Raw genomic sequence first — 72089 nt, 5'->3', positions numbered from 1 at the left:
TTGTACCACCGGCTGCCGTGTGTAGTGACTTCGTGACCGCACAGTCCGTGGACACCGCTTGTGATTGCTCTGGCAGCTCGATCGGCAGCCTAGCGGAGATAAGTCTCTGCGACTTACAGCAGCCGACTTTCTTGTAAATACCGGCGCTGCGCTTTCTTCAAGACGACGCCATCGTTTGATTTCGCGTTATCGATGTCTCTGGTGATCGTCAAGCCTCGCCAGCCGCAAAGGATGCCTGGTTGCAGCAAAACGACCTCGGCCTTAAAAAATTCGAAATTCGCGCTATGATGAATGCCATGACGCACAAATGAACAAGCACAATAAAAGAAAGTACACATGCCACGAGTCTACCGCTTCACCTCGGAACTTGGGAACGTGCGCGCCTGTATCAGCCTTATCTCGAAGACGGCAGTAGATGCTTGACAGACAATGACTCTACGATTTTGCTAGACATCTGGCCAGACAGCTCGTGGCATTCCGGATGAGATGTCTGGCCGAGATAACTCCTACCGCGAAGCTTTTATCGAACTTTTTTTTTTGAAAGCGTTTCTTTTTATCTGTACACCACTGTGGCGGTGGGCTTGCGTGTATACGTCTCCGTTCCGTTTCATGGGTTACCTGTAGAAGCTGCGTGGCGCATTAGTTAAGAGCATTATGCAAACTAGAAGTGAGGCGTGCAGACAGGACACAAGAGTAGAGAAGTGGACAACACGAACGCCGACTATCAACTGAAGGGAGCACTGAGGCGAAAAAATGAAAGAAGACACAAAACTCATCTGCGCATGCTCAGGAATGGTAACACCACGTGTCAATCGGGTACACGTGCTGGTCTACGTGAGAGATAACTGTTAAGGCACTTAATCTCTTCCTTATGTAAAGTAATCGAAGGCTGACTCACGCACGCACTTCCACCCTTATAGATATGCCAAGCCTCTACCATAAGACGCGTATCTTCATTCTTATGCCTGTACAGTATCGCGCATTCATCTAACTTTGGCTTGCAGTTACAATCTCGGCAATGTAGCGAAAGATTAGAAGGCGATCCACCGGTTAACGACCTTTTATGCTCCATTAGCCTCTGATTGATACACCGTCCCGTTTGCCCTACGTAGAACTGGCCACAGCTAAGGGGAATTTGATATACCACACCCATACGACATTCTGTAAAACTGTTGTTCTTATTGTGCTTCACTGGAAGCACAATAAGAATAAGAATAACAGTTTTAAGAACAACAACAACAGCAATAAGAACAACAGTTTTACAGAATGTCGTATGGGTGTGGTATATCAAATTCCCCTTAGCTGTGGCCAGTTCTACCTAGGGCAAACGGGACGGTGTATCAATCAGAGGCTAATGGAGCATAAAAGGTCGTTAACCGGTGGATCGCCTTCTAATCTTTCGCTACATTGCCGAGATTGTAACTGCAAGCCAAAGTTAGATGAATGCGCGATACTGTACAGGAATAAGAATGAAGATACGCGCCTTATGGTAGAGGCTTGGCATATCTATAAGGGTGGAAGTGCGTGCGTGAGTCAGCCTTCGATTACTTTACATAAGGAAGAGATTAAGTGCCTTAACAGTTATCTCTCACGTAGACCAGCACGTGTACCCGATTGACACGTGGTGTTACCATTCCTGAGCATGCGCAGATGAGTTTTGTGTCTTCTTTCATTTTTTCGCCTCAGTGCTCCCTTCAGTTGATAGTCGGCGTTCGTGTTGTCCACTTCTCTACTCTTGTGTCCTGTCTGCACGCCTCACTTCTAGTTTGCATAATGAATCCTTACCAACTAGCTCAGCTTTCTGTTGGTTAAGAGCAAGCTTTAAGATGGAGCCCATCTCCGACGCCAGCTATTCAAATATATTTAATACACCAGAATTCTTTTATGAGAAAAATCAGCTGTAAAAATCCCGTTCGGAGCTTCGCGCATTTACATTTACTTTGTACGATTTATTTATTATACTTCTGTAAGATTTATTTATTTTTTTCATTTACCTATGAAAGATCTGCCTCACTGTTCGCTAACCCTCGTGAATGGATATGTGCAAGTCCTAAGGTCATCACCATCAGCAGCAGCGGCGTCGTCCTGTTGCCTGCTGCTCTCCATTACAATGGCGCCTTCTATAACGAATTAACCTGCCTTAAAGCCATCCAGTCTTCTACCCGTCCTCGTGGTGCTTCGGCTTGCTGTGTCCCTATAATTCAAACGAACGCAATACACGCTTCATCGGTTTTGGAGTCCGCTAGCCTACCACAGTCGCGATTACCCAACATACTGCCCCTAGGCGAAGTCCAAGTATCCTCGTCAGTTCTAGGTTACGACAGTACAGGTGATCACTTCCTAGCGACCGCCAAGTGCTGTGTCAGCGCACTTGGCGGTGGTTAGCAAGAGCTGCTGTGTCACAGCAGCTCCAGGTTATGACTAGCGCCTTCACATGCGTCAGTGGTTGCGCCGTACTTTGATCTTACACAGATGCAGAGCTTCGGCCCCACTGTCTCGGCACCACACTGCCTTGGAACGCCATCCCCGCTTCCCTTCGCGAGGACAACCTCCCAAGTGTTACTTCAACCTCCAAGGTACCAAGGGACGCTGTGCACACTTCCTCCGTCTTAGAACCGGCTCCCATTACTACCATAACGATCGCATTCTCCGTGTACACCGCCTCTGATTCATTTCGCAGCTGTATCGATATACTGGCGAAGATGAGGTTGTCAAACCTACAGACGTCGGCTTTCTTGGAAATACGCGCGTTTCGTGCCTTTCAATACGACGCCATCATTCCGATTCGTGATATCAACGCCTGAGTTATCGTCATATGCTTGACAATTCTACAAAATGTGACTGGTTGCAGCAAAATGACTTTGCTGAAAAGGCGTGCCACAACTACGTAGACGTCAAGCAGCGGTGCTGGTATGAATGCATCCACTGCAGCTGATAGCTGCTTGCGGCCGTCTTCCTTACGCCAGCGGCGAGTCCGACCAACGCAATTCTATGCACGGTGCTCCTCAGACATACAGCTCCTATGCTACGGCAGGTGTGCCCTGCAAGCCTCCGAAAGAGAGGTTCGAGTCGACAGCCAGGGGTGGAGTTCTGTAGGAGTCCACCTAGTGGACTGTCCATTTCGGCCGCTGCTGATTGGCTGGGGCCGCTTGACTCCTCCTCTCTCGTGCAGCTGCATCCAAACAGTAGTATAACTCGCTGGAGCCCAGAAGCAAAACCACCGGCCGAAAAAAATTTTCAAGTTGCGTCAGATGGCAGCACATTTGAGGCAAATGCTACTTAAAAAAAAAAAAACTAAGTTCACGCCAACTAAACAACCTAAAGTGGCCCTATCACGCGCCATGTTCTAAACTGCACACAATTGCGCAACTTTGACACAAAGTAACTTAATTGTCAGCATGCCAGCCCTTTCAACTCAACAACGCAGTACTGGAAACTTTTCGGAGCAAACAAGTCCAATCGAGCGATCACTTCTTACGAGAGGTAGATGAGAGCGAAGTCAGCGTCTTGGAGTCGTGGCAATATCAGATCACGGAAGGTACTACGGCGTCAACACATTTTTTATTATTATTCAAGTGAGGTGGCAACGGCTCCATGACCCCTTCATTCTCAATACAAAAGACGTGTGTGTTCAAACGTGCAACTGGTTCTTCTAGGGAGGCTACAGTGCCACATTCCTATGCCAGCTGTTCGCGCTTATATTGTGCTCAAATACATCAAAGACAGTCAACAAATGGAACTCATTGCTAACATCATCAACACCTCTTCGTTTAAATATGTTATCGAATGTTACCAGTCACAAGTAAACAGTTCTCGATCTTGCATTTCTTAATTTCACCTTCACCATTCCCTTCTGCAAACTGTAAGGTGCAAAACAGCTGTTGCACTTACTCGATATCATAAGTTGTTTGCAGCAGTGCTGAAGGCACCAAGCGTATGCAGGTGACGTTCTTCCACATCGGAATACAGGTACGGACGTAATAAGTGTTGTAGCCAAGGCGTAGTACACTAGGGACGTCCTTCCCCTCAAAGTTTTTTTTTATTGCTATGCAGCCTTCCCAGACATCCTACCCGCTTATTTCCACCAGCCCCACCCCGCCCCCTTAAGGAATTCCTCACTACGCCACTGCCCCTACACCTAATGCAGGGAGTTTAGCGAGAGCAGGCCACAAAACACCTAGAGAGAGGATGCGAAACCAGCGACGGAGCATTTCAACTCGACTTATGCGGAGGCACCTCCCAAACAAAATTTTCTTTCCAAAAAGGGAAGTTAACTGAAACGTGCAACGAGTTGGCGCCAACATTACGAATTTGACAGCGCCAGGTCGTAAACAGCATAATTTAGCGCCTGTTACAAAACAGGACCTTCGAAACCGCCCCACGCAACATCTCTTGAAATTAGAAACGAGACGTGAATCGGCTTTCGTATTTAAGTGGTGACAAGTCATAAAATAATAATAATATCCCAGTCAAACGGGTGCCTTTCGATCCCGATTGCATCATCTGGGCAAGCTGCGGTAGGGAGCCAATCGAAATCGATTAATTAGATGGCGTTAGACATTGCTCTGTATTCCCGGGGGAACCAAGTCAACACTCATATCTGGTGGTAACCTATAAGCAAGATTACCGCCGGAACACTTTTTGCAAATTACGTCAGATGGCAGCACCTCCTGAGCTACATCTACTTAGAAAAACAAAAATGGGAAGGTTGCCGCGAACTTAAGTTTCAAAAATGGCGGTTTCAGGCGACAGATCGTAAATTACACCATTGCACACCTGTTCCAGAATGAATCTTGCCAGTATTTCAGCCTTTTGATCATAATGACGCTCTACTAGAATCTTTGGGCAGTAAACACAACCAAGCAATTGAGAACCATCAGTTCTTGCCAGTATTGCCTGAAAGCGAGACCAACGTTGTAGCGCCATAACAACGTCTTATCTTAAAGGCTATAAGAAAATGAAGACATCGTCTTTCCGAGTTCACCGCAGGTGGCAGCACGTCCTGGACCGCTTCTTTCTACAATAGGCGCGTAAACTCAAAGGTGCAGATGGTTGGGTTAGGTCCTCTTCTTATTTTTATGGCGGCTATTCTCGATTATCTTGTGTGTTATTTCGTGGTTCACGTTAACTGAAACGTGAACAGAACTGGATACATCGTGCATTGGAGAGCGCCTGGTCGCAATCGGCATAATTTAACACTTCTGGCAAAACGGGGCCTTCCAAACGGAAAGTGCTATCAAAACTTTCACAAGATGAAGCGCCAACTGAGACACCACACCAATGAAGAAACAACAACGACTGTACAAGGCGCGTCCTGTCCTGTCTCTGTGTCGCTTCATCTTTTGAAAGCTATGAACCAACTGGCCCGCCAACGAGCTTTACAGCAATGCCAAGTGCAACACCTTTAGAAATTAGACACGAGACAGAAATCGGCTTCCGCGCGTCAACAGTGATAAATCGTAAAATAATGATGAAATGTATCTTACGAAGACAAATATGCGCTCTTGTGCTGGGGTGCTCGGACTACGGTCACGTGTAGATAAGAAGTAAAAAGCGCTTTCGCAGTGTCGGATTTTATATTTAGTCGCTTAGAATTTACGTAAAATCTGCCCGACTCTTGGCTAATCCTCGTGAATGGGTATGTGCAAAAACTAAGGTCATCATCATCAACAACAGGAGCGTCGTCCTGCTGTGTGCTTCCATGTGTGTCTCTCTCCTGTATAATGCCGCTGCCTAGAGCCAATTATTAACCTGCCTTAAGGGTTTGGAGCCTCCAGCACGTTGTCGTCGTGCTCCGGCTTGCCTGCTGCGGTCCTAATGCCAAGGAACGCCCTACACGCTTCATCGGTTCTGGAGTCCGCTAGCCCATCACAGTCGCGATTACCCACCACGCCGCCCCCACACGAAGGCCAAGCATCCTCGTTAGTTCTATGTTACGAATGTACTGGTGATCTCTACCACCGCCCAGCTGACACAGCTGCTCCAGGTTATGACCAGCGCCTTCGCATGCGCCAGTGGTTGCGCCGTACTTTGACCTTACACACAGACAGAGAGGTTCGAGCCTACTGTTTTGGCCCGTCCTGCCTTGCAACGCTATCCCTGCTTCCCTTGGCGAGGATAACCTTCCAGGCGTTACTTCGATCTCCAAGGTACAAAGAGATGCCGTCCGTACTTCCCTCGTGTTAGAACCACCTGCCATTACTACCACAACGATCGCATTCTCTCTGGACACCGCCTCTGAATCCTTTCGCAGCTGTGTCGCTAGCGTTGCGGCATCAGGCTCTCAGACTTACAGCAGTATGCTTTCTTGGAAATGCCCGTGTTTCGTGCCTTTCATGACGACGCCATCCTTCCGATTCGCGATATCAACGCCTGAGTGATCGTCATGCTTGACATCACTCTAAAAGATGACTGGTTGCAGCAAAACTACTTTGCGTTGCGGCAAAGGCATGGCACCTCTACGAAGACGTCAAGCAGCGGTCCTGGTACGTATGAATGCATCCACTGCAGCTGATAGCTGCTATCGGCCGGCTTCCTTATGCCAGCGGTGAGTCCGACCAACGCAATTCTGTGCACGGTGCTCCTCAGACATACAGCTCCTATGCTACGGCAGCTGTGCCCTGCAGGCCTCCGACAGACAGGATGGAGTCAACAGTAATACCAGCGCAGTAATACAAGCAGTAATACAAGCAAAACCAGCGGCAGAAAAATTTTTGCAAGTTGCGTCAGATGGCAGCACATTCGGGGCAAATTCTGGTTAAAGAAGAGAAAAAAGCAAGTTGGCGCAAACTACGCAACCTAAAGTGGCACGATCACGCGCGATTTAGTAAACTGCACAACTGCGAAACTTTGACACAAAGTAACTTGTCAGCATGTCAACCATTTCAACTTAATCACGCAGTACTAGAAACTTTTGGGAGCAAACAAGCCCAAGCGAATGGTCACATTATGCGAGGCTTGTGGGAAAGCGAAATGAACGTTTGGCGCAGAGTCAACATCAGATCACGCAGGGTATAACATCGCAAAAACATTCTTTTTTTTTTGAAATTCAAGTCCGGCGGCAACGCCGCAAGGACTGCTTCTCTTTTGAAAGGCGTGAGTATGCAGCCGTGCACCTTGCTCTGCTAAGGCGGCTATAGTGCCACATTCCTGGAAATTAGAAACGAAATGATACGGCTAGTGCCACGGATCATTTCAACTCCAGTTATTGGAAGCACCTCCCTAACATGTTTTTTTTTTTTTTCCAAAAAGGGAAGTTAACTGAAACGTGCAATGAGCTAGCAACAAATTACGAATTTGACAGCGCCAGGCCGTAAACAGCGCAATTTGACACCTGTTAGAAAATCGGACCTTCCAAACGGCCCAGCGCTATATCTCTGGAAATTAGAAACGAGACGGGAATCGGCTTTCGTGAGTTAGCAGTGCCAAGACATAAATTAAAAATAATATCCCAGTCGCACGGGGGCCTTTCGATCCCGATTGCGCCATTTGCGCAAGCTGCGGCAGGGAGCCAATTGAAATCCAAAAATTAGGTGGCTTTAGAAATTGCTCTGTATTCCCGGGGGAACCAAGTCAACCTTTATATCTGTCGGGTACGTGCCTATAAGCGAAATTAGCGCCGGAACACTTTTTGCAAAAGACGCCAGGTGCCGCGAACTAAGGATTTTAAACTCGCAGTTTAAGGCGCCAATTCGTAAACTGCACCATAGCACACCTCCTACACAATGAATCCTGCCAGCATTTCAACCTCTTGATCATAATGACGCTCCACTAGAAGCTTTGGGCAGTAAACACGGCCAAGCGATTGCGAACCATCAGTTCTTGCCAGTGGAGCCGGTAATCGAGATCAAGGTTGTTGCACTACTGCAATTTTTGATCTGCAAGGCCATAAGAGAGTCAAGGCAGCGTTATTTCGAGTCTACGTCAGGGGGCAGCACGTCCTCGGCAGCTTCTTTCTAGAAGAGGCGCGTAAACTTAAATGCGCTGGTGCTTGGGATGTGCTCCTTATTTCTTGGCGGCTGTTCTCGCGTATCTTGTGTGCTATTTCGTGGTTCACGTTAACTTAAACGTGAAAAGAACTGCTGGACACATTTTTGCAAGTTGCGCCAGATTCCCATTCGGGGCAAATTCTTCTTAAACCAAACTGACCAGCGCAACATTTCTCGAAATTACAAACGACACGAGAATCCGCCTTCGCGGGGTAGCAGGGCCAAGTCATAAATTAATAATAATATTGTAGTCACGTGGGGGCCTTACGATCCCGATTGCCTCATTTGCGCGAGATTCGATAGGGATCCAATTGAAATCCAAAACCTAGATGGCGTTAGAAATTGCTGTGTATTCCAGGGAAAACCAAGTCAACATTCATATCTGGCGGGAACCTTTGAGCGAAATTACCACTGGAATATTTCTATAAACTGACGTTAGATGGCAGCACCTCCTGGGCAGCGTCTAGTTAAAGAAAAAAAGAAAAAAGGCAGCTTGCCGCGAACTAAATTTCCTTCAGTCCAGTATCAGGTGCCAAATCGTAAACTGCACTATGGCACACTTGTTTTACAATGAATCTTGCCAGCATTTCAACCTTTTGATCATAATCACGCTCTATTAGAAGCTTTGGGCAGTAAACACGGCAAGCGGTTGCGAACCATCAGTTCTTCTCAGTGGAGCCGGTAAGCGAAAGCAATGTTGTGGCGCTGTAGCAACGTTAGATCTCAGAGGCCTTAAGAATGTCAAAACGTCGTCTTTTAGACTCAACGTCAGGTGGCAGCACGTCCTCGGCAGCTTCTTTCTAGAAGAGGCGCGTAAACTCAAATACGCTGGTGCTTTAGGCAGCGCTGCAAACGACTTATGAGAGGGAGCAAGCGCAACATCTATTTCGCGCTTTAGAAATTACAGAAGTGATTGGTAAAGGAGAAATAAGAAATGCAATATTAAAGATTGTTTACTAGTGGATGGTAACATTTAATGACAGATTTAAACGAAAAAGCGCAGTTCGCGGTAGCGATTAGTTGTATTTGATCGCTGTCTTTATGTATTTGAGCACAAAATAACGCACAAAATAAGCCATATTCGCCGCCAAGAGATTGAGAAACTAGCAGCACTAGCAGAACCACATGCACGTTTAGTTTACACGGCTTTTGTAGACAAAATCGGTAGTGGAGGCGCTGCCCTCTCACTCAAATAATAATAATAATAATAAAATTTAAACGCCGTTATATCCTCCATGATCTGCCATTGAATCGACACAGCCACCTTAGTTTCGCTTTCCGGCTCCTCTAGCAAAAACTGATCGTTCGCTTCGTCTTATTTGCTCCCAAAAGCTTCAATTAGGGCGTAATTACGATGGAATCATTGAAATGCAGGGAAGCTTCTTTGTGTCACATGTGTGCAATTATGCACTGTGCGACCTGGCGCCTGATGCTGCCACTTTAAGTATGCTTAGTTTGTGTCAACCTTGCTTTCTTATATTTAAGCACGGAGGAAGGAAACTAAGGAGAGGCCCTGACGTCACTCTTTGTGAAGCAAAAGTGAAGCCGCAAGTTGGCGTTGCTCATGGCGATGCTCCGCCTTTTGTGCCACCCTCCTCTCTTGTTTACATCTTTCGCGAAGCGCTCGCGCTCGCGCAACATCCGGCAGAGCACGGTGCAGGTAACACAGCGCAACAAGACACGGTGACTAACGCAAACCCGCCCACACAGCGCCTTTGCCACGGCACGAAACCTACCAGAGCAACACGTGTGAGCGCTCAAAATCAGAACAACGCCGCCATTGTGGCCCAAAAGGCGTGGCCATACAGCAAAAAATAAATAAAAAAGCGGCAAAAAAATGAGAGCCTACTACGTCATTTCCGCCACACTTTTCTCCTAGCGCGCGGAGGGGGTAGGGCCTTTGCTTAGTTTCCTTCCTCCTTGTGCGACCATCTGTGACTATTAATGAAATTTCTGTAAGCCCACACACGTCAGCGAACTTACCGCAATTTCCTTCTTTCCTTCCCTCCTCTCTTTCCCTGTTATCCTTGTTATCCCCTTTCCCATTCCCCCGGTGTAGGGTAGCAAACCGGACGTTATTCTGGTTAACCTCCCTGCCTTCTCCTTATCTCTTTCCTCCCTCCTTCCTCCGTGTATTTAAGTCAGAATTTGCCTAGAGTGTGCTGCCATCTGACTGAAGTTCCAAAAAGGTTCTTGTTTCGCTTCTCGGCTCCACCAGATTTGAATGTTCACTTGTACTTCCCTGTCGGAGGGCTGCCGGGAACAACATCCGGAGCATAGAGGCAGCTTCCACAACAGCGTCATTACGTTGACATGGTCCACATGCTCGCAAGTTTCGTTGTGTCACAGTTGCGCAATTGTACAGTTCACGGCATGGCACGTCATCGTGCCACTTCAGGTGGTTTAATTTCCGGCAACTTTGTTTCTTTAAGAAGAATTTGCCCCAAATGTACATCTGGCGCAACTTGCAAAAACGTGTCCAGTAGTTCTTTTCACGTTTCAGTTAACGTGAACCACGAAATAACACACAAGGTACGCGAGAATAGCCGCCATAAAAATAAGGAGCACTAACCAAAGCACCAGCGCATTTGAGTTTACGCGCCTCTTCTAGAAAGAAGCTGCCGAGGACGTGCTGCCACCTGACGTTGTGTCCAAAAGACGACATTTTGACGCTCTTACGGCCTCTGAGATGTGACGTTGCTACGGCGCCTCAATATTGGTTTCGCTTACCGGTTCCACTCGCAAGAACTGATGATTCGCAACCGTTTGACGTGTTTATTGCCCAACGCTTACAGTAGAGCGTGATTATGATCAGAAGGCTGAAATGCTGGCAAGATTCATTGTGAAACAGGTGTGCCATTGTGCAGTTTATGATTTGGCACCTGATACTGGTTTGAAGAAAATTTAGTTCGTGGCAAGCTGCCTTCTTTCTTTTTTTTTTAACTAGATGCTGCTCAGAAGGTGCTGCCTTCTCACGTCAATTTATAGAAATATTCTGGCGGTAATTTCGCTTAAACGTTCCCGCCAGATATGAATGTTGACTTGGTTTTCCTGGAATACACAGCAATTTCTAACGCCATCTAAGTTTTGGATTTCGATTGGCTCCCTATCGAATCACGCGCAAATGAGGCAGTTGGGATCGTAAGGCCCCCGTGTGACTGCAATATTATTATTAATTTATGACTTGGCCCTGCTAACCCGCGAAGGCCGATTCTCGTGTCGTTTGTAATTTCAACAAATGTTGCGCTGGGCGGTTCGGTTTAAGAAGAATTTGCCCCGAATCTGAATCTGGCACAACTTGCAAAAATATGTCCAGTAGTTCTTTTCACGTTTCAGTTAACGTGAACCACGAAATAACACACAAGGTACGCGAGAATAGCCGCCATAAAAATAAGGAGCACTAACCAAAGCACCAGCGCATTTGAGTTTACGCGCCTCTTCTAGAAAGAAGCTGCCGAGGACGTGCTGCCACCTGACGTTGTGTCCAAAAGACGACATTTTGACGCTCTTACGGCCTCTGAGATGTGACGTTGCTACGGCGCCTCAATATTGGTTTCGCTTACCGGTTCCACTCGCAAGAACTGATGATTCGCAACCGTTTGACGTGTTTATTGCCCAACGCTTACAGTAGAGCGTGATTATGATCAGAAGGCTGAAATGCTGGCAAGATTCATTGTGAAACAGGTGTGCCATTGTGCAGTTTATGATTTGGCACCTGATACTGGTTTGAAGAAAATTTAGTTCGTGGCAAGCTGCCTTCTTTCTTTTTTTTTTAACTAGATGCTGCTCAGAAGGTGCTGCCTTCTCACGTCAATTTATAGAAATATTCTGGCGGTAATTTCGCTTAAACGTTCCCGCCAGATATGAATGTTGACTTGGTTTTCCTGGAATACACAGCAATTTCTAACGCCATCTAAGTTTTGGATTTCGATTGGCTCCCTATCGAATCACGCGCAAATGAGGCAGTTGGGATCGTAAGGCCCCCGTGTGACTGCAATATTATTATTAATTTATGACTTGGCCCTGCTAACCCGCGAAGGCCGATTCTCGTGTCGTTTGTAATTTCAACAAATGTTGCGCTGGGCGGTTCGGTTTAAGAAGAATTTGCCCCGAATCTGAATCTGGCACAACTTGCAAAAATATGTCCAGTAGTTCTTTTCACGTTTCATTTAACGTGAACCACGAAATAACACACAAGATACGCGAGAATAGCCGCCATAAATATAGGGAGCACACACCCAAGCACCAACGCATTTGAGTTTACGCGCCTCTTTTAGAAGGAAGCTGCCGAGGACGTGCTGCTCCCTGACTTAGACTCGAAAAGACGCTGTCTTGACTCTATTATGGCCTTGGAGATGTGACGCTGCAATGGTGCGACAACGTTGGTCTCGCTTACCGTCTTCACTGGCAAGAACTGATGATTCGCAATCGCTTGGCCGTGTTTACTGCCCAAAGCTTCTAGTGGAGCGTCATTTGACCAGGAGGTTGAAATGCTGGCAGCATTCATTGTGTAAGAGGTGTGCTATGGTGCAGTTTACGATCTTGCACCTGATACTGGAGAGAGAGAGAGAGAGAGAGAGAGAGAGAGAGAGAGAAACGTTTATTAAACGAAACAGTGTCCCGAGCGAGGCTGGGTGTCACCCTAAGGTGGGAGGGCTCCTTAGTCCAGGAACCCTCTGGCTTCGACTGCCCTCTTGGCCCTGGCGACGAGTTGTCGCTGATCTTCCAGGTCCCCGAGGGTTAGCTTGGCCTCCCACGTTTCGAATAGGTCGTTTGCTTCTATTGCTCGTTTTGCGTGCGTTTCTGGTTGCATTTCGCTGCCTTCCTGCCACGGGCATTCCAGGAGCAAGTGTGCCAGAGTGTCGGGTACGTTGCAAAGTGGGCAGAGGTAGCCGTGGAGCGTCGGGTAGAGGCAATACCTGATACTGGATTGAAGAAAATTTAGTTCGCGGCAAGCTGCCTTTTTTTCTTTTTTTAACTAGATGTTGCTCAGGAGGTGCTGCCATCTCACGTCAGTTTATAGAAATGTTCCGGCCGTAATTTCGCTTATAGGCTCCCGCCAGATATGAATGTTGACTTGGTTTCCCCTGGACGGACGGACGGACGGACAAAACTTTAATGGAACAAGGACCTGCGAGGTTGCCAGCCCGGGCTCAGGCCACCCGGGCATTGTGTGCGGTGAGGCATAGCCTTTCCACCGCTGCCCGGGCCCGCTGGATAGCCCATAATTGGTCGTGTAGTTCTGAGCTAGTCAGAGCGCTTAGCCATCGCTCCTCGAGAAGGTCCGGTTCTATCTTGTCCTCTACGTATACTGAACCGATCTGTGTGCACTTCCACACGATGTGTGCCAGGTCTGCGTGTTCGTGTTTGCAGAGCTAGCTTGCAGCTTGCGTCTGGATATTGTGTTGAATTTATTCTGTTTAAAGGGACCCTGAAACGATTTTGTCGATTTTCTACAAACGTACTGAGTCGTTAGAGTAGGTCCTTCTGATCATTAATTGACACATCTAAGTGCTCTGCGTAAAGCGTGTAATTTATTATAAGGTTTTAAAAATGCACATCACTGTCGATCGCAGCGCACTGCTCGGCGGAATTTTAAGCCGCCCCTACCCATATGATGCAAATAACCCATATTTACGTCACATGGGCGAGCTATCTGATTGGCTGACCAGGGCGCGTGGTCGATAATTTTTCCAACTTTATGGTGAACAAATGATGCTCGTAATAGTTGGAATGTTAGTTACCTTGTTTTTGTAAAAAGAAAATAACTTAAAGAGAATACACAAGAATAGTTTTTTAGTACACTTCAGCACTTCCGGCACACAGCAAGTGTCGTCTGCTTGTGTTACAACGTACTCCATTTTGACGAGAGCTCCGCGGTCAGAGTCGGTCTCAGTCTTTTCGCGAGCACTAATGAATAGCGATTCAATTGGCAGATACTGATGAAAACCACCATAGCGAAAGGAATTAGCGGCTGCGTCCTCCCAGCACCAACTAAGCATTTTGTGGGTTAATTACGAGCCCTGAAGTTAATTACTGAATACTGCTTTATTTTCTATTTTCATACGCAATATGGAGCACGCAGTAACCATTCCCATTGTCCTCGATCGGCTGAACCAGACAACGACGTGGTATTTTTAGAAATGGCACAGAATACATCAGATGTGCGTGCAAAGATTAATTCGTGTCGGTTAATTACGGTGGTATATAAGCGTTATAAGCCTATTTTACGGCGAATTAAGCAAGTAGGTTCTAGTTGGTCGGTATTTTTCGTGTACCTGTCCGTCAGAAAAATACGTGTGCTGATACGGCGGCAGTTCAGGGCCGGTTGCAGTGGCTCGTACCTCCTTAGGGCAGAGGCTTCAAGCAGTCTGAAAAGTGAAGCGACCAGTGAAAATATTCTTTGGAATCACGGATGCAACATAAAGAACAACGTACGTTTGAATAAAGACTAGCACTAAACAATAATCTGAACCGCAGAATTGATGGTAAGGCGCTCCCGATAACAATTCGAAGCACGTAGTGGTACCCGCGTACGTTTTCTGGTAAAGATTACTGTTGCGGAAGCTGCGACGGGGACGGGAGTTTGCGACGTGAGGAGTGATGTCCCCAGACTTTTGTATACGAAAGAACCATCCAAGCAAGTGATTTGAAATGTCACCGCACTGGTATGGGTGGCGACGTGGTATCATAATTACCATTACTACCATTATTACTCCAAGGTTATAAAGCATTGCATGCCCCCATCAGCAGTAGTTGTGGTGGTTTTAAGCAGCTTCGCTGGAAATCCACTTTCGCAGGGCCGCGATGGCGAGTCAATTATTTTAGGCTTCTTGAAGGAGACGTGACACTGACTTTCAGTGTGCAGGAAATGGGGTTCAAGCGCGCACGCTTTGCAAAGTCATGTGCGGAGAAAGTTTTAAGCTGCGTATTAATATTGCAGGCAATTAAAATATCTACTGCAACTGCTCGACCAAACCAGCCTCGCTAGAAATTTCGCTGGATTCTGTAAGGTCGCCGAAATGCGGTGCGTTTTTCAGATTTTTACGCTATGCCTTGATAATAACCGTGTATAAAGAATAATTAGAGAATAATTGGACGGTTGTTATGCACCTTGTAGCGTAGAGCTTTGAAGTTTTCCGCTACCCACAGCAGCACCATGCAATAAGTTATTTAATCAAACCGTTACGGAATTCCAGAAGTAAGCATTTAGTGATTTTTGGCCAATAAGACGCTCTTGTGATTACCATGCATCTATGCCTTCGCCCATTCTTCAGTGTTCTGCCTTCTCAAGCTGCTTCAGAAACATATTCTACTAGTAAATATGTTATTTTAACTCCAACCTAAAAGGAAGCTTTGCTCGAGGCTCCTATCGAAATACAGGTATACATGTGAAATTGGCAGACGTGTTTTTGAGCGACTAATGCACGGAATTTCATGTGCTATGTTGAAATTAAATGAAAAAGTTAACATGTAGTGATTTCATCGAGCGAATTCTAATTTTAGGCTGTGAACTGTTTTTTAGGAGAATTCATACATACTGCGAACTTTCAAGAAACACAACTTGAAGTATACAACTCTTTACTACAGTAACTAATAGCGCTATTGAAATTCTGTAAATAGAATGTAATGCATCTAAAGCAGACAAAAATGATGTATCGTACGCCATCCTGAAACTTACCACTAAATTGTGAACATAAAATTTGCAATACCCTTCCAAACATTGTAACAAATTAACGTAAGTTGTAAATTCAAATATCACATTTGTCTGCTTTACATGATCCAACGGATGAAGCTTTTAGAAATTCGATATTTGCTTCTTTATGCTGAGTAACGCATTCCTAAACATCGGCCTTTTATTTTTTCTTCAAGTTTAACAATTTACGATAATTGTAAAAAATTCCATGTCCCAAGTCAAAATTCTGTTTGCTGCAGTGACTGTAATTGAACTTTGTCTCTCAAACGCAATACATTTCATTCAAATCGGTTCACCGGCTTTCTCATAAAAGAATTTTGGTGTATTACATATATTTGAATAGCTGGCGTCGGAGATGGGCTCCAGCTTAAAGCTCGCTCTTAACCAATGCGCCACGCAGCTTCTACAGGTAACCGATGAAACGGAACGCTGACGTATACACGCAAGCCCACCGCCACAGTGGTGAACATATAAAAAGAAACGCTTAAAAAAAAAAGTAAGTTCGATGAAAGCTTCGCGGTAGGAGTTATCTCGGCCAGACATCTCATCCGGAATGCCACGAGGTGTCTGGCCAGATGTCTAGCAAAATGGTAGAGTCATCGTCTGTCACACATGTACTGCCGTCTTCGAGATAAGGCTGATACATAGGCGCGCTCGTTCCCAAGTTCCGAGGTGAAGCGGTAGACTCATGGCATGTGTACTTTCTTTTATTGTGTTTGTTCAGTTGTGCATCATAGCATTCATCCATAGCGCGAATTTCGTATTTTTTAAGGCCGACGTCGTTTTGCTGCAACCAGCCATCCCTTGCGGCCTGGCGAAGCTTGACGATCACCAGAGACATGGATAACGCGAAATCAAACGATGGCGTCGTCTTGAAGAAAGCAGAGCGCCGGTATTTACAAGAAAGTCGGCTGCTGTAAGTCGCAGCGACTTATCTCCGCTAGGCTGCCGATCGAGCTGCCAGAGGAATTACAAGCGGTGTCCGCGGACTGCGCGGTCACGAAGTCACTACACGCGGCAGCCGGTGGTACAACCAAAAAAAGCATGGACGACGTTTCAGGAAGGACGGGTCCAAGACAGCAGGGCCGAAGCGATGTCTCAGGGCGCATTCTAAATGCGGTGCTATCACTGAAGGAAGCCAAGGCGCTAGTCGTAACCTGTTGGAGCTCTTTCGTCAGCTTGGCGATGGCTTCGAAGAGATCACCTGTACAGACCTGCCCTAAAACCGCTGCTTATGCTTGGACGTCGTCTCGGGACGGTGGCAAGGTAGCCACGCATTGAAGGTTGGAACGCGTTAAACGAGGATAATTCGTTGTAGACTGCGCCAACATAACGCACACAGACAACACGCCGACGCTGCTGCTGATCGCTTTAGTCTTTGGCACACATCGACTCATGGGGACCAGCCAAGAATCGGGGAGATATTACATATGCGCTAAGCGAATAAATATAAAGATGCGACGCTCCGAACGCGTTTTTTACTTGTTCTGCTCACGCGAGCGCACTCCACGCTCCCGAGCCGATATGCGCGTCTTCGTCTTCACGAGATGCATTACAGCATTCTATTATGATTTGGCTCTGTTGACTCACGGAAGCCGATTCCTGCCTTGTTCACAATTTCTGAAGGTGTCGCGCTTAGCGGCCTGGAAAATCGCGTTTTCTCAGGTGCTAAATTACGCTGCTTACGAGTAGGCGCTTTCAAATCCGTGGTGCTGGCACTAGTTCTTTTCACTTTTCAGTTCACGTGGAGCACCAAATAGCACACAAAATAAGCGGAAGAATAAGAAGCCAGCAGCACTAGTGTATCTAGTTACATGTTTGAATTTGCCCGCGTTTTGTGAAGAGCAGCAGTCCAGGATGGTGCTGCCACCTGACGTAAATTTAGGAAAAGTATGTTTTGACGCTGATATGGTCTCCGTGATTCGGCATTGCCATTGCGTCGCGAGGTTTGTTTCGGTTTCCGGCTCGTCTTGCAAGAACTGCTCGTTCGCTTGATCTGTTTACTCCCAAGAGCCTCTTGTAGAGCGCGATTGCGTTGAAATGGTTGAAAAGCTGCTACGTTACATGGCGTCATAAGTGTGCACTCATGATGTTTACGCCTTGCAGCTTGATACTGCCACACTAGTGGGTCTAGTTTCCGTCATCATATCCTTTTATTTTTGTAAGCAGAAGTTGCCCAGGATATGCTGCCTTCTTAGTTCTAGTTCTGAAAAGTATTCCGCCGCTGGTTTCGTTTCTAAGCTCCCGCTAGATACAAATGTTCGCTTGTTTTCCCCGACCCCAATAGGCAGTTTCGAACGCCATCTAATTTTTTATTTAGATTGTCTCCATACTACAGCATGCACAAGTGTCGCAATCACGATTGAAAGGCTCCCGTGTGACTATTAGTATGACTTTATGACTTCCCACGAAACACGCAAGCAGCTATTTGATGTCTAAAAGATGTCTTCAACGGCTAATTCAAAAGCCTAGTAGCTGTCTTGATCAAGACATTTTGTAGCCATGGACGTCTAGAAATACTTCAGTAAGCCCTGCTAACGTTACGCTAAAAGTTGGCTAATGGACAGCTTGACAAGAACAACTGAAGACTTTTATTAGACATTCCCCCAAATTTTTGCGGCAGCTCTTACAGTAACACGACGTTTGCCCACAGTTACAATTTATTTTAAACGAGGCATGGACATCAAAAAAGAAAAGTTTATATTGTCGGATAGAGTGATGCAGAGGTAGTTTTTCCAGATGTGAACCATGGGAATAGTGTAGTACAGCCTCATTGTTCAATTTGTGCTTTTTAATTAGACCAATCAATTGAATGCCACCTGTCAGAATTATTTTGCAAATCAAACAAGATCTGTATTGTATGCTGATATAATTCCAATGTTCACCCATTGACCTAAACAAGAACATCTCTGCGTGAAACACGTCATTATTGACAAAACTTCGCCCTGCTGGGTCTCCACCAAACTGAAATAGTTTCTAGCAAAGAAAGATTTTGTCAGTGATGCTGCAGTTCAGGCAAAAATTACATCCTGGTTTCAGCTACAAGGGGCACAATAGCCTTACACCAGTATACGAAACAGAACACTGTGCTGCAATGAGTTAAGAAATAAAGGATAGTACACATCTGGAAAAACACTGCGAACCACTCTAACTAGCAATATAAATATATTTTTTCTCATGTCCATGCTTCATTTAAAAGTAAATTGTAACTTACTTTCTGGGTGCCTCTTGTAAGGTAACGCCACATGCTTGCACAGCATCACGCAGAAATAATGGCCAGTTCTTCGGCATGCCATCCATTAGTGAATTCCTTGTACGTTGCGTGTTACAAGAACTGAAAGATAAATCATAATATGCTGTTATTTTTTTTCATAAATTGTATGATGACCTTTTCATGCATAAAAGGTGATTGCAAGCGAAAATGCAGCATGGCACAACTTCACACCATGTCACATACTCATACTTTATTACCTAATAAACTAGAAAAGATGCAGAAAGTGTAATTAACAAGAGTGACAAATAGCAGCAAAGCTGATCATGGATAAATCTTGAAGATGATTGCCGCCGCTGCCAGAGTAGGCCAGCCTTCGTAGGAGAGCACTGGCTGCCCACAAAAGCTTGCTGTCACAGGCCACCCGTGACGGTTCTTGTAGACATAGGAAAGCAATACCTGCACAGAACAGGAAAAAAGGGCAAGGGTGGAAATGGGAATGTTGAAATTGGAACTTCAATTAGCAATATGTGCTAAGTAAGAAGTTTGGCTCACATTAAAAATAAATTTAAGCACTCCTTTCTCTTAAATTACGGGTATCTTAAGGTATGTATGCGATGATGCTTAAAATGACTAGTATATTTCCTATCATAAGAAGCCAACAAACACTGACACCAAGGACAACATAGGGGAAATTACTTGTGCTTAATAAATTAAATAAAAAACGATAAATTAATGGAAATTAAAGTGGATGAAAAAACACCTTGCCACAGGTGGGAACTGAACCCACAACCTTCGCATTTCGCGTGCTATGCTCTACCAATTGAGCTACAGCGGCGTCGCTTTCCCATCCACTTGGGTATTTATGTGTCCTAGTAGAACGCTGGGAGTGTTAGCCAGCGCCCCAACTCAGAGACCTTGTTCCTGGCATATAGTCATTAAGTTGCATAGCAGAGTCAAAGTCAGCCTTTAAATTATTGTATGGTGTTTTGTGGCTAAAAATCCACTTATCAACCTGTCAAACAAGTCTGAGAAGCTTCCTGCAAAATATAATAAATTTAATAATAATAATATTTGGGGTTTTATGTGCTAAAACCACTTTCTGATTATGAGGCACGCCGTAGTGGAGGACTCCGGAAATTTTGACCACCTGGGGTTCTTTAACGTGCACCTAAATCTAAGCACACGGGTGTTTTCGCATTTCGCCCCCATCGAAATGCGGCCGCTGTGGCCGGGATTCGATCCCGCGACCTCGTGCTCAGCAGCCCAACACCATAGCCACTGAGCAACCACGGCGGGTGGTATATAATAAATTTAAAACAGTAATTCACTCTGCAGGTAAATGATGTACTAACTTAATTAAAAAGTTAATAGCGTCTTATATTGTTGAACTAAAAGCAAGTTTGGCATTTTGCTCTCCCTAGCTGTTGCCTTTCTTTCAAACTTAAACATGACATAGTACAGAGTAAGCAGGTAGCATGCAAAGGAGGACTGGTGATAAAGTAGTGTTCCAAAGCAACACTCCTAGCTGGATCAATCACTTTTGTTGATATATCTTCAAGTGACCCTAATTGGCTTCGGGCAATACCTCACACAAATGACGCAACACCTTGGATGATGCGTCATACAAAGTTGAAAGTATCTTGGAAGTGTTAACATGCTGTTTACATGAGAAAGTGCAAAGTGATTCGTATAGGTGGCAAATTATCAATGTATCTATAGCCTCAGGTAATTCTGAGCATCTATGCTGACTTGCAACTGAGAAGCCACTGCACACAAAAAGGTGTATTCAAGTAATGGTCCATGCAGAATAATTGCCCACCTAGAGAAAAGGCAAATGTGGCAGGCTAGTGGGCCAGGGCAAATAAATTGATAAATTCTGATAACACCTCCAATGATATTATTGAAATAGGTGATAAAAAAAACAGCACAGGTAAAATTGCAGTCATGACAAAATTTTAAAAGCACTTCTGCAAACTGCTGGAACCCTCAGCATCATGCTTGTTCTACATGCACATATGTTGCAGCGCAATCTATATCTCAGACGCAGGCGCCTCCACAGATCACTTTGTGATCTCCTCACAATAAGGTTAAAAAACAGTCTGGCACAAGCTACTTGATGCGATTCATTTTGCAAGCACCAACCAAGTGCTGATGGTGGTAGAGCAAAATTGGAGTTTGTCCTTGTATAGAAGCCTTGGCCCATGTTTTATCAATTCTAGCGGCAAAGCACACCTTTTACAGCACACATAAATCTTAAATTAGACTGCTTGCTGATGCTGTACAATAAGTTCCTGTAAAGAAACTAAATCACACAGAAAACATTTAGAATACCAAAGTAATCAAATACTGGCTTGAATATATTTGTGCATTAGGGAAGTAAGGTGTAATGTACACTGTTGTAGAAAATTTTTACTCATGTATGGAATACTTCTATGACACAGCAGAGTTAATTTGCGAGTTCTTACATAGCAATGACTACCTATAGGTAAATTTTGTAAGGCGTGGGGAAACAAATTATTAGTAGAACTGTGTATGTACACTGGCACTGAGAAATTGGTTATAATAGTGGCAGCTTATAATGGACCAGTGCAAAAACATCGCCGTTGGTGAGACACCAACTAGCTATTTTACCACGAAGCGCTCCCTTGCCTTAACCCACATAAAAAGCACTGGGAGGACCAGAGAGGGTACAGTACATTGGCTTACACTGATCATGAGGTCCCGTCATCCAGCTAGGGCCAAGGTACAAGAAGGATGTCCAGCCGTCTATAGAGTGAAAGGGACAAAATAAGATAGCATCAAGTCAGTTGAAAGGCAGATTTGCAATTACAAATAAGGTGACCCAGTCACAGTCATTGATTAATAAATGCCAAGCTGTCGTGATTTTACTCCCAGATGATGCACCTACTAGGTTAAAGGTTTTGCTGCTTATTTAGAACAAGACAAGTGAAATTTGTACATCAGCAGACGATTTAATTTGGAATTGTATAGATGAAGTAAACACTGCAGTCATATTTTTTGTTTTGCTATAAAGTGGGATAGCTACAAACTGCATAGTCACTGACACACGCGCGCACACGTAAGTACAAAAGGACACAGAATAAGTCGAGTTCAGTCTGGTTCAGCATTACAGCCAGCGCGTCGTCTTCGAATGCACTCCTTTCGGTTGCCTCGTGCTACGTTAACCATAGGCTAACAAGCAGGGCAAAGTTCTGACTGTTGTTGCGGAAGTCGTGGAGCGCGGTAGTGCTGAACGGCTGAACACAAGCAGAACCCTCGTATAAAAGTAATGACGAAAACTCGCAAGGCAGAAGAGCCCATATATCAAGAATTGCCGCGGGTAACACCTAAATATATTCACATTGTTGACGAAAAACGAAGCGCAATGTATTTCACTTACCGGAAAAAGTGTTATCCGAACGTGCGACGTACAAAGGCACACCGAGACACGAAGGCGGCGAACGCAGATCCCGCCATTGTGGTAGTAAGCCGTCGGCGAAAACACGCAATACAGCCGATGCCACGAAGCACTGATGCAAAACACACGGCACACAGCATCATCACAGCTAAATGACTCCAGTTAATATCTAGTATAAATGTACAGAACGGCTTAGAATGACGCACAACTGGATAACGAACCCACGACCGAGAAATAGCGGGCGGCAATGATCGTTTTTTCAAACTTCCTGCCTCCCAGTGTTTCCCGCACAGAATGAGATATCCGACAAATTTGGATTGTGCCGCCGAAGTGGTCGCAGCGCGGTGGCTCTGTGACACCGCTGTGCAACACCGGCGTTTCGCTCCTGCTGCTGTAAATACCTGCTGCGCGAGCATAGAATGGTTTCCAGGCGTCGTGTGCGCGTCCCGTATGGAAAACAATAACACGCCCTTGATTGTTGAAGTTCTGGTGTGAAATTATTTAATATTAAAGCCAATTAACTTATGTAGCTGCGAACGAGTTCGATTTGTCTGAGGCGTCTTTTATTTGCTAACGCCGACGGTAACCGCACATTTAACACGTCGTTTGGCATTTTATGCACTTTTAGACAAAAATATCTAGAAAAGTTCTTGAGTTAGACATTCTGAATGCGTTTACCAAAACAGACTCTAGTGACACCCGTAGTGGCTTTTGCCGTAGATAGAATATATACTAGCATATTCTAAGCGCTGAGGTTATGTTTCGAAGAAATTCTATTTTCAGTCTTATCATAGACCAAGACGTCTATAGCCGTTTGTAGCCGTTTCAAGAAGTTTTTAAGAGGTTCTGTGTTTCGTGGGTTGGCCCTTCTCGGGGGCGGCGTAGGGTTGGATCCCACTTGAGCGGGAGGGGGAGGGAGAAGGGAGGATGTAAAGGAAGGCCGCGTACTAACCGAAATATTTTTAGGGGAGGGACGTGCCCGATTTCAGTCAAACACAACTGTTTGCGCCCGAACCCAACCTCCTCTGCGGAAGCGTATTACCTCTGCACACCTTGTGCCTTAGGCAACGCTGCAGACGACTTATGAGAGGGATCAAGCGCAATATCTATTTTGCGCTTTAGGAATTACAGAAGTGATTGGTAAAGGAGAAATAAGAAATGCAATATTAAAGATTGTTTATTAGTGGATGGTAACATTTATAGACAGATTTAAACGAAGGAGCGTTGTTCGCGGTAGCGATTAGTTGTATTTGATCGCGTTCTTTATGTATCTAAGCACAAAATAACGCACAAGCTAAGCCATATTCGCCGCCATGAGATTGAAAAACCAGCAGCACTAGCAGAACCGCATGCACGTTTAGTTTACGCGACTTTTGTCGACAGAAGCGGCAGTGGAGGTGTTGCCCTAGCTCTTACTCGAATAATAATAATAACAAAATTTAAACGCTGTTATAGCCTGCGTGGTCTGCCATTTAATCGACACAGCAACCTTAGTTTCGCTTTCCGGCTCCTCTAGCAAGAACTGATCGTTCGCTTGGTCTTGTTTGCTCCCAAAAGCTTCCATTAGAGCGTAATTACGATGGAATCGTTGAAATGCAGGAAAGCTTCGTTGTGTCACAGGTGTGCAATTATTCACTGTGCGACCTGGCGCCTGATGCTGCCACTTTTAGGTTGCTCAGTTTGTGTCAACCTTGCTTTCTTAATTTTTAAGCCAGAATTTGCCGAGAGTGTGCTGCCATATGACCGAAGATCCAAAAAGGTTCTTGTTTCACTTCTCGGCTCCACCAGATTTGAATGTTCACTTGTACTTCCCTGTCGGAGGGCTGCCGGGAACACTATCCGGAGCATCGAGGCAGCTTCCACAACAGCGTCATTACCTTGACATGGTCCACATGCTTACAAGTTTCGTTGTGTCCCAGTTGCGCAAATGTGCAGTTCACGACATGGCACGTCATCGTGCCACTTCAGGCGGTTTAATTTCCGGCAAATTTGTATTTTTAAGAACAATTTGCCCCGAATGTGCATCTGGCGCAACTTGCAAAAACGCGTCCAGTAGTTCCTTTCACGTTTCAGTTAACGTAAACCACGAAATAACACACAAGATACGCGAGAATAGCCGCCATAAAAATAAGGAGCACTAACCAACGCACCAGCGCATTTGAGTTTACGCGCCTCTTCTAGAAAGAAGCTGCCGAGGACGTGCTGCCACCTGACGTTGAGTCCAAAAGACGACGTTTTGACACTCTCACGGCCTCTGAGATCTGACGTTGCTACGGCGCCACACGATTCGGCTCCACGGCATGCTCCACTGGCATGAACTGATGGTTCGCAACCGCTTGCCGTGTTTACTGCCCAAAGCTTCTAGTAGAGCGTGAGTATGGTCAAAAGGTTAAGATGCTAGCAAGATTCATTGTGAAACAAGTGTGCCGTTGTGCAGTTTACGATTTGGCACCTGGTACTGGATTGAAGAAAATTTAGTTCGCGGCAAGCTGCCTTTTTTCTTTTTTTAAAACTAGATGCTGCCCAGGAGGTGCTGCCTTCTCAGGTCAGTTTATAGAAATATTCCGGCGGTAATTTTGCCCAAAGGTTCCCGCCAGATATGAATGTTGACTTGGTTTCCCCTGGAATGCACACAATTTCTAACGCCATCTAAGTTTTGGATTTCGATTGGCTCCCTATCGAATCTCGCGCAAATGAGGCAATCAAGATCGTAAGGCCCCCGTGTGACTGCAATATTATTATTAATTTATGACTTGGCCCTTCTAACCGTGAGGGCCGATTCTCGTGTCGTTTTTAATTTCGAGAAATGTTGCGCTGGGCGGTTTTGTTTAAGAAGAATTTGCCCCGAATGTGCATGCGGCGCAACTTGCAAAAATGTGTCCAGTAGTTTTTTTCGCGTTTCAGTTAACGTGAACCACGAAATAACACACAAGATACGCGAGAATAGCCGCCATAAAAATAAGGAGCACTAACCCAAGCACCAGCGCATTTGAGTTTACGCGCCTCTTCTAGAAAGAGGCTGCCGAGGACGTGCTGCCACCTGACGTTGACTCCAAAAGACGACATCTTGACTTTCTTATGGCCTTGGAGATCTGAAACTGCAATTGTGCGACAACGTTGGTTTTGCATACCGGCTCCACTGGCAAGAACTGATGGTTCGCAATCGCTTGGCCGTGTTTACTGCCCAAAGCTTCTAGTGGAGCGTCACTGTGATCAGGAGGTTGAAATGCTGACAGGATTCATTGTGTAAGAGGTGTGCTATGGTGCAGTTTACGATCTGGCGCCTGAAACTGCGAGTTTAGAAACCTTAGTTCGTGGCACCTGGCGTCTTTTGCAAAAAGTGTTCCGGCGCTAATTTCGCTTATAGGCATGTACCCGACAGATATATAGGTTGACTTGGTTTCCCCGGGAATAAAGAGCAGTTTCTAAAGCCATCTAATTTTTGGATTTCAATTGGCTCCCTACCGCTGCTTGCGCAAATGACGCAATCGGGATCGAAAGTCCCCGGTGTGACTGCGATATTATTTTAATTTATGACTTGGCACTGCTAACTCACGAAGCCGATTCCCGTGTCGTTTCTAATTTCCAGAGATATAGCGCTGGGCGGTTTGGAAGGTCCGATTTCCTAACAGGTGTAAAATTACGCTGTTTACGGTCTGGCGCTATCAAATTAGTAATTTGCTACTAGCTGATTGCACGTTTCAGTTAAATAACTTCCATTTTCGGAAAGAAAAACATGTTTGGGAGGTGCTTCCAATAACTCGAGTTGAATTGATCCGTGGCACTAGCCGGATCATTTCGTTTCTAATTTCCAGGAATGTGGCACTAGCTGCCTTAGCAGAGCAAGGTGCACGGCTGAATACTTACGCCTTTCAAGAGAGAAGCAGTCCTTGCGTCGTTGCCGCCGGACTTGAATTTCAAAAAAAAAAAGTAGTAATAATAAAGTTTTTGCGATGTTATACCCTGCGTGATTATGTTGGATGGTTGACAGGCTGACAAGTTACTTTGTGTCAACGTTTTGCAATTGTGCAGTTTACGAAATCGCGCGTTATTGTAGAGCTACTTTAGGTTGCGTAGTTTGCAACAACTTGCTTTTTGTCTTTTTAAAGCAGAATTTGCCCCGAATATACTGCCATCTGACGCAAGTTGCAAAAAATTTCGGGCGCTGCATTGTCTCTGGGCGAGGTATTACTCTTGACTCGAACCTCTCTGTCGGAGGCCTGCAGGGCACGCCTGCCGTACGTAGCATAGAATCTGTATCTCTGAGGAGCACCGTGCACGGAATTGTGTTGGTCAGACTCACCGCTGGCATAAGGAAGCCGGCCGAAAGCAGCTATCAGCGGCAGTGGATGCATTCATACATACCAGGACCGTTGCTTGACGTCTTCGTAGTTGGGCCATGCCTTTGCCGCAAAGCAAAGTAGTTTTGCTGCAACCAGTCATCTTTTAAAGTGATGCCAAGCATGGCGATCATTCAGGCGTTGATATCGCGAATCGGAAGGATGGCGTCGTCTCGAAAGGCACGAAACGCGGGTATTTCCAAGAAAGCCGACTGCTGCAAGTCTGAGAGCCTCATCTCGCAAGGCTACCGACACAGCTGCGAAAGGAATGGGCAAACTTTGTATAAACAGAGGCTGCATTGACCAGGTTGCCCCCCGCGTCTACCACCGAGACAGCGAACTTATCCCCACTGTCATATCTGGCAGCATCGACAAAGAGGGCATCTAGCTTCTTCTGATTGATCTTTTTAAGGATGGACTTGGCTCACGCGAATCTTCTACCCTCGTTATGCACTGGGTGGATGTTTCGCGGGACGGGGTCAACCATGATGCGACTTCTGGTTTCCCGGGTCAAACTAACTTTAGTTACTGGTTCATGTCTGGGTTGGATTCCCGCTTCTTCTAATATCTTAATCCCTGGCTTAGTAGATGAAAGTCTCATTATCTGAGCCGCTGTGTCAGCTTCTATTAGCTCATCGATGGTGTTATGGAGTCCTAGCTCCAGCAGCCTCTCAGTGCTTGTGGACTGCGGAAGGCCGAGCACGCGCTTGAGGCCGGTTCTGATTAGGGAGTCGAGCTTGGCCTTTTCCGCTTTACCCCAATTAAGGTACGGCGCGATGTACATGGCATGACTCAGGAAGAATGCCTGATAAGCACTGAGCAAATTGTCCTCTTTGAGACCGCCTCTTCGATTTGAGACGCGGGCTACAAGTCTTAGGACATTATTAGCCTGTCCACTGAGCTTGTTGAGGGCCTTCGAGTTACAGCCCTTGGCATCAATGAGGAGACCTAGAATTCTGACCGAGTCCTTCCTCGTTATGGGATGCCAATTTTCAGCTCGAATTTATCTCGGCAGAGTTACCAGAGGCGCAAGATTTCTGACCCCCTGTCTGGACTGGCGGTATAACTGGCGGTATAACAGTAGCGTCGGGCAGATTTTACATAAATGCTAAGCGAGTAAATATAAAATTCCGACACTGCGAACACGCTTTTTACTTCTTATCTACACGTTACCGTAGTCCGAGCACCCCAGCACAAGTGCGCTTTTTTGTCTTCGTAAGATGCATTACATCATTATTTTATTATTTATCTCTGTTGACGCGCGGAAGCCGATTTCTGTCTCGTGTCTAATTTCTAAAGGTGTTGCACGTGGCATTGCTGTAAAGCGCGTTGTCGGGCGAGTTGGTTCATAGCTTCCAAAAGATGAAGCGACACAGAGACAGGACAGGACGCGCCTCGTACAGTCGTTGTTGTTTCTTCATTGGTGTGGTGTCTCTGCTGGCGCTTCATCTTGTGAAAGTTTTGACAGTACTTTCCGTTTGGAAGGCTTCGTTTTGCCAGAAGTATTAAATTATGCCGATTGCGACCAGGCGCTCTCCAATCCGCGATGTATCCAGAAGTTCTGTTCACGTTTCAGTTATCGTGAACCACGAAATAACACACAAGATACTCCAGAATAGCCGCCATAAAAATAACAAGGGGACCTAACCCAACCACCAGCACCTTTCAGTTTACGCGCCTTCTGTAGAAAGAAGCGGTCCAGGACGTGCTGCCACCTGCGGTCAACTAAGAAAGACGATGTCTTCACTCTTTTATGGCCTCTAAGATCGGACGTTGTCATGGCGCCACAACGTTGGTCTCGCTTTCAGGCTCCAGCGGCAAGAACTGATGGTTCTCAATTGCTTGGTCCTGTTTACTGCCCAAAGATTCTAGTAGAGCGTCATTATGATCAAAAGGCTGAAATACTGGCAAGATTCATTCTGGAACAGGTGTGCAATGGTGCAGTTTACGACCTGTCGCTTGAAACTGCCATTTTCAAAACTTTAGTTCGCGGCAACCTTCCCATTTTTGTTTTTCTAAGTAGATGTAGCTCAGGCAGTGCTGCCATCTGACGTAAGTTGCAAAAAGTGTTCCGGCGGTAATTTTTACCACCAGATATGAATGTTGACTTGGTTCCCCCGGGAACACACAGCAATTTCGAACGCAATCTAATTTTTCGATTTCGATTGGCTCCCTACCGCAGCTTGCGCAAATGAGGCAATCGGGATAGAAAGGCACCCGTGTGGCTGGGATATTATTATTGATTTATGACTTGTCCCCGCTAACACACGAAAGCCGATTCACGTCTCATTTCTAATTTCAAGAGATGTTGCGTTGGGCGGTTTGCAAGGTCCTGTTTTGTAACAGGCGTTAAATTATGCTGTTTACGACCTGGCGCTGTCAAATTCGTCATGTTGGTGCCAGCTCGTTGCACGTTTCAGTTAACTTTTCTTTTTGGAAAGAAAAACTTGTTTGGGAGGTGCTTCCACATAAGTCGAGTTGAAATGCTCCGTCGCTGGTTTCGCATCCTCTCCCTAGGTGTTCTGTGGCCTGCTCTCGCTAAACTCCCTGCATTAGATGTAGGGGCAGTGGCGTAGTCAAGAATTTTTAAGGGGCCCCGGGGTGGGGTTGCAGGAAATAAGCGGGTAGGATGACTGGGAAGGCAGCATAGTAATAAAAAAAACTTTGAGGGGAGGGACGTCCCTAGTGTATCATGCCTTGGCTACAACACTTATTACGTCCGTACCTATATTCCGCTGTGGAAGAACGTTACCTGCAAACGCTTGGTGCCTTCAGCACTGCTGCAAGTAACTTATGATATCGAGTAAGTGCAACAGCTGTTTTGCACCATACAGTATGCAGAAGGGAATGGTGAAGGTGAAATTAAGAAATGCAAGATTCAGAGCTGTTTACTTGTGAATGGTAACATTCGATAACATATTTAAACGAACAGGTGTTCATGATGTTAGCAATGAGTTCTATTTGTTGACTGTCTTTGATGTATTTGAGCACAACATAAGCGAGAATAGCTGGAATAGGAATGTGGCGCTGTAGCCTCCCCAGAAGAACCAGTTGCACGTTTGAATACACACGTCTTTTGTATAAGAAGTGATCGTAGTGATCACTTCTCGTAAGAAGTGCTCGCTCGCTTGTTTGCTCCGAAAAGTTTCCAGTACTGCGTTATTAACTTGAAAGGGTTGTCACGCTGACAATTAAGTTACTTTGTGTCAAAGTTGCGCAATTGTGCAGTTTACAACATGGCGCGTGATAGGGCCACTTTACGTTGTTTTGTTGGCGTGAACTTAGTTTTTATTTTTTTTAGCAGAATTTGCCTCAAATCTGCTGCCATCTGACGCAACTTGCAAAAAGTTTTCGGCCGCTGGTTTTACTTCTGAGCTCCAGCGAGTTATAATACTGACTTGGAGCTTGAAGTAAAACCTGGGAGGTTATCCTCGCCAAGGGAAGCGGGGATGGCGTTCCAAGGCAGTGTGGGGCCAAGACAGTGGGGCCGAAGCTCTGCATCTGTGTAAGGTCAAAGTACGGCGCAACCGCTGACGCATGCGAAGGCGCCAGTCATAACCTGGAGCTGCTGTGTCAGCTTGGCGGTGGGTAGGAAGAGATCACCTGCACTGTCGTAACCTAGAACTGACGAGGATGCTTGGACTTCGTCTAGGGGCAGTGTGGTGGGTAATCGCGAGTGTGGTAGGCTCACGAAATCCAGAACCGATGAAGCGTGTATGGCGTTCGTTTGAATTATAGGGACACAGCAAGCCGAATCACCACGAGGACGGGTAGAAGACTGGATGACTTTATGGCAGGTTAATTTGTTATAGAAGGCGCCATTCTAATGGAGAGCAGCAGGCAACAGGACGACGCCGCTGCTGCTGATGGTGATGACATTAGTCTTTGCACATATCCATTCACGAGGGTTAGCGAACAATGAGGCAGATCTTTCATAAGTAAATGAAAAAATAAATAAATCTTATGAAAAAATATTAAATAAATCTTACATAATAAATGTAAATATGCGAAGCTCCGAACGCGATTTTTACAGCTGATCTTGACGTGACCGTAGTCCCAGCGGCCTAACCCAAGTTAGCCCACAATTGCGCGCATTTGTCTTCGGAAGGTGTATTACAGAATTATTTTATGATTTACCTCTGTAGACTCAGGAAAGCCGATTCGTGTCTCGTTTCTAAATTCTAAAGATGCTGTACTTAGGGGGTTCGGAGTCTTTAGTTATGCCGATTGCGAACAGGCGCTCTCCAATCCGAGATGTGTCCAGTAGTTCTTTTCACGTTTCAGTTAACGTGAGTCACCGAATAGCACAGAAGTGAGAATGGGCGCCTGAATATTAAGAAACAGCACTAACCCAACCAGCTGTACGTTTGAGTCAACGTGCCTTTTGTAAAAGCAAGCGGTCGAGGACGTGCTGCCACCTGACGTGGACTCGAAAAGGACGATGTCTCAACTCTGTTATGGCCTCTGCGATCGGAGATTGCCATGGCGCCACAACGTTGGATTCGCTTTCCGGCTTCCCTAGCAAGAACCGATGGTTCGTTTGGCCATCTTCATTGCCAAAAAGCTTCTAGTAGAGCGTCATTATGATCAAAAGGTCGAAATGATGCCAAGATTCGTTGTGTAACAGGTGTCTAATTAAGCACTTTACGACTTGGCGCCTGATACTGCCACTTTAGAAGCTTTAATTCGTGGTAAACTGCCACATTTACTTTTTTGCTAGCAGATGTTGCCCAGGAGGCGCTGCCATCTGACGTAAGTTTCAAAAAGTGTTCCGGCGTTAATTTCGCTTCTCTACTCCCGCCAGATATGAATGAATCTTGACTTGGCTCTCCCGGGAACAAACGGCTATTTCTAAAGCCATATAATTTTTCGATTTCGATTGGCTCTCTACCGCAGCTTGCGCAAGTAGTCTCTGCGATATGGCATTGTCATGGCGCCGCAACGTGAAAAATATGAAAATAATGTATGTTTCCTTTCGTTACAGAAAGGATGGGGGCATGGGGCAACCGCTAAAAGTTACTTTTACAAGGAGCTTGACGAGGCGACAGGCAAGCTCTTGACAACAACATACGGCATATCAAAGAAGTAATGTATATATAAAACAACTGTTCATGAGGAAAGAACAGACACAAAGCGTGTTTGCTAAGCACAGGAAAAGGCAGTCAACATAATCCAAAGACTTAAGTCACGTAGTGTATTTTTGTTTGCACAATATCAGACAAGATGAGACATTTTAACCAAAGCAAATACAACGTTCGAGGCACCTCAACAACTAATTATGATGGCAAAGAATCTGTAATGTTTTTCGATGACAGAAAGACATAACGTTTTTCGTGTAGCTGGGTGACGTCACCTCTTTTCTCCGAAAATTTGTTTAAAATGTTGCGGAGCGTGTAAGTTAGTGATTGCAAGTAGCAATTGCTCGCTGGTTTAGGAGTAATCCAAGTTTCCGGACAACGGATCCTGCCGGTGTAGTGCTGCCTTTTCTTTAGCACTAAGAAATCGAGACAGAATGTAGTATTGTATCTTTTAGCTATGGAGTTTCACTGCGCTATATGGTAGTTACATAGGTGATTAATTTTGCTTATTCGAATCCGATCAGACATCTCTTGCGTGTGAGAATTCAAAAGAAACTTTTTTTATAATCCTCAATGATTTCTTCTGTAAAATTAATAAACGAATTCAGTTTTTCTTTGTAGTCGTACGCTAAGCCAAGTAAGCATAATTACATTTAGCCAAGATTAGGGATTTATACAGCCAAAGCTTCTTGCGTTCAGGTAAGAGATATTTATTTCTATTTATTAACTGAATAATTTTGCACAGTTTCTTGTGTACTTCAGTCACGTGTTCATCATAATTTAGGGTACTAGAAAAGTGCACGCCTAGAACATTCACACGAACCACTACTTCGCTCGTATCTGATACAAGTTTAACGTGAGACAAAGTAAGTATTTTTTTTTTTTTGAGGTCGAAAGAGGATGGCTGTTGTGTTTTGATGGTTGGTAGGTAAAATTTTTTTGTTTTACCCAAGAATGAAAGTGAGGCAGAACACGTTCACAAACATCCTCAATCTTTTGCATTTCTTTGCCTGATATCAGCAGTGTTGTGTCATAAGCATAACAAATAATAGGCGTTTTACATCTTGAAATGACGCTGTACAGATGACTAATAGTTACACCAAACAGAAGCGGTCCTAGAACGCTTCCCTTAGGTACACCTGTCTTATAGCTTTGTAATTGAGAAGTAAATTTACCTACGGAGACGTATTGCTTTCTTTACTTTAAGTAGCAGCTTATGAAGCTAGAAGAGATTCTGTGAAAAGGTTTAGAAAATTAGATATAAATTCCTAGTGTTAAATCGATATTATAAATATTGTGTAAGATCAAATACTTTTGCGCAAATATAATAAAGTAGGTTATACATAATATATTATATATATAGTGTAAGATTAGTTCCTTTTGGGAGACACGACCACTTTCTAAGTGTAAGGCGAATGAGAAAGGAACTTGGCTGGGTCCCTTTGTATGATCGACGAAGCAGCTTACGCCCTAAGCAGTTTCATTTATAGTTCCATAATTATATGGTAATATGATCACCAGAAGGAACCGCATTAAATTTCCTCGTGTAAAGGCCAAGCACAGTAAGGCAGTACCTTTCCGGGACTGATCTCTTTGAATGCTCTCTTTTTCCTTGAGCTATTGTTGCTTAGAATTTACAACCTGCGGATGGGATGTACCGCGACAATGTTGATGTTGAATGAATGAATGTTTGTTGTTTAGTGGTGCAAGGACCAGGTATGGTCAAAGAGCGCCATGACAGTGTGAGTGATTTCGCGGTGGAATGATGAGTTTTGCGAACTTGATGTGAAGTGGCTGCACACGGGCCTAAAAAATTGTCGCTGTAAAGTGCGCAAAATCTACGTGCAATAAGATTATGGCGATGACTAATGACGAGTACTATGAGCCTTACACTGCAATGCGAAAAAATGATATGATATACAGACCATGTCAGGTGCAAAAATTGGCGACAGCACAACTGCCTCACCAGAGCTCTTGAAACACAAGGGCCTGGAGGCATGTTTTTTACAGTACGACTATCACAGCGGCATCCTCTGAAGAGAGGAAGCGCTACGAACGTATAGGGCCAATAACATGTAAGACCACATCTCTGAGGAAACCTAGGACTGTGTTTGTATTAAAAAGCGGTTCTGGACCGAGAAACATTACAGGATGAAGAGTACTGTGTTGCCGGTATGCTAAGGAAAAATGTATCTTTCTCCCAGATTCGGCTTCCCGACACTCCAGGAGGACGTGGAGGACGGTCAGCCACTCCCCGCATCTACCACAGGTTGGAGGGTCACTTCCGGTGAGTAGACTATTATGGGTGCCAAATGTGTGTCCTATTCTGAGACGATAATATAGCACATCTGTTCGGCGTGATTTTCTTGCAGAGGGCCAGAATCCTTACTATGGCTTTATCACGTGGAGCTTATTATTTCTTGCCGAGTCCCACATGCGTTGCCAGTGGTTTCGCAGTTTCTTTCGCAAGAAAGGCCTCAGATCTGTGACAGGGACATCAGCGGTAGGGTTAACAGCTTGTGATGCGATTGACGTGGCCATCTCGTCCGCCAGAACGTTACCCTCGATGCCCCTATGGCCAGGCACCCAGCATATTATGGTATTCTGGTTAGATATTTACGCTTTACACCAAGACGGAATAGAGTTTATTAAATACTGAATTTTGTGCGTATAGAGTGACATAAAGGGCTTCACGACGCTTAGGAAGTCTGTATGCATAGCTGCTTTTTGAAGTTTCGATTTTCCCATATTCTTCGCAGCCGACAATAGTGCGTAGGCCTCGGCGGTAAGGATGCTTGTTTCCGGATTTCGTACATCGGATGCCCAGAAGGAGGGACCGACGGCTGCATAAGACACCCCGGCATACGAATTCGATGCGTCTGTGTAGAACTCTGCCCAGGAGTGCTTGTGCTGGAGTTCCAGGAAATGCATTCGGATTTCGACCTCTTGTGCATGCTTTGTAACTTCTAGAAGGGATATGTCACAGTCTACCACCTGCCATTGCGAATGAGGTAACAACTTGGTTGGATGCATCAAGCGAAGCTCGAGGAGTGTGACATGCATTTCATCGTTAAGCTCCTTCACACGCAGCGAGAAAGGCTGCCTTACAGAGGGACGATTACGGAAAAGTCTAGCGCACATCACCTCGTTAATGGTATCAAAACATTGATGTTCATGATTACAGTGTATTCTTAGAAAATTTGTGAAGCTGATGTAAGTTCTCTGCAGATGGAGTGACCATTCATTTGATTTTGTAATAAGCTTTCAATAGGGCTTGTCCTGAAAGCGCCAGTGGCTATTCGGGTACCCAGATTGTGGACAGGATCTAGCATCTGTAGCGTGCTCGCAGCGGCAGAGTTATATCGGATGGCACCATAGTCCAATCGTGATCGAATTAGGCTTTTATGAACATTCATCAGACACTTCCTGTCGCTACCCCATGTTGTGTGAGATTGAATTTTAAGTAAGTTCATTGTCCTTAGACATCTTTCTTTAAGATATTTAATGTGTAGAATGAAAGTAAACCTGGTGTCAAGTATAATGCCTAGAAATATATGTTCTTTATTTAGATGTATTTGTTTACCGCACAGTTGAACACAAGGATCTGGAACCAGGCCTCTCTTTCTTGTAAAGAAGAACACAAGAACTTTTCTGGGGGTTGATTTTAAATCCGTTTTTATCTGCCCACTTGGACGCCTTGTTCAAGCTCTGCTGTACCTGTCTCTCGCATACTTCGAGGTTACAGGATTCGAAGTCGATTTGAATGTCGTCCACGTAGACGGAATAAAAAAAAACGGCAGGTGGTAATGAAGGACGAAGCGTGTTCATCTTCACGATAAAGAGCATGCAACTAAGCACGCCTCCCTGGGGTACATTAGATTCTTTAGTAAAAGGTCGCGACAATACGTTGGCGATTTTCACGCGGAAGATACGATTCAACAAATAGCTTTCAATTATGTTCAGCATATTTCCACAGATGCCCATTCCGACAAGTCTCGCAAGATCCCGTAACTCCACGTTGTGTCATACGCCTTCTCCATATCGAGGAATATCGATAAGAAAAACTGTTTACGTACAAATGCATCGCCGATATCTCTTTCAATGCGCACAAGATGATCATTTGTCGACAGCCCTCTCTGCAGCCACACTGATAGGGATCAAGTATATTGTCGAGTTCGAGGAAATGTGTGAGTCTACGATTAATATTTTTTTCAAATACCTTACAAAGGCAACTTGTGAGAGCTATCGGGGGATAACTTGCCGCCATGAAAGGGTCTTTCCCCTGCTTCAAAACAGGGACCACAATCGCTTCTTTCAATGTGTGTAGAAGGTATCCGACAGCCCAAATAGTGTTGAAAAGTGCGAGTAGAGTAACTTGTGTTTAAGTATGTAAGTTTCTGATCACGTCATACATGACTCTGTCATGTCCCGGTGTAGTGCTCTTGCATGAGATCAATGCAGCTTCCAACTCCGCAATACTGTATGGCCGGTTATACGCTTTGTCATGTCTCCATTTACGTATACGAATGGCATAAGTTCCTCTATTTCTTTTTATTTAAGGAAATATCGAGAATAATGGATTGAGCTCGACACACGCTCAAAGTGCTCCCCGAAAGAGTCTGCCTGGTATTGCAAGGTATTACCTTGGTCGTTCACCAGAGGCAACGGATGGATTTGTTGCCCTTTTATCTTTCTCATGCCTTTCCACCATTTTGCCTCCTGCGTGTATGAATTAATGCCGGAGAGGAACCTCACCCAGCTTTCTCTCTTTGCCGGACGTCGTGTCCGACTTCCCTGTGATTTAATTCGTTTAAACTGAATTAGATTTTCGGCATTAGGCGATCTGCACAATACGCCCCACGCCTTGTTCTGTCTCTTTCGCGCCTCTCTACAATCTTTATCCCACAAGGGAACACGTCTTGTAACTGAACCACCATTCGTCTGCGGGATAAACTTTTCGGCTGCAACAATAATAAAAGCGGTAAAATATGCAGCAACATCATAAATAGTAAAATCATTTATAAAATATCGTGGTAAATAAGATGATCCTTCAAAATGCTCCCAATCCGCCGATGCTGATTTCCATCGAGGAATATGCAGAGTTATCAGGTTTAAGGTAACGGCAAAGTGGTCACTTCCATACAATTCATTGATGACGGTTCATTCTAGGTGAGGCACAAGAAAACAAGAGCCAATTTCTAGATCTACCGCTGAATACGTGTTGTGTTGGACACTGTAATACGGGTCGGCTCCTTCATAATAAACAGGCAGGCAATAGAGGTCAGAAGAAAATCTTCAATCAATCTACCACTTGCGTCGCAACGCGCATCTCCCCACATCGTGTTGTGCACGAGCATTAAAATCATCCACGAGTATGTAGGGGTCAAGAAACAGATTAATTAGGTTATAGAAATCAGCTTTTTTTTCAAATGCTAGTTAGGGGGTATGTATATAGAACACACAGTCACCAGTTTGTTAAAAATGGATGCCCGAACTGACACCGGCTCAAGGGGCATCTGAAGGGCGATCTGTTGATGTTTGGTCCCCGCAATAATTCCTTAACGGCACTGCTGTTCATCCATGAATAAAAAACAAAGAATAACGTTCAAGTAAACCGTCACACTCGCATAAATTTCCATTCGTTGGCGTTTATTTCTAGGAGTCATTTTGACACCAATTGGTTACGGCGTCAAAGTCAGAGAGGTCTCCACTGATATCTTCTGCATATTTTTAGTTCTCCGTAGTTGAATAAATCATCAATGAGCAGACGAACGTTCAAGAATATTTACGTTATCAGAATATGGTCTCGAAACTCAAGACTAACTTTCCTGGCTTGAGTCGTCGGTAAACGAATCAAAATAGACGGATTGGTAAAAGTTCCCTCACCTTATAGCGGTGTTCCATTTTTTTTCAAATCAGAAACTGTTCGCAGATATTTGGAATATTGATTAACTTTAAATTTAAATAATGCACTCAATCGATAACGGTACAATTGGCGGACGCTGATGAAAACCATCGTAGCGAAATAAATTAGCGGTTGCTTCCTCCCAGCGCCAACTCAGCATTTTGCGGGTTAATTACGACCCCTGCGGATAATTAGTGAATACTGATTTATTTCCTATTTCCATGCGCAATACGGAGCACGTAGTAAGCACTCGCGTTTTCCTCGATCAGCTTAACTAGGCAACGACGTCGTATTTTTCGAAATGGCGCAGAATGCGTCAGATGTGCGTGGAAAGTTTAATTCGTGTCGGTTAATTACGGCTTTACACTAGCGCTATATTCTTACTTTACAGCGAAGCGGTCAGCTTCTAGTTGTTCGGAAGTCGTGGTGTCCGCGTCCTTCAGCAAAATACGTGGGCCGATCCTGGCTGCAGTGCAGGGCCGGGAGCAGTGGCTCGTACAATCGACCAAAAAAGTTTACGGACCAAGGGATCTTACACAAAGCTGAATATCCCCTCAGTCACAAAACACAGCCTGGTATTCAATTTTTAGCCTTTTGTGGCATATGCGAACAACATTGTGATGCACAATTTTACTGGCTGCTTTTAAAGGCTGCTCGTATATCTTGAATTTATTGGGATCCCGTGGTCCGTAAACTATTTTGGTCTACTGTGCCTCCGCAAGGCAGAGGCTTCAGGCAGTCTGGAAAGTGAAGCGACCAGTGCAAACATGCTTTGGAATCACGCATACAACATAAAGCACTACATAACGTTTCAATAAAGACAAGCACTAAACTATCATCTCAACCACATAACAGATGGTAAGGCGCACCTGATAACGATGCGAAGCGGTCCCCGCGTACGTTTTCTGGTAAAGATTACTGTTGCGGAAGCTGGCACAGCGACGGGAGCTTGCGACGTGAGGAGAGACGTCCCTAGACTTTCGTTTACGAAAGAACCAGCCTGGAAAGTTATTTGAATGTTGCTGCAGCATCGGTATGGGCGGCGGCGTGGTATCATAATTGCCATTACCACCAATATGACTCTAAGGCTATAAAACATTGCATCAGCAGTTGTTGTTGTGGTTTTCAACAGTTTCGCCGGACATCCACTTTCGCATGACGGGCGTAGCTTTTCAGTTTTTTCTTTTTAGGCGTCTTGGGAGAGTGAGACATGACAATGTTTAAAAGTGGAGGGAATGGCGTTGAAGCATGCAAACCTTCCGAAATGATATTCGGGGAAGGTTTTAAGCTGTGTAATAATATTACACGCAATTAAAAATTCTAATACAACTCTGCGCCACCAAAACAGCTTCGCTGGAAATTTTGCTGCTGTCTGCAAGGCCGCAAGGAAGCTGTGCGTCTTCTTTTTTTTTTCAAATAGTCAGGTTAGATAATGATAATATTTGCGCCGTATATTAAGATCAACTAGAGAAGAACAGGATGGTTGTAATGCACCTTCTTCCGCAGCGCTTTTGAAATTTTCCGCTGCACACAGCAGCACCATGCAATAAATTATTTAATCAAAACGTTATAGAATTCCAGAAGTAAGTATTTACTCATTTTTTTACCAATCAGACGCTCTTGTGATCACGACCCCTGCCTTCTCCCTTTCTTTTTCCTCTTGTTCGTTTCCAGGGTTCTTCGCAAATATATTCTGCCAATAAATGTGCTATTCCAACTCGAACTTAAATGGAACCTTAGCCCGGGGCTGGCTGTTATCGAAATACACTGTAAAATAATTTACACCTTAAAAAGTTAAAAAAGAAAGGTGTAAATGTGTCTATAACTCACATCCTTAGGGTGTCCGTCATATAGATAACACCCTAAGAGTGTGATTTATACACACATTTACACTCTTTTTCACTTTTTAGGGTGTAAATTATCTTACACTGTACATGGCAATTGGCAGACGTATTTTTTAGCAACCAATGCGCGGAATTGGTTGTGTTATGTTGAAATTTAATTACGAAGTTAAAACGCAGTGATTTCATCAAGCCTATTGTTTTTTTAGGCTGTGAACATATATTTATATAATCCATAAATATTGCGAAATTTCAAGAAAAATATATTGTAGTATACAACTCTGCGTTTCCGTAACTAATAATGACATTTAAATTCTGTGAACTCCACGTAATATCTATAAAATGCACAAAAATGATATGTCATACGCCACTCTCAAATATACCACTAAATTGTTAATATGACACCTGCAATACACTTTGAAACATTGTGACGAATTCACGTAAGTTGTAAATTCATACATTAAATTTGTCTGCATTAGATGTTGCAACGAACAAAGTTTATAGAACTTCGATAATTGCTTTTTTATGTTGAGTCGCGTATTTTAAACTTCGTACTTTATTTTTTTTTTCAACATCATACCATTTCTGACAATTGTTAAAACTTGCATGTGCTAAATGAACATTCTGTTTGCTGCGATGATTGTGATTGAACCACGTCTCTTAAATGCAAGAAATTTTATTGAAATCGCGTCAGCGGATTTCTCATAAAAGTATTCTTACTCTTTACATGTATTTGAGTCGCTGGCATGGGCGATAGACGCCAGGTTAAAGCTTGATTTTGAACCAAGCATCACGCAGCTTCTATGGGAAACCGATGAAGCAGAACGCTGAGGTATACGCAAGCGCGCGGCCACAGCGGTGAAAGAATAAACGAGAAACGCATTCAAGAGGAACAAAATAATTTTTCGACGAAAGCTACGCGGGAGGGGTTATCTCGACCAGACATCTCATCCGCAACGCCGACTAGTTGTCTGGCCAGATGTCTGGCAAAATAGGCGAGTCATTGTCAAGCAAGCAAGTCGCTGGCCGTCTTCGAGATAAGGCTGATCCATAGGCGCGCTCGTTTCCAAGTGCCGAGATGAAGCGGCGGCCTTAGGGCGGGTGCAGTTTCCTTTATTGTGAGTTCTTTAATTGTGCGTCGTGGTGTACGTCACGGCGGGAATTTCGAATGTAAAAGGCCGCGACGCCTGGTCGGACTCGCAGCAGGCACAAAGACTCCGGCCGAAAGCAGCTATCACTTGCAGTACTTTAGCACATGAACAGCAGGTTGCAATTATCCCTCAAGAGAAAAGTTTATAACAGCTGTGTCTTACCAGTACTCACGTACGGGGCAGAAACCTGGAGGCTTGCGAAAAGGATTCTACTTAAATTGAGGATGACGCAACGGGCTATGGAAAGAAGAATGATAGGTGTAACGTTAAGGGATAAGAAAAGAGCAGATTGGGTGACGGGACAAACGCGACTTAATGATATCTTAGTAGAAATCAAGAAAAAGAAATGGGCATGGGCAGGACACGTAATGAGGAGGGAAGATAACCGGTGGTCATTAAGAGTTACGGAATGGATTCCAAGGGAAGGGAAGCGTAGCAGAGGGCAGCAGAAAGTTAGGTGGGCGGATGAAATCAAGAAGTTTGCAGGAACAAGATGGCCACAATTGGTACATGACCGGGGTAGTTGGAGAAGCATGGAAGAGGCCTTTGCCCTGCAGTGGGCGTAGCCAGGCTGATGATGATGATGATGATGATGAGGGCCAGGAGTGCTGCTTGACCTCTTCGGAGCTGTGTCATTCTTTGGCGGCGAAGCAATGTCGTTTTGCTGCAACCAGCCATCCTTAATGGCCTGGCCAAGCATGACGCTCACCCAATGCGCTTGTATCGCGAACGCAAAGGATGGCGTTGTCTTGAAATCCGCGAAACGGCGGTAGTTCCAGGAAACCCGGCTGCTATAAGGCGCAGAGCCTCATCTCAACCAGGCTGCCGACCCAGCTGCCAAAGGAATCGCGCTTCTTTCGCCAAAGGGACGCGTGGACGGCGCTTTCAGGCAGGACGGGTCCAAGACCGTGGGGCCGACGCTCCTTGTCTGTGTCAGGTCGAAGTATACGGCGCAACCGCTGACGGTTACGAAGGCAATCTTCATAACATTCATTTGTTATGTGAGTTTCGTGATTGCTTGTAAAAGACCACCGTACAGTCCTGCGCTGGAGTCGCCGAGAAGGTTTCGACGCCGTCCTCGGACGGTGTGACGGGTAGTTATGACGATGGCATCGCAGCGGACTCCATAACCGATGAAGCCTGTGCGGCGTTGTTTCGCAGGAGGGGCCCGTCACGCCGAAGAAACAGCAGAATGCATTTCGAAGGCTCGAACGCGTCGATACAGGTTAATTCGTTTAGGCTCATTGTAATGGAGAGAAGCGGACAAGAGGCCGACGCTGCTGCTGCTGCTGCTGATGATGATGATCATGCTGCTGCTGCTGATGATGATGAGCGTAAACTCTGGCACCTACCTGCTCACGGGGATTGGACAATATTCGGGCAGATTCGATATGTGTTCTAGTTGAATAATTGAAAGATTTGATGATGGTGATGATCCTCTGTATTAATGGCACATACCCGCAGCGGGGGTTCGGCCAATAATTGGGCGGTTTGGAGATAATGGATGAAAAAATTTCGAAAAAAAAATACTAGTGGAAAATATATTCTGCTCGGCGTTCAAAGTGGCACAGTCATGCTAAAGCGAATCGAAAGAAATGGCTATATAATTATTATAATTGATTTTTTTATGAAGGCTGTTAAGAATGGCGAGCTGCAAGGCAAGATTGCCACCCAATTACGACAAGGGGGCAAGACGCGCATTCCGCACTCTCCGTCGCTACAGCTAGGAGGCGTTCGAAGAAGCGGGCATTGTGCTCAAAAACCGCTTCCATCTACCAGCCCCATCACCATTGTGACGGAACGAGCTCGTTGGACGAACAATGGTGCCGGAATTCCCCAACGCGGACCTGATCTGACACGCATGGACAAGCTGCCGCGGGAAAGCCGTATTTTGGTGCTTCTCATGCCTTGTCCGTGACTCAAGACAACGAGCTACCCACGATTGGCACCGATACTTCCCGGAACGGCACCCCTCCAACGCCGGCGTCAGGCTTCGGAATGTGTGTGCCTTTGTGTACGTAAACTAATCTGCGGAGCAGCGGCGAGTTGGTGATGAGTAAACGAACAGTCGCCGCCTCGTATGGCCGGCGGACTGAGTGTATAAAAACTGCTGTTGTGCGAATGCTGGACACACTTCTCTTGAGCAGTCATGTTAGACTGAGTCACTTCTCTCATGCAGTCATGTTGGACTGATACTCTTTTTCTCAAGCAGTCATGTTAGACTGATATAATTTCTGTAAATAAACCCATTTTCCTCGTTCTCGATGAGAAGGAGTTCTTCACTTCATCAACGACCTCAGCGTAAATAAGTTGGACGACGGCATGGGCCAGCTACCTTCGAATTCATGTCGTACTCCAATCTTGGCAAAGGACCACGAGCGATGGGATTGAGCCCCCAATCCTGACAAGGCCCAGCCGATTGGAATCAAAAATAAAGTTTGGTGCTCCGAACGCCTTCACTTCCTCTTATCCGCAGTCCTTGTGGCTGAGCCCAAGTGCGACTCTTTGTCTTCGTGATATACTTAACGGAATTATTTCGTGAAGTCGCTCCGTTGACTGAGGAAAGCCGCCTCCTGTCTCGTTTCTAATTTCTAAAATGTTGCGCTAGGCGGCTTGGGAGGCCTCGTTTTGTCAGGGGTGTTAAATCATGCTGTTTACGATAAGGCGCCTCCTACTTCGTGATGTTGCCACTAGTTATTTTAACGTTGCAGTTAACGCGCCTTTCTTAAAAGTTATTTTAGACGTGCTCCCACATATTGCGAGCTGTCAGGCTGAAGTTGTTCCGTGCACTGGCTCTGGCTAAATCAATGCTAAACTTGCTGTATTAGGTGCAGGGGCAGTGGCGTATGGTGGCTGAGAAGGCTGTGTACTAACAAAGAAAATATATATTTTTTTTTTGGGGGGGGGGCAGTGGTGGGACCCACCTGCTACATTTTACACAAATTCTAAGCGAATAAATAGAAAATGCCGAGCTCCGAACGCTCCTCTTGCTCCTTATCTTCACGCGACCGCAGTCCGAGCGCCCCTATACAAGTGCGCGTATTTGTCTTCATTAAATGCATTACAGCATTATTTTATGATTTACCAGTGTTGACGCAGGGAAGCCGGTTCCTGTCTCATTTTTAATTTATAAAGGTGTTGCACTTGGCATTGCTGTAAAACACGTTGTTCGGCCAGTTGGTTCATAGCTTTAAAAAGATGCAGCGACACAGAGACAGGACAGGACGCGCCTTGTACAGTGATTGTTGCTTCTTCATTGTTGTGGTGCCTCTGTAGGCGCTTAATATTCTGAAAGTTTTGATTGTACTTGGCATTTGGAAGGCTTCGTTTTGTCAGAAGTGTTAAATTATGGCGATTGTGACCAGGCGCTCTCCAATAGGCGATGCATCCAGGGGCCGTATTCTGTAACGGTTCCTTTGGGAACCGGTTCCTTTTGGCTGTTACGTCTGGATTACGTAACTCGGAGAAAGAGTGGAACGGGGCGGCGTGAGGGGAACCAATCAACGAGCGGCGGTCTGCTGGAAGATCACGTCATCATTTTTGTTTGTACTTGGGGGACTGTATAGCAATTAAAGGATGTTACTGGTTTGATAAAAAAACATTGGTTTCTACAGAACACTTGCAAATATATTTTCAGTAATAAATGTGAGCTTGCGGCGCAGACCGCTACTGGGAGTTGTAAGTTTATTTCTGTTGTTTTCTTATTTAGTCGCTAGGTGGTGTGCCATACGCTATGCAAACAAGTTGCCTCGCTTTGTTTACGTTTTGGACTTGCCAGTTTGCGCGCCGCGGATCCAAAACGATGTCCTCGCAGAAGGTTAGGCTGCTGGGTCCTCATGTTTCAGCGAGGCAACGCGATATACTCGTGTCATTTGTTGAAGAGCACCCCTACCTTGCGAAGGCGTCGTGTGTGCTGGGTCAACAGCTGACGGCGGCGCGCAAGGAGGAGCTCTCGCAGCAAGTGATTGCCTTGCTGCCCGGCAGTGAAAACTGCAGCCCAATGGCGCGGCGTGTGGAAGAAAGACGTGTATAACGTCCGCCGTGATGCAGCCAGGTAAGCACACTCGTTGACGGAGCTTTTGCGCACCATATTCTAACAAACGTGTTAATCACAGAGGAACCGGAGGAGGCAGCCTGCCCGGACCGCGAGGGCGGGCGAGCGCCATCGGAGTCTGCCCGCCGTTCTTTGAGCCCGACGAAGAGGTGAACATCAGGCGCATGGGTTTCAATAGGTCAACGCCAAGTCGACGTGCTGTCGCGATTCGCTCAGTCACCGCCGTTATGGCTGATGTGTGGTCGCGCGCTAGTGTTGCCGCTCAGAAGATGGCCCGAGCTTGAGCGGAAATCGTCAAGCTATTTACTATCGCTTGCGTCAAGTAAGGTCGACATTTTTGTTTAATACCTTTCATCAGTATTTCAGTCTACTCATTCAAATATTAGGGGGGTTAATAGAGTTGATTTTCCGGTCGGAGCCGGCGAAATGTCTGAGGTTGTATTTAGTGTGACGAGCATCGAGGGATTATTACAGAGTTTGAAACGAACAAAAGTGTGTGGTCCGGATGATATCCCTACATCATTCCTTATAAATTGCTCGGGCATCTTTGTACTTCTGTCGCTTATTTCAAAATTTCTTAAAATAACAGCGTTGTTCCTGGTGATTGGAAACTAGCGCGAGTGGTGCCAATTCATAAGAGTGGACAGAGGAACAGAGTTGAGAATTACGGACCAGTATCCTTAACTAGCATTTTATGTATGTAAGGTTATGGCACATGTGTATACCTGCATCATGTCTCATCTTGATAACAATAACCTTCTTCATCCTAGTCAGCATGGGTTTCGGCAGGGTTTTTCGTGTACGACACAATTGGTTGCATTCACTCATGAGCTAGTCTCAGCAGTCGACAAGAAACAAATTGTTGATTGTATATTTCTGTATTTCAAAAAAGCTTTTGACGTCGTTACGCATAGTCTACTGATCGCTAAACTTTGACTTTACAAATTGGTTGAGAAGGTTATCGCATGTATTGCCGAGTATCTTCGCTCAAGACAGATGTCTGTGGCTCTCAACGGATGTTCCTCTGAATACGTACCTGTGACTTCTGGGGTTCCCCAGAAGTCACATTCATGGCACCACTTCAGGCATTACATCATCATTTACAGCATGGTTTCCAAAAAGGATTTTCTTGCGAAACCTAACTACTAGAATTCACGTCAGACTTACGCTTTCATATGAACAGTAATAAACAAATTGACTGCATCTTTTTGGATTTCTCGAAAGCATTCGATCGTGTAGCCCATAGTCACCCGATATCAAAGCTCTCAGCAATTAAACTCAACTCACTAACCCTATCATGGATTCGCAGTTTTCTTACTAATCGCAAACAGTTCACTGTTGTTGCTAACTTTTCCTCTGGCCTCTTTGACGTCGCCTCTGGTGTACCTCAAGGCAGTTTACTTGGGCCTCTTCTCTTTTTAATTTACATTAACGACTTGCCGAACAATATATCATCTTCTGTACGGTTGTTATTTCACAGATTTGTTCACACAGTTGGCCTAACCTTATCAAACCTGAAAGAAGCATCCTCGACGTCACAACGACTGAACAATCAGTTCAGCTACACCCGAATTTATGGCAACACACAACGCTTTTAATTTTTCAACTTTGCCCCGTGCGGTCCGTTTATGGAACGCACTACCAGATACCATTGCATGCCAATCTAAACACACTGCATTTCGCAATCTGCTAAGCAATCAATATGCCGTTTCAATCGTCTAAACACGTCATGTCTTTTGTAATTTACTTGCATTTTTTTCTACAAGTTAAAGAATTTCAGCGCTCCCAATTTTTTTACAATACTTACTACTGTATAACATGTAAAAACGTTTACAATGTTATTATGCTATTATGTTGTTGTTTACCATTTATTGTTACTGCTCTACATATTGTATTTGCTAATGTATTAATTTTCCATGTTCTGTGTGCACTCCTTTCATTATGCTGATGTTTATTTCTTTCCCAATTCAATACTAATATGTTACCGTATTTCCCCCTTACACTATGCCTTCTCGAAGGCCTGTAAGGTACACGTAAATAAATAAATCAATATTTAGAATGTTTGCAGATGACTGTATATAAGGTCATCAACAGCGAATCTGACCAACAAGCACTACAATATGATTTGGATTTGATTGCCACATGGTGTGAAAAATGGAAAATGTCACTGAATGAGCAAAAGAGTGTCCACGTCACCTTTACCGGGAAGCGCTCATATGACAGCAATCGTAACACTATAAATAATGCTACTCTTGAACAAGTGTCAGAATATAAATACTTAGGTGTATTTTTTTCTGCTGATCTAAGGTGGAACAGACACGTTACTCATGTTAGGAACAAGGCTGTCGGAGCATTAGGTTTCTTGAAACGTATCTTTAGTAGCTTGCCACAGAAACTTAGGGAGCAACTGTATTTCACACATGTGCGCAGTACACTAGAGTATGCGTGTGTTTGCTGGGATCCATATACTACAGAACTTTTAGATAAACGAGAAAAAGTGCAGAACAGGGCAGTTCGGTTTGTCCTTGGCAATTATGACAGGATGCTTAGCATGACAGAAAGCAAAAAGACATTAAATTGGCATCTTCTCGAACACCGTCGCCGAAACCTCAGATTAAAATTTCTTCATAACATATACCACTCTAATGCGGGGATAGCCAGGTAATTGTATTTTCAGCCGCCCACATGTTTCTCAAAGGCGAGATCACAAATTAAAAATATGTGAGATTCCTTTTGACGCTCTATTGCATGAATTATGAGAAGTCATTTTTTCAGCTTTCATATTGATTGAATGAGCAAACACGACTGTAATAATAAAGATAAAGCTTTGTGCCAAATATGGCACACCATGAAGATGGCTGAGCGCTCTTGCAGCCATGGGCGGAAAACAAACCTTCACGGACGGTGGTCTTTTTAGTGCGATGTGGGGAATGAAATGAAACAGTTGTTTGCTGCGTTCAGGCACAGATGAATGTTGCACTTCCTCTATCTTACCAACGACTTGTTTGTGCAAGGTGGCCGCTTACATCTTTGTTTCTTCTCGTCAAATTCTGGCCAGTGGCCGACTTGGTCAGATCGGTCGTCTTTGGGTGGCATTGCGGCCGCTGGTCCCTGTGCTTTTTTGACTTGAACCTGGAATTCGATGTCCTGACTAGAAGTCCTTCCTGGTCGCTAGTTGGGTAGGCACTTGTTATGCGAGGTAAGGCATTCTGCAATTTCTGCTTTTAAATGAGCCAGCGGTAGTACTTGTCTCCTCCTAAGCCGCTCCTGCACCCTCCTGTACAAGACCCATGCTGTTACTACCGATAAGTCTAGCATAGGCGTAAAAATTCGAAAGTGCCATTTCTTCGACCTCTGATATGTATGCAGTAAAGTCCAAACAGTGAGTGCAGCAGGTCAACACCACCCATGTGCCTGTTATGGACCTTTACTACGCTGGGGCAATCAATTTCGCGAAACACCTTGGCGGAGGTAAACCAGCGCTTAGTCTTTTGGACTGGATCTCTCCCAACAAAGCTCGGCAGAAATGTCACCGCGCGGTTATCGTATCAACGCACACACGGTAACTCCACGTCATGTATCGCGTTTGTGAGTGCCTCTGAAGCACCACGTCCTTTACATTTCAGTTCCTTTTCGCTTTTCAGGCGGCTGTTTGGTAGACAATTCGCCCTTACCGTACCGATCGTCAAAATTCCATCTTGTGATAGAGTGACCTGCAACTTCGGGCTATTGAACAGATGGCAGCACGTTACCATATTTTGTATTTCAAGTTCATACTGTGCCAATATGGCACACACCGATTTCGGTTTCTCTGCTGTAGTTGCAGGCAAAATTGAGAAAACTAGTAACTGCCTTGAATTGACGAGACCAAAAAATATGCCAAAATAATTTTTCTATGCTTCTGCGGTCGAAATTTTCAGAGAAAAAAAAACAAACAATTGCTCGTGTTTGCCCCCTCCAAGTTTCACGTTGCATCCCAAAATCTACTTCACCTCTGTTTTGCGTATCGCTCAAGAGATGGCAGCACTTGCTCATAATAAGTGCGCATAACTATGAGATTTACTCTGATGGTATCACATTCTCAACTGGGAATCTCACACAAGCGAAAAAGAATGGTAACTGGTATGTGCCAAATATGGGACGCCATGCAATAGAAGGTTAAAAGCGACGCTTTCCGCTACTCTTTCTATGTTCGTACTATAAGAGATTGAAATACTCTACCACCTGACACTGTCTGTATTTGTTCAAATGATGATTTCTTCCATGCTTTATGAATGTAATTTTGAGTGTTCATTTATATGAGTTGTACCCTCCCTGCTGTAATGCCTGAATGGCGAAGCAGGTACCCAGTGAATAAAATAAAGAAATGTTTCATTGTCATGATTTTGTTTATATTGTGTTATAGCGTAGTTGCACCTTGTTAAGCAGCAATTACGAGCATTATGTGAAATCATGCGTGCAAGAAATGCAATGTTGAAGCAACTCTTGAGTTTAAACAAAGCAGTAGTAAGCATGAGTGTCTGCTATGTAAAGAAATCCTGCTCCAAAAAGTGCTTGGCATGTCTCGTTTGTTGCTATACGTTTCAATATGTGCTATACAGATTGCTTTGAACGACATTTCAGTTGCTGTGCAACTTGTGCTGTGCTTGTGTGTCACACATGAACAGACACCTTCAGCTTTGGAACAATGCATACTGCACAGTAAAATAGGCATCGCAAAGCAATATTCAACTATGCAAGATTGGTTGCCATTCACCTTGGAAATAACCTTTATTTAAAGAAAATTCCCTGGCAAGACAATATTCAAAAGCACAGTGAACAAAGCAAAGGAGTAACATAATGGCACATGGCTATTTGTCACTGCATGTGTATCTGTCATGCTCAACATAGACAAATCATGTGCTTTTCACTACCGCAGTATGCAGCATACTACGATTAGCCACATGTGAGCACACGCAATGTGTTATGTTGAAGTGCACGGCCTATTTACTTCATGAAAAGAAAAATAAAACATGTTCCACCAGCACATGTCTCCGCCTCATTTGCCAGCGAATGCGCCGGCGCACACTTTGCAGGTAGGCAATGCGCAAATTTCTGGGCAGCCGAAACACACCAACTATGGATTCGCGCACCGCAAGGCCTCATTGAAACAAAGCTCGAGAAGGCTGTACAGGGTGCGCCTGCGGTGGCACCTGTACTTGAAGCGGCACTTGTGCCTGGGCTGGCCGCTGTGCGCTGTCGTCATGTGCACCGTCATCATCTGGGTCGTCTGGCAGAGGCACGCCTGCTGCAAGGCAGAGGTTATGCAGCGCTGCACAAGCTGCAACAATAGTGGCTGCTTTCTGAGGCGAGTAGTGGAGCACCCGATACATCTGCAGGCATCGGAAGCGGCTCTTGACGACTCCTATGTACCGCTCAACGGCATTTCGCATTGATGCGTGTGCCTCATTATAGCGCCCCTCTGCCGTGAGGCGATTTGGGTGGCCAGGCACAGGAGTCATGATCCATGGCGCTAGCCGGTACCCAGAGTCCCCTGTAAAGTGTTGCATGTTAGTGAACGAAATGGATACATTAAGGCGCAATGCAAGAACACAGTCTACGCCAGGGCCCTTTTACAACAGGAGCGGGTCTTGGATTTATTGTTGCAATATCTATCAAACAATGACCTTCCCGGAAAGTTGTAAAGAAAGTTCAACTCATTTTAAAGAAAAGCCCTATTTCACCTGTTGTCTTGGCTGCAAATCTCTATCTGAGGTTAAGTTGGACATGTAATATTTATTTCATACTCGTGGTTTTCTGCTCCGTTCATCCCATTTGCCCCTCCCTAAATGTACATCTTCTACTAAAACTTATTAGCTCTTCTCTCTTCAGAAGTCTTATTTTATGAAACACTTTTAAGGTCTACTCTCGAATATGCTGCCAGTATCTGGGATCCTTGCTCTACCTTTCGTACCTCTTCTCATGAAGGTACCCAAAATCGAGCTACCCGTTTGATCCTTTCTAAACACTCCAGCACCACATGTCGCTGCAACTAAAAAAATCACACACATTGCGACACAAAGCAAAATAGCGCAACTTGCACCATTCTACAATATATACTACACCGATCACTAACGTCGATGCCGAAAGTTTCACGCACACGCTTATTCCTTTGTTCCAAGGACAGGGACCAGGTCCCCGAGTCCATTGTCACCAACCCTTTTCCACCATACTTGTAAACTGCCATTTCGACGTGTTCTGTAGAATTCCACCCCTGCCTGTAGCGCTCCACTTGGCATTCAGTGTATTGAAATTAATAAATAAACAGCATAACATGTCAGCTGTTGTATACATGCTGGTACAAATATCTGCCTTTTAAGAGAGACTTGTTTCTCTCGATAGTCGCTGCAGGTTCATTAGGTACCGCTGCATTCACAACACATTTCTAGCAAATCACGCTTTCTTAAAGTTTGCTAGGATGCAAAACTATTTGACTGTGTATGTTTTACATGTGGAAGAAGCACTGCTTCTTCAGGTGCACTTACCAAGCAAGACTTCTCCATGAAGTAACAGGCCACGAGTGAGGCGGCGGCGAAATGTAGAATGCCTCCAGACGAATGAATCGTGGCACGATCCCGGAAACCGTGGGTCAATTTCCAGGATATTCAGCTTCGCGTCGCACACCTCATAAGGGAAAGCAAAGAGAAGGTGTCAGTGCCCCTGCAACAAATATGTGGCACAACCTTTTGCTTACAACACTACTCGCCAAACAGTTACTGTTCAGTCAGTGAACACAATTACAGAAAAGGAGATATCAATATACGCACTAGGCAGTTGAACTAATGATCAGCATGATAACAGTGTCATCTTAACCTACAAATGCAATGTTGGCATGTGTTCACATGCTCATGTATGGCGTGCGGTAACAACACAATGCGCAAAATAATTCTTTTGGTTTCTTCCGTCCATATTGTATAAGATTCTGCTAAAGAGTGAACCTATGTTTTTTTTTTTTTCAGACAAAGTGCCTATTACAAGCGAAAGAACGCGGAAACAGCATGTGCCGTATTGACAGCTAGAGCAAATGGGTGTCCACACATTCTCATTCTCCCTCACACCATTTTCATTGATGGGATGCTCCTTTTCGCGTTTACAGTCTGTTGGCCACAATGCTTTAGTTTTACGTCGAATAAGAATCACAAGGGCTCGTCTTCTGTTAGGATCGCTCGCAGACGAAGACTCCCTTCACTGCTACGGCGTCTATTCCGGTTTAAGTCGCGCGTAATGTGTTTACATTGTAGCATCGAAAAGGTTATTCAACTGTGATTGGAGAGCACTGAAAAAGTGCGGCCGTGTTCTATGCAAAGATCAAAGTCGTCATTACACATACAACACAAACGCTACTTTCTCTAATAGGAACGCAAGTATTGCCGGCAATTGATGAAAAATAACGAAACGAAGTTTTTTACAACGTGCACTCGCGCAAATACATATCGAAAATATTTGTCAATGAACAATACTCACGACCATGCAGTTGAGGGTGTAATACCCTTTACGGCTCCAGTACGATTCCGTTTCGCCGGGGCCGAGCTTCTTAGGGCGAACGATGGCTATCAGACTCCCGTCCACACATCCTAGAACTCCTGGAATTTTTCCACGGCTAAGAAAGCCTTCCTTGACGGCGGCTTTCTGTTGCGCCGTGGATGGGAATCTAACCCATCCTTTTTCCTTGCCCGCAACCGTAATGGCCTTGGCGACAGCTGTAATGATCCGGCTGACCGAAGGCTACGACAGTGCAATCGCTTCTTCATTCCCGACGCACTGTTGAAAGCTCCCGGTGGCAAAAAACCGCAGCGCGCACAGCACTTTCATCGTAGTGTCGACACCACGCAATCTTTGAGGTCCGAGATGTCCTTCCAGCTCATCGCAAAGACGTCGCACTATGTCTTTGGAGAGACTAAAATGCCTTCGAAACTCTTCTTCGGCCATGCCGAACGCGTCGCGTCGTTGCCTCTCGTCGCGTCGTTGTCTTTCGGCACTCGCCAGCAGCACAACCAAGGGAGCCGCCATTGCCGTCTCTGTCTCGTCTCGTCTAGGTGCCGGCTCGTCAGCTGGCGCGAGATTAGCCGGCAGCCGCGGTTGCCCTAGCAACCCTCGACATCATTCTCGCCTCCGCGCGCGACTCTCAAACGAACCACTTCTCCGCGGTTCCGCTCCTAGCAGGGAACCGGTTCCTTTCCAGAAGATTGGCAACCTGTGTGACGTCATCAAAATTTGTCGTCCCGCCCACCAGGGATGACGACATCGAAGCGCCGACCAATGGCAACAGCCGAAAGGAACCGGTTCCCAAAGGAACCGCTACAGAATACGGCCCCAGTAGTTCTTTTCACGTTTCAGTTAGCGGGAACCAACCAATACGCGAGAATACCCACCATAAAAATAAGAAGGAGCACTAACCCAACCACCTACACGATTGAGTTTACGCGCCTATTCTAGGAAAAAAAAAAGCGGTCCAGGACGTGCTGCCACCTCACTTCCACTCGAAGAGACGATGTCCTGACTCTCTTATGGCCTCTGAGATGTAACGTTGCCATCCATGGCGCCACAACGTTGGTTTCGCTTACCGGCTCCACTGGCAAGAACTGACGGTTCGCTTGGCCATGTTCACTGCCCGAAGCTTCTAGTAGAGCGTCATTGTGATGAAAAGGTTGAAATGCGGGCAAGATTCATTGAGCAACAAGTGTGCCATTGTGCAGTTTACGATCTGGCGCCTGATACTGCGATGGAAGAAAATTCGCGCCATGAGTTCGCGGCATCCTGCCTTTCTTATTCTTTTTTTTAAAGTAGATTTCAATTAGGAGGTGCTGCCATCTGACGTAAGTTGCAAAAAGTGTTCCGGTGGTAATTTCGCTTATAGGCTCCCGCCAGATACGAACGTTGACTTGGTTCCCCAGGGAACAGAGAAAATTCCAACGCCACCTAATTTTTCGATTTCGAGTGGCTCCCTACCGCAGCTTGCGCAAATGAAGCAATCGCGATCGAAGGCCGCCGTGTGACTGGCATATTAGTAGTAATTTCTGACTTGGCCCTGATAACTCACGAAAGCCGATTCCCGTCTCTCATTTCCAGAGATGTTGCGCTGGGAGGTTTGGAAGGTCCGGTTTTCTCACAGGTGTTTAATTAACCTGTTTACGACCTAGCGCTGTCAAATTCGTTATGTTGGTACTAGCTCATTCTACGTTTCAGTTAACTTGCCTTTCTGGAAAGTAAACTTGTTTACATGGGAGGTGCTTCCACATAAGTCGAGTTGAAATGTTCCGTTACTGGTTTCGCATCCTGTCTCTGGGTGTTTTGTGGCCTGGCTCTCCCAAATCTCCCTCCATTAGGTGTAGGGGCAATGGCGTAGTCAGGGGCAGGATTGCATCCCATATGAGCGGGAGGGGGCGGCTGCATACTAAAAAAAAGAAGAAGAAACTTCGAAGGGGGGGGGGATGTTACAAGTGTACCACCCCTTGTCTACAACACTGATTACGCCCGTACCCATATGCGACAGCGGAAGAATATTACCTGCATACGCCTGGTGCCTTCGATACTGCTGCAAACAACTTATGAGATTGAGTAATGTGCAACAGTTGTTTTGCAGCTTACAGTTTGCAGAAGAGAGTGGTGAAAGAGAAATTAAGGAATGCAAGATTGACAACTGTTTACTTTTGAATGGTAACATTCGACGAGATATTTAAACGAAGAACTGGTGATGATGTTAGAAATGAGTTCCATTTGTCGACTGTCTTTGATATATTTGAGCACAAGATAAGCCAGAATAGCCGGCTTAGGAGTCTGGCACTATAGCCGCTCTAGAAGATGCCCGTTTGAATACACACGTCTTTCGTATAAAGAAGTGGTCCTTGAGGCGTTGCCGCCTTACTTGAATAATAATTTAAAAAAAAAATATGTGTTGATGCTCTAATAAATTGCGTGATCTGATATTACCACGGCGCCAAGACGCCGATTTCGCTCTCATCTACCTCTCGTGAGTAGTGGTCGCTCGCTTGGACTTGTTTGCCCCCAGAAGTTTCCAGTATTGCGTTATTATGTGGAAATGGTTGACACGCTGACAAGTTACTTTGTGTCAAAGTTGTGTAATTGTGCAGTTTACGACATGGCGCGTGATAGTGCAACTTTAGGTTGCTTAGTTTGCGCCAACTTGGTTGTTCCTTTTTTTTTTTAATGCAGGATTTGCCCGAATGTGCTGCCATCTGGCGCAACCTGCAAACATTTTTCGGGAGCTGGTTTTCCTTCTGGGCTCCGGCCAGGTATTATCGATGGCTCTAACTTCTCTTTCGGAGGGTTGCAGGGCAATTTTAATTATGGGGTTTTACGTGCCAAAACCACTTTCTGATTATGAGACACGCCGTAGTGGAGGACTCCGGAAATTTTGACCACCTGGGGTTCTTTAACGTGCACCTAAATCTAAGCACACGGGTGTTTTCGCATTTCGCCCCCACCGAAATGCGGCCGCCGTGGCCGGGATTCGATCCCACGACCTCGTGCTCAGCAGCCCAACACCATAGCCACTGAGCAACCACGGCGGGTGGTTGCAGGGCAAACCTCCCATAGCATAGAAGCTCTATCTCTCACGAGCGCCGTGCGCAGAATTGCGTCGGTCGGACTCACCGACGGCATAAGGAAGCCGGCCGAAACTAGCTATCAGCTGCAGCGGATGCATTTATACCGAGACCTCTGCTTGATGTCTTCGTAGCTGTGCCATGGCTTTGCCGCAAAGCAAAGTCGTTTTGCTGCAACCAGTCGTCTCATAGAGTGAGGTGAGGCATGACGATCACACAGGCGTTGATATCGCGAATCGGAAGGATGGCGTCGTATTGAAAGGCGCGAAACGCGGGTATTCACAAGAAAGCAGACTGCCGTATAAGTCTCAGAGCCTCATCTCCACGAGGGTACCGATACAGCTGCGATACACTCTAAGAAAAATCCCGGGGAAAACGGGACTAACTGGGCCGTCCTAAAAAGGGCGCTTTCGTCCCTCAAAGGACTAACTGCATGAATGTGCGTGCCGTGTGGAAATTTCGGAGAGTAAGTGTTTAGTCCCTGGTCGGAAAGAGAGCAATGTGAGGACGAACGGCAACAGTTACTCCCCAGGCACTTAGCTGTTTTCGTCCGTATCATGGAGCGATGCGGCGAAAACGGTATTGTCTATAAATCGTGAACGGTTCGAAGTTCGTGCATTGTCTGTTGAACTACATGCAAAGCATCACCTTGCCTCTTCGTGAGAAAATTGCGTGAAATTTGAAAGCTGGAATGTGAAGAGCCATGCCCTTCGTGCGCACACAATAAGTGAGCGATACACATTAAATGCGCAAGTCATTCATGGACGGCTAGATTTTCTTGGTCAATAGTACCTAAGTTCCTTCCGTTCCGAGGAGGTTGCGAACTCATGCGATCTGTAGCTCAAACGGGACACGCTAAGCGACAGAAGAATTGGTCTTCTCTGTCGTCTTCGGTGCCCCGCTTGAGCTCGCTACACGTATACATAGCGTTGTGCCTCAGTTTAAATCACCCTAAAAATACTCGGGCTGATTTTATTTGGCAGTCGCTTATGGTTGCAAGTACACTCAACGTTAGACTCTCACTGCATAGCTTGCACAACATACGGAGTCACTTTTATATTGCCGCACTTGCGTTCCCATGCTTGACCAGGTCTAAATATGCCATTTGTCAGAGGAAGAAATGTGCTCAAGTGAGTGAAGCGGATGCCGATACGGTCATCCGCAAAAACCTTTTTCTTCCAATTACACAGTGGAACGCTCCCAGTGAAGTCATGGCTAAGAGAAAGGGGAATCTTTGTGCCGTGGTCTGTAAACTGCTCAAGATGCAGGCAACCAGAGACGATTGAGCATATCTTTCTTGATTGTTCAGATGCAATGTTCTTGTGGGACATCCTACAAAGAACATTGAAAAAGGAATTACCGATAACACCGTACGGCATCCGCTTCTTGCCAACTGAGAACACAGATATGCCATGTGATATGTTTATGGCAATATGTTTACATAGCCTGTGGAAAACGAGAATGGATGAGCGCCATGAGAGGCTTGTTATTCATCCTGCGATAGAGCATTTCATTGAAAGCGTGCTATATCTGCGTGAAGCTTATAAAACGAGAACAGAACCACCCGAATGGATGCATATATTGGATGAACTAGCGGTAATGAAGTGTTTCTAACTATTCGCAAGGGCCCAAGACGGTCATTGCTTTTACCATTATGAAGTGTATCTGTTTATGACGTATGTGCACGTCGAAGACCGGCAATAAAGAAAAAAAAAAAGAAGTGGTTACAGTACCTGACTTCTGACCGAGAGAACGAGAGTTCGAATCCTGCTCTGGGACACGTTTTTTTTTTTCAGCTCATCAATTTTTTTATTAGGGTATAAATGCCCAATTTAATTAATTCCACATTTGCGGAGCATCGGAACGAATTACAGTTACTCCCTTGAGGACCATCGGGCAGGGGCAACCGGTAGTCCCCGAAGGAGTAAGCGCATGGGGAGTAACAGTTCATCCCATGTCAGTTCGTCCCCAAAAGGACTAATGGTTGTGGCAAATCAGTTAGTCCCCAAAAGGACTAACCTCCCTACCCCTTTTAGTCCTTTTTTTCTTGGAGTGTAGGAATCGAAGGCGGTGTCCACGGAGAATGCGATCGTCATGGTAGTAATGGGAGCCGGTTCTAAGACGAAGGAAGTATATGGACGGCGTCGCTTAATTGGAACCTTCGAGGTTGAAGTAGCGCCTGGAAGGTTATCCTCGCCAAGGGAAGCGGGTATGGCGTTTCAAGGCAGTGCGGGTCCGAGACAGTGGGGCCGAAGCTCAGTCTCTTTGCGAGGTCGAAGCACGGCGCAAACGCTCACGCATACGAAGGCGCTAGTCGTAACCTGGAGCTGCTCTGTTCAGTGGCGTAGCTAGGTCGTCTGGCACCCGGGGCCCATAGGTCTTCTGTCACCCCCCCCCCCCCCCCCGGGTGTAGCCGGGGGAAAGAGGGGTGTCTTCAGACGTATATGACACCCCCCTCCCCCCTCACTGGCCCCTTGCACCCGGGGCCCACGGCCCCCCGGCCCCCCCTGTTGCTACGCCACTGGCTCTGTTAGCTTGGTGGTGGCTACGAAGAGATCATCTGTACAGTCCTAATCTAGAACTGACGACGATGCTTGGACTTCCTCTCGGGGCGGTGTGGTGGATAATCGCGACTCTGGTAGGCTAGCGGACTGCGGAACCGATGAATCGTGCACAGCGTTCCTTGGCATTAAGGACACAGCAAGCCGAAGCACCAGGGAGAAACACTCAAGGCTAGAATCCCTTAAGGCAGGTTAATTCATTGTGGGCAGCGCCATTATAAAGGAGACAGGAAGGCACGGAAGCACACAACAGAACGGCACTGCTATACTGCTTATGATGTTGACCTTCGTCTTTGCACATACCCATTCACGGGGCTATAGCCAAGAGTCGGGCATATTTTACATAAATGCTTAGCGAATAAACATAAAATTTCGACGCTCCGAACGCGCTTTTTGCTTCCTATCTTCACGCGACCACAGTCCGAGCGCCCCAGCACAAGTGCGTGTATTTTTCTTCATAAGATGCATTACAGCAATATTTTATGCTATATCTCTGCTGACGCACGGCAACCGATTCCTGTCTTGTTTCTCATTTCTAAAGATGCTGCACTCGGCATTGCTATCGAACACGCTGTTGTGCCAGTTGGTTTACAGCTACCAAGACATGAAGCGACATGGAGACAGCAGAGGACGCCCCTTGAACAGTAATTCTTGTTTCTTCATTGCTATGCACGGTGTCCTTGTTGGCGCTCCTTGTGAAAGTTTTGATTGCATTTGGTGTTTGGAAGGCCTCGTTTTTCTAGAAGTGTTAAATGATACCCATTGCGACCAGGCGCTCTCCAATCTGCGATGCGTCCAGTAGTTCTTACCACGTTTTAGTTAGCGTGAACCACCGAATAGCACACAATATACGCGAGAATAGCTGCCATAAAAATAAGGAGACCGAACCCAACCACGTGCACATTTGAGTTTGCGCGCTTTTTCTAAAAAGAAGCTGCCAAGGACGTGCTGCCACCTTACGTCTACTCAAAAAGACGACGTCTTGACTCTCGTAAGGCCTCTGAGATATGACGTTGCCATGGCGCCGCTATGTTGGTCTCGCTTACCTGCTTCACTGGCAAGAACTGATGTTTCCCAATCGCTTGGCCGTGTTTACTTGCCCAAGATTCAAGTAGAGCGTCATTATGATCAAAAGGTTGAAATGCTGGCAAGATTCATTGTGTAACAGGTGTGCAATGGTGCAGTTTACGATCTGGCTCCCGAAGCTGCCATTTTCGTAACCTTAGCTCGCGGCAACCTTCGGTTTTTAGTTTTTTTTTAAAGTTGATGTTGCTGCTGTATGATGTGAGTTGCAAAAAGTGGTCCGGCTGTAATTTCGCCGATAAGTTCCCGCCAGCTATGAACGCTTAGTTGGTTTTCCCGCGAATACAGAACAATTTCTCACGCCATCTAATTTTTCGATTTCGATTGGCTCCCTACCGCAGCTTGTGCAAATGAGGCAATCGGGATCGAAAGGCCCCCGTGTGACTGGGATATTATTGCTAATTTATTACTTGGCCCTGCTAACTCACGAAAGCCGATTCCCGTCTTGATTTTAATTTTCAGAGATGTTGCGTTGGGCGGTTTGGAAGGTTCGGTTTTCTAACAGGTGTTAAATTATGCTGTTTACCACCTGGTGCTGTCAAATTCGTAATGTTGGTGCTAGCTCACTGCACGTTTCAGTTCACTTCCCTTTATGGAAAGAAAAACTTGTTTGGGAGGTGCTTCCACGTAAGTAGAGTAGAAATGCTCCGTCGCTGGTTTCGCATCCTGTCTCTAGATCTTTTGCGGCCTGACTATCGCTAAGCTCCCTGCATTAGGTGTAGGGGCAGTGGCGTAGTCAGGTATTCATTCCTTAAGGACGCGGGGTGAGGCTGCATCCCATATGAGTGAGAGGGGGAAGAAGCAGGTAGGATGTCTGGGAAGGCTGCATACTATATATATAAAAAATATATTTGAGGGGAGGGATGTCACTAGTGTTCCACCCCTTGCCTACAACACTGATTACGTCCGCTGTGGAAGAATATTACATTGATATGCCTGGTGCCTTCGGCGCTGCTGGAAACAACTTATGAGATCGAGTAAGTGCAATAGCTGTTTTGCAGCTTACAGTTTGCAGAAGAGAGTATTGAAGTAGAAATTAAGGAATGCAAGATTGACAACTGTTTACTTGTGAATGGTAACATTCGACGAGATATATAAACGAAGAACTGGTGATGATGTTAGAAATGAGTTCCATTTGTTGACTGTCTTTGAACTGTTGACTGTCTTTGTCTTTGAGCAGAGGGCGGCAGAAAGTTAGGTGGGTGGATGAGATTAAGAAGTTTGCAGGGACAACATGGCCACAATTAGTACATGACCGGGGTAGTTGGAGAAGTATGGGAGAGGCCTTTCCCTGCATAGGGTGTAACCAGGCTGATGATGATGATGATATATTTGAGCACAAGATAAGCCAGTATAGCCGCCTTAGGAATCTGGCACTACAGCCGCTCTAGAAGAACAAGATGCACGATTGAATACACAATTATTTTGTATAGGGAAGCGGCCCTTGGGGCGTTGCCGCCTCACTTGAATAATAATCTTAAAAAATGTGTTGACGCTGTACTACGTTTCGTAATCTGCTATTGCCACGACGCCAAGACGCTGATTTCGCTCTCATCTACCTCTTGTAAGAAGCGATCGCTTGTTTGGACTTGTTCGATCCCAAAAGTTTCCAGTCAGAGTTATGTTGAAATGTATGACTTGCAGGCAACTTTCGTTGCGTCAAGTGTGTGTATTTATGCAGTTTATGGTATTGCGCCGGATACTGCCACTATATGTTTTTTAGTTAACATCAACTTTTTTTTAGGCAGAATTTACCCCGAAGGTGCTGGCTGTTATTTGACGCAACTTGGAAAAATTTTTCGGGCGCTGGTTTTGTTTCTGGGCATCAGCCATGTATTATCGTTGACTCGAACCTCTCTATCGGGGGACTGCAGGGCAAAGCTGCCGTAGCATAGAAGCTGTATCTCTCAGGAGTGGCGTGCACAAAATTGCGTTGGTCGGACTCACCGCTGGCATAAGGAAGCCGGTCGAAAGCAGCTATCATCTGCAGTGAATGCATTCATACCAGGACCGCTGGTTGACGTCTTCGTAAGTGTCCCACACCTTTGCCGCAAAGCAAAGTCGTTTCGCTGCAACCAGTCGACCTTTAGAGTGAGACCAGTCATCGCGATCACCCAAGGCCTTGATATAGCGAACAGGAAGGATGGCTCCGTCTTGAAAGGCAGGGAACGCGGGTATTTCCAAGAAAGCCGATTGCTGTGAGTAGCAGAGCCTCATATCCGCTAGGCTACCGATACAGCTGCGAAATGAATCAGAGGCGGTTTCCACGGAGAATGCAATCGTTGTGGTAGTAATGACAGCCGGTTCTAAGATGAAGAAGTAAGGACGGCATATCTCGGTACCTTGGATGTCGAAGTAACGCCTGGGAGGTTATGCTCACCAAGGAAGCGGGGAGGGCCTTCCAACGCAGTAGGGGTCCAAGACACTGGGGCCGAAGCTCAGTCTCAGTGTGAGGTCGAAGTACGGCGCAGCCGCTGACGCATGCCAAGGGGCTATAGTCATAACCTGGAGCTGTTCTGTCAGCTTGGAGGTGCCTAGGAAGGGATCATTTGTACAGTCGTAACCTAGAACCGACGATGATGCTTGGACTTCGTCTCGGGGTGGTGTGGTGAGTAATCGTGGTGTACAGCGTTCGTTTGAATTAGGGACACAGCAAGCCGAAGTACCACGAGGACGGGTAGAAGACTGGAACATTTTAAGGCACGTTAATGCGTTATAGAAGGCGCCATTGTAATGGAGAGCCGCAGACAACAGGACGACGGGGCTGCTGCTGATGGTGATGACCTTAATCTTTGCACATACCCATTCACTGGGGTTAGCGAAGAGTGAGGCAGATTTTAAATGTGTGCTAAGCGAATAAAGGTAGAAATGCGACGCTCCGAACGCACCTCAGCCCAAGTGCGCGCATTTGTCTTCATAAAATGCATTACAGAATTATTTTGTGATTTAGCTCTGTTGACGCACAGAAGCCGATTCGTGTCTCGTTTCTAATTTCTAATGATGCTGTACTTGGCGGTTAGGAATGCCTCGTTTTGTCACAAGTGTTTATTTATGCCGATTGCGACCAGGCGCTCTCCAATCCGCGATGTGTCCAGTAGTTCTTGTCGCGTTTTAGTTAACGTGAGTAACCGAACAGCACACAAGATAAGCCAGAATATCCGCCTTAATTTTAAGAAGCAGCACTGACACTACGTTTGAGTTACGCACTTTTTGTAAATGGAAGCGGTCGAGGACGTGCTGCCACCTGACATGGGCTCGAAAAGACGACGTTTTGACTCTGGTATGGCCTTTGAGATCCGGCATTACCATAGCGCCTTAACGTTGGCCTCGCTTCAGTAGCTCGCGCTTACCGGCTTCCCGGGAAAGACCCGACGGTTCGCTTGGCCATCTTCAAGCCAGAAAGTTCCAGCAGAGCGACATTTTGATCAAATGGTGGAAACGTTGGGAAGCCTTATTGGGTAACAGAGGTGTAATGATGCAGCTTAAGACCTGGCGCCTGATACTGCCATTTTAGAATCTTTAGTTCGCGTCAACCTGCCTTTTCATTTTGTAAGCAGATGCTGTCTAGGAGGTGCTACCATCTGACGCAAGTTGCAAAAAGTGTTCCTGCCTAATTTCGCTTCTCGGCTCGCGCCAGATGTGAATGTTGACTTGTTTCCCTCGGGAGCAAAGCGCAATTGCTAACGCCATCGAATTTTTCGATTTCGATTGCCTCCCTACCGCAACTTGCGCAGATGAGGCAGTCGCTATAGAAAGGCCCCCGTGTGACAAGGATATTAGTATTAGTTTATGAATTGGCCCTGCTATCACGAAAGCCGATTCCCGTCTGGTTTCTAATTTTCAGAGATGTTGTGGGCGGGTTGGAATGTCCGGTGTTCTCAAAGGTGTTAAGTTGTGCAGTTTACGACCTGGCGCTGTCAAATTCGTAATTTTGGTACTTGCAAGCTTCAGTGAACGTGCGTTTATGGAAAGAAAATTTGTTTGGGAGGTGCTCCAACATAAGTGGACTTGAAATGCTTAGTAGCTGGTTTCGCATCCTGTCTCTAGGTGTTCTGTGACCAGGCTATCGCTGAACTCCCTGGATTCGGTGTAGGCGCAGTGGCGTAGTGAGGAATTTCTTTCGGTGGCGGGGTGGGCGAATCCTGTATGAACAAGTGGGGAGGAAGCGTGTAGGACGTCTGGGAAAGCTGCATACTATAATAATAATAATAATAATAATAATAATAATAATAATAATAATAATAATAATAATAATAAATGAAATAATTTCGAGGTGTGCCACCCCCTGGCTACAACACTGATTACGCCCGTACACAAATTCCGCTGCGGAAGAATATTACCTGCATACGCCTGGGGCCTTCGGCACTGCTGCAAACAACTTATGAGATCGAGGAAGTGCAACAGCTATATTGCACCTTACAGTTTGAAGAAGAGAGTGGTGAAGGAGAAAAAAAAATGCAAGATTGGTAATTGTTTACTTGTGGATGGTAACATTCGATGACATATTTAAACGAAGTAGTGTTGATGACGGAAGCAATATGCGTTCGAGCACAAAATAACGCACAAAATAAGGGACAATAGCCGCGATAGGAATGTGGCACTAGCCGCCCTAGCAGAGTCAGAAGCACGTTTGAATACACATGCCTTTTAAGAGGAGAAGCGGTGCTTGGGTCGTCGCCACCTGACTTGAACAGAAAAAAAAGTGAAAGCGTTGACGCTGTAATATCCTGCGTGATCTGATATTGCCACGTCGCCAAGACGTTGACCGCTGACGCATGCGAATGTGCTGACCATAACCTGGAGCTGTTGTGTCAGCTTGGTGGTGCCTAGAAAGGCATCACCTGTACAGTCTTACCCTAAAACCGACTAGGATGTTTGGACTTCGTCTCGGGGCGGTGTGGTGAGTAATCGCGACTGTGGGTGTACGGCGTTCCTTGGCATTAGGGATGCAGCAAGCCGAAGCGCCACGAGGACGGCTAGAAGACTGGAACGCTTGAAGGCAGATTATTTCGTTATACAAGGCGCCATCGTAATGGAGAGAAGAAGAGAACAGGACGACGCCGCTTCTGCTCACGGTGATCACCTTATAGTCTTTGCACATACTGTCAGGATTGGGGGCTCAATCCCATCGCTCGAGATCCGTTGCCAAGATGGGAGTCCGGCATGAATTCGACGGTAGCTGGCCCATGCCGTCGTCCAACTTATCCACGCTGAGGACGTTGATGAAGGGAAGAACTGCTTCTCATCGAGAACGAGGAATATGGGTTTATTTACAGTATTTAAATCAGTCTAACATGACTGCTTGAGAAAAAGAGTGTCAGTCCAACATGACTGCACGAGAGAAGTGTATCACTTCAACATGACTGCTCAAGAGAAGTGTGTCCAGCATTCGCACTACAGCAGTTTTTATACACTCGGTCCTCCCGCGATACAAGGTGACGCGAACGTTCGTTTCCTCATTGTAAACTTGCCGCCGCCCCGCAGAACAGTTTACGCACACAAAGCACACACATTCCGATGTAAGGCGCCGACGTCCGAGGGGCGCCGTTCCGGGAAGCTCGGAGCCAATGGTGGGTCGCTCGTTGTCTTGCGTCCCGGTCGGGGCGTGTGGGAAGCAACAAAAAACGGCTTTCCCGCGGCAGCTTGCTCACGCGTAGCAGATCAGGTACGCGCTGGAGAGCTCCGGCACCATAGTTCGCCCGTCGAACTCGTTTCGTCACAACGGCGATGGGGTTGGAGGAATGCCGGCGGTTTTCAGCACAAAGCCCGCTTCATCGAAAGCATCCTAGGTGCAGCGACGGAGAGCGGGGGATGCGTCTCTTGTTCCCCGGTCGTAACTGGGTCGCTATCTGGCAGTGCAGCTCGCCATTCTTAACAATACCCATTCACCGGGGGTTAGCGAAGAGTGAGGCAGATTTTACATAAGTGCTAGGCGAATAAATATAAAAATGCGACGCTCCGAAAGCTCCTAGCCCAAGTGCGCGCATTTGTGTTCATAATATGTATTACAGAATTATTTTGTGATTTACCTCTGTTGACGCGCGGAAGCCGATTCGTGTCTCGTTTCTAATTTCTAAAGATGCTGTACTTGGTGGTTTGGAAGGCCTCGTCTCGTCAAAAGCGTTTAGTTATGCCGATTGCGGCCCGGCGCTCTCCAATCCGCGATGTGTCCAATAGTTCTTCTCTCGTTTACGTTAACGTGAGTCATCGTATAACACACGAGATAAGCGAGAATTGCGGCCTTAATGTTGAGAAGCCGCACTAACACAACCAGCTGTACGTTTGAGTTTACGCGCTTTTTGTAAATGTAAGTGATCCAGGACGTGCTGCCACCTGACGTGGACTCGAAAAGACAATGTCTTGACTCTGGTATGGCCTCTGCGATCAGACACGGCGATAGCGCCAGAACGTTGGTTCCGCTTCAGTGGCTCGCGCTTACCGGCTCCCCGAGCGAGAACCGATGGTTCACTTGGCCATCTTCAAGCCAAAAAGCTTCCAGCAGAGCGGTATTTTGATCAAATTGTTGAAATGTTGGCAAGCCTCATTGGGTAACATATGTGTAAGCATGCAGGTTACGTCCTGGCGCCTGATACTACCACATTAAAACCTTTAGTTCGCGTCAACCTACCTTTTTTATATTTTGTATGCAGATGATGCCCAGGACGTGCTGCCATCTGGTGTAAGTTGCCAAAATTGTTCCGGCACTAATTTCGCTTGTCGGCTCGCACCATACATGAACGTTGACTTGGTTCCGTCGGGAACAAAGCAATTTCTAACACCATCGAATTTTTATTTTATGATTGGCTCCCTACGGCAGCTTGCGCAAATGAGGCAGTCGCAATCGAAAAGACCCCCGTGTGACTATATATAGGATATTAATATGAATTTATGACTTGGCCCTTGCTAACTCACGAAAGCCGATTCCCGTCTCGTTTCTGATTTCCAGAGATGTTACGCTGGGCGGTTTGGAAAGCCGGGTTTCCTCATAGGTGTTAAATTATGCTGCTTACGACTTGGCTCTGTCAAATTCGTAATTTTCGTGCTAGCTCATTGCAGGTTTCAGTGAATGCGCGTTTATGGAAAGAAAACTTGTTTGAGAGATGCTCCCACATAAGTCGAGTTGAAGTGCTTCGTCGCTGGTTTCGCATCCTGTCTCTAGGTGTTCATGTGGCCTGGCTCTCGATAAACTACGTGCATTACGTAGAGGCGCTGGCGTAGTCAGGAATTTCTTTTAGTGGCGGTGTGGGGGTGCATCCCATGTGACTGGGAGGTGAAGAAAGGGGGAAGCATGTCTAGTAAATGTAAAACTCTTGCTTGGGCTAGTTGGTTCATGCTTTAAGTAGTAAACGCAAGGCGCAGAAGACCAGTACTCAGGAAGGTCAAGTCCTGTCGGTTGCGTTCTTCTTCCTGAGTCCTGGCCTTCTGCGCCTTGCCTTTACTACTTCATGTCTGGTAAGGCCGCGTACTGAAAAACACTGTAATAAATAAAAGAATTTCGATGGAGGGACGTTCCTGGTGTGGCACCCCTTCGGTACACCACTGATTACGGCCGTACCCATATTCCGCTGCGGAATAATATTACTTACACACGCCTGATGACTTAATGACAACAACTTATGAGATCCAGTTAGTGCAAGAGCTATTTTGCACCTTAAAGTTTGCAGAAGATAGTGTCGAAGGAGAAAATAAAACAAAGCAAGATTGATAACTGTTTACTTGGGGTCGGTAACATTCGATGACATATTTAAACGAAGTAGTTTTGATGACGGAAGCAATATGTATTTGAGCACAAAATAAGGGACAATAGCCGGTATAGGAATGTGGTACTAACCGCCCTAGCAGAGCGAGGAGCACGTTTGAATACAGACGCCTTTTAAAAGAAGAAGCGGTCCTTGGGGTTTTGCAGTCTGACTTCATTAATTAATTAATTAATTAATTAATTAATTAATTAATTCATTCATTCATTCATTCATTGAAGTGGCTTTATTGAGTGCCCTGCGATTTGGAGGGTTGGACTTGGACCCCGCCTAGGTTTTGGCCAAGGGTACGTTGTTGGCCCTTGGCGGCTTCCCCGGCTCACTGGACGGCCCAGAGTTGGTAATGCAGGGCCGAGCTGAGAAACGCAGACTCCCAGCGAGCGCGGAGGCTGTCGCTGTTTAAGGCTGCGTCACCGTTAACCTCTATTATAGCCGTATATTCCCATAGGATATGCTCCATGGTGGCCGTGCGCAGAATTGTGTTAGTCGGATTTGCGACCAGCTGGCATGAGGAGGCCAGCCGAAAGTAGCTATCAGCTGCAGACGATGCAGTCATACCAGATCCGCTGTTTGACGTCTTCGTAGTTCTGCCATGCCTTTACCACAAAGCAAATTCGTTTTGCTGCAACAAGTTATCTTTTATAGTATGATCAAGAATGACGATCACCAAAGGCGTTGAATCACGCATCGGAAGGATGGCCTCGTCTTGAAAGGCACGAAACGCAGGTATTTCCAAGACAGCCGACTGCTGTGAGTGGCAGAGTCTCATCTTCACGAGGCTACCGATACAGCTGCCAGAGGAATCAGAGGCGGTGTCAGTGGAGAACGCGGTCATTGTGGTAGTAATGGTAGCCGGTTCTAAGAGGAAGGAAGCAAGGACAGCATCCCTTAATTGGCACATTGGAGGTCGAAGTAAGGCCTGGGAGGTTATCCTCGCCAAGGAAGCTGGGAGGGCGTTCAAAGGCAGTAGGGGTCCAAGACACTGCGGCCGAAGCTCAGTCTGAATGTGAGGTCGAAGTACGACGTAACCGCTGACGCATGCGAAGGGAACAGTAATAACCTGGGGCGGTTGTGTCAGCTTGGCGGCGCCTAGAAAGGGATCGACTGTGCAGTAGTAACCTAGAACCAACCAGGACGCTTGGACTTCGTCTCGCGACGGTGGTAGGGTAGCGGACTCCAGAACCAATGAAGCGTGTAAGGTGTTCCTTCGGATAAGGTACGCAGCAAGCCGAAGCACCGTAACGACGGGTACAAGACTGGAACCCCATAGTGCAGGTTAATTCGTCATAGAAGGCGCCATTGTAATGGAGAGAAGCAGACATCGAAGCACACAAGACGACACTGCTGCTGCTGATGATGATGATGCCCTTCGTCTTTGCACACACCCATTCATTGGGATTAGCCAAGATTCGGGCAGTTATTACACAAGTTGTAAGCAAATAAATATAAAATTCCGGCGCTCCGAACGCGCTTTGTACTTTTCATCTTCACGCGACCGCAGTCCGAGCGCCCCAGCACCAGTGCGCGTATTAGTCTCTATAATATGCATTGCAGCATTATTTTACAATTCACCTCTGTTGACGCACGGAAGCCGATTCCTGTCTCGTTTCTAATTTCGAAAGATGTATCACTTAGCATTGCTGTAGAACACGTTGTTGGGCCAGTTGGTTCATAGCTTTCGAAAGATGAAGCAACACAGACACAGGACAGGACGCGCCTTGTACAGTCGTTGTTGCTTCTTCATTGGTGTGCTGTCTCTATGGGCGCTTCATCTTCTGAAAGTTATGATTGCACTTGGCGTTTAGAAGGACTCGTTTGCCACAAGTGTTAAATTATGCGGAATGCGACCAGGCGCCCTCCAATCCGCGGTGTATCCAGTAGTTCTTTTCGCGTTTCAGTTAACGTGAACCGCACAATAACACACGAGATATGCGAGAATAGCAGCCATAAAAATAAGAAGGAGACTTAACCCAACCACCTGCACATTTGGGTTTACGAACCTTTTCTAGAAAGAAGTGGTCCAGGATGTGCTGCCACCTGACGTGTGCTCGAAAAGACGATGTCCTGACTCTATTATAGCCTCTGAGATCCGACATTGCCATGGCGCCGCAAGGTTAGTTTTGCTTAGCGGCTCCACTGGCAAGAACTGATGGTTCGCAATCTCTTTGCCGTGTTTACTGACCAAAGCTTCTAGTGGAGGGTCATTATAATCAAAAGGTTGAAATGCTGGCAAGATTTACGGTGTAACACGTCTGCCGTGGTGCAGTTTACGATCCTCGCGCCTGAAACTGCCATTTTAGAAACTTTAGTTCGCGGCAATCTGCCTTTCTTATTTTTTCTAATTATACGTTGGCGAGGAGGTGGTGCTTTCTGACGTAAGTGCTAAAAAGTGCTCCAGCGCTCATTTCGCTTCTCGGCTCCCGCCAGACATGAATGTTCACTTGATTACCCCGACCTCAAACGGCAATCTCCAACGCATTCGGATTCTTCGATTCCGATTGGCTCCCTCTCGAAGCTTGTGCAAATATGCAATCGGGATCGAAAGGCCCCCGTGTGACTGCGATGTTGTTATTAATTTATGACTTGGCCCTGCTAACTCGCGAAGACCGATTCCCGTTTCGTTTCTAATTTCGAGAGGTGTTGCGCGCTGGGCGGTTTGGAAGATCCGGTTTCCTCGGAGATGTTAAATTATGCTGCTTACGACCTCGCGCTGTCAAATTTGTAACGTTGGTGCTAGTTCATAGTACGTTTCAGTTAACTTGCCTTTCTGGAAAGAAAACTTGCTTGGGAGGTGCTTCGTCACCTAGTCGTAACCTAGAACTGACGAGGATGCTTGGACTTCGTCTCGGGGCGGTGTGGTGGGCAATCGCGACTGTGGTAGGCTAGCAGACCCCAGAACCGATGAAGCGCGTACGGCGTTCCTTCGCATAAGGTACACACGAAGCCGAAGCACCACGACGACGCGCTGAAGGCTAGAACTCTTTGAGGCAGGTTAATTCCTTATAGAAGGCGCCATTGTAACGGATACAAGCAGACAACAGGACAATGCCGCCACTGCTGGTTGTGATGACCTTAGTTTTTGCACGTACCCATTCACGGGGATTAGCCAAGAGCGAGGTAGATTTTACATAAGTGCTAAGCGAATAAATATAAATATGCGACGCTCCGAACGCGCTTTTTACAGCTTATCTTCACACGACCGTAGTCTGAGCGCCCAAGCCCAAGGGCGCGCATTTGTCTTCATAAGATCCATTACATAATTATTTTATGATTTACCTCTGTTGACTCACCGAAACCGATTCGTGTTTCGTTTGTAATTTCTGAAGATGTTGCACTTGGCATTGCTGTAGAACACGTTGTCGGGCCAGTTGGTTCACAGCTTTCAAAAGATGAAGCGACACAGAGACAGGACAGGACACGCCTTGTACAATCATTGTGGCTTCTTCATTGGTGTGGTGTCTCTGTTGGCGCTTCATCTTCTGAAAGTTTTGACTGCACTTGGAGTTTGTAAGGCCTTGTTTTACCAGAAGTGTTAAATTATGCCGATTGCGAGCAGGCGATCTCCAATCCACGATATATCAAGTTGTTCTTTCCACCTTTCAGTTAACGTGAACCACCCAATAACACACAACATACGCGAGAATCGCCTCCATTAATATAAGAAGGAGCACTACCCCAACCACCAGCACATCTGAGTTTACGCGCCTTTTCTAGAAAGAAGCTGTCGAGGACGTGCTGCGCCCTGACCTGGATATGAAAACACAATGTCTTGGCGCTCTTATGGCCTTTGATATCTGAAGTTGCCTTGGCGCTACAACATTGGTCTCGCTTAGCGGCTCCACTGGCAAGAAATGATGATTCGCTTGGCGGTGTTTACTGCCCGAAGCTTCTATCGTAGAGCGTCGGTTAGACCAAAAGTTTGAAATGCTGGTAAGATTCATTGTGTAACAGGTGTGCAGTTTACGATCTGGCGCCTGATACTGCCATTTTAGAAACATCAGTTGGCGGCAACCTGCATTTTTTTTCTTAAGTAGATATTGCCCAGGAGGTGCTGCCATCTGACGGAAGTTGAATAAAGTGCTCCGGCGCTAGTTTTGTTGATAGGCTCGTGCAAGATATGAATGGTGACTTGGTACCCCCGGCAATACAGAGAAATTCCTAACGCCATATGATTTTCCGGTTTCGATTGGCTCCCTTCCCTAGTGCAGCTTGCGCAAATGAGGCAATCGGGATCGAAAGGTGCCCGTGTGTCTAGGGCATTAATATTAGTTTACGAATTGGACCTGCTAACTCACGAAAGCCGAAACCCGTCAGGTTCCTAATTTCCAGAGATGTTGCGTTGTGCGGTTTGGAAGGTCCGGTTTTCTCACAGGTGTTAAATTATGCTGTTTACGACCTGGCGCTGTCAAATTCGTAATGTTGGTACTAGCTCATTGTAAGTTTCAGTTAACTTGCCTTTCTGGAAAGGAAACTTGTTTGGGAGGTGCTTCCACATAAGTCGAGTTGAAATGCTCCGTCGCTGGTTTCACGTCCTGTCTCTAGATGTTTTGTGGCCTGGCTCTCGCTAAACTCACTGCATTAGGTTACAGTAATTAGGTGTAGGGGCAGAGGCATTGTCTGGAATTTCTTAATTAAGGCGGCGGGGTGGGGTTGTATCCTATATGAGCGGGAGGGGGAGGAAGCGGGTAGCTCGTCTGGAAAGGCTGTAGACTAACAAAAAAGAGAAATTTCAAGGGGAGGGACGTTCCTAGTGTACCACCCCTTAGCTTCAACACTGATTACGTCCGTACTTATATTCCACTGTGAAAGAATATTACCTGCACACGCCTGGTGCCTTGGGCACTGCTACAAACAACCTATGAGATTCAGTTAGTGCAACAGCTGTTTTGCACCTTACAGCTTCCAGAAGAGAGTGGTGAAGGAGAAATTAAGAAATGCAAGATTGACAACTGTTTACTTGCGAATGGTAATTAACATTCGATGACATATTTATACGAAGAAGTGTTGATGACGTTAGCAATGAGTTCCATTTATTGACTGTCTTTGATGTATTTGAGCACGAAATAACGCACCAAATAAGCGAGAGTAGCCGACATAGGAATGTGGCACTAGACGCCCTAGCAGAGCAAGATCTGAAGTGAAGACGCGGCAACGACGGTGGACTTCAGATCATACTTAACAAACCCGCCCAACTATCCATCCTAAAGCGGAGCGAGGTGCACGTTTGATTACACATGCCGTTTGAAAGAGAATCAGTCCTGGAGGCGTTGCCGCCGGACTTGAACTTATCACGATGTAATACCCTGCGTGATCTTATATTGACACTGCGCCAAGACGTTAATTTCGCTTTCCGGCACGTCTCGTAAAAAGTGATAGTTCACATGGACTTGTTTGCTCCC

The 72089-nt window shown here is 45.9% G+C and overlaps 3 long non-coding RNA genes across 4 annotated transcripts; 1 reads left to right on the top strand and 2 right to left on the bottom strand.

Moving 5' to 3' along the window:
* Positions 1-19180: 19180 nt before the first annotated feature.
* Positions 19181-22522, bottom strand: LOC139050054 (uncharacterized). Of its 2 annotated transcripts, none has more exons than XR_011508754.1 (3): positions 22299-22522; positions 21605-21664; positions 19181-19354 (listed from the first exon to the last, which is right to left on the bottom strand). It is a non-coding gene; the product is annotated as an uncharacterized lncRNA (long non-coding RNA). The 2 variants fall into 2 exon arrangements; XR_011508755.1 differs by having other exon boundaries at positions 22341-22522.
* Positions 22523-44287: 21765 nt separating this feature from the next.
* On the top strand, positions 44288-49713 carry LOC139049655 (uncharacterized). Its single transcript, XR_011508475.1, has 2 exons — positions 44288-44685; positions 44747-49713. It is a non-coding gene; the product is annotated as an uncharacterized lncRNA (long non-coding RNA).
* LOC139049654 (uncharacterized) lies at positions 49437-52799 on the bottom strand. The gene is made up of 3 exons (XR_011508474.1): positions 52189-52799; positions 51210-51348; positions 49437-50218 (listed from the first exon to the last, which is right to left on the bottom strand). It is a non-coding gene; the product is annotated as an uncharacterized lncRNA (long non-coding RNA).
* Positions 52800-72089: the final 19290 nt, after the last annotated feature.

The sequence above is a fragment of the Dermacentor albipictus genome, chromosome 9 (assembly GCF_038994185.2).
Source record: "Dermacentor albipictus isolate Rhodes 1998 colony chromosome 9, USDA_Dalb.pri_finalv2, whole genome shotgun sequence".
Taxonomy (NCBI): domain Eukaryota; kingdom Metazoa; phylum Arthropoda; class Arachnida; order Ixodida; family Ixodidae; genus Dermacentor; species Dermacentor albipictus.
This window is presented reverse-complemented; position numbering and strand designations above follow the sequence as displayed.